A 72,089-nucleotide genomic window follows, 5' to 3' on the forward strand; every position below is an offset into this window, starting at 1 on the left:
AACACAAGAAGCAACTGTTAGATAGATAGATACATAGATAGATAGATAGATAGATAGATAGATAGATAGATATATGGTATGTGTGCAGTGTGAGCAACAGTGCTTCCCTCTATCGACAACATTATAAACCACGTGACCTGTGTTTACATCCTCTCCTCAGCTGTTTCTTTCTTCTTCCACTTCGACACATCGGCTCGCCGTTACAACTTCACCATTTTCATCCAACTAGCTAGTTAGCTCGGTTAACCAGCAGTTAGCCTCTAAAGGAGGCTGGTAACGGCTGAAAGTCACTGTCACTGACCGTCGCATTGCACATCCAGTTACAAGGAGTGAGAGTTATGCGACACGGCGCTGTGAGTATCTTTTATTTTCTTTTAAGCTAACTCTAACAGCCGTTGGTCTGTTTGTTAGCCTGTTTGTATTGTTGGCAAACCTCTCCGGGTGTTAATAGTGTTAGTTTTGTTAAATGTGTCACACCATGCTAGCTGTGTGGTGTGTTTGCTAGCTGTGTAACGGCTGGATAAAGAGACGAGCTTACCTAACCTGCTTTGTCTCTGTGTTGATGATGGCGCACTCAGGCCCACTAAAGCTAACGTTAGCTAGGTTCATTGGCAGCTAGGATGGCGTTGTGTCCGACACTAGATGCAAACTCGTGCACCTAACTGTGCATTTAAATCCATTTATGTCACTTGTCAGCGTGGCAAACGTTTGCAACACTCACTTTCTGTCATTTTGGATGTGTGTTCAGGCAGTACAAGCGGGCTTGAGGACACTTTTCCGTCACAAACGTGTGCTTCATCAGCCGGAAGAGGCTCTTTATCTTTACTTTTTTTTGTTGTTTGTTTTTTGGTAGGATTTTTCCGCAGCAGTTAGTAAAACATACAGGTCTGATATTTCAGTCTCTTCTGAACAAACCGGTTTAGCTAGGCGCTGCTAAAGATTGAGGTTAATCGCACTGCAGAGAGCTGGCCAGCAACTGCGTTTTGGTCGACAAGTGGGGACAAAAGCTGGATGGATGCACAAACACGCTGTTAGTATGTGTCAGCTTGTGTAATGGATGCTTCACTCGCCATGTCTTTCTCACAGATGTCGACGGGGCAGGATCAAGAAACAGGCGTGATCAATAACGCTTGACAACATTTCATGAAAACGCTGTTGTTGTTTTGCCCCATCGTCACACGCAGTGCGAAGAAAGTGTCTCAGGCAGCTGATTGGCTGACAGGCTGCCGTCTGTGTGGCAACTGCAGCACGTGACCAGGCAGAGAGCTGATTGGCTTCATCAGGTGTCAGTTGTAGGAATTTAGGAACATCTGTAAACACCGCTGCATTCACACCGAGTGGCCAGAAAAATAGAAGCACCTGTATCATGTGAAGCAACATCCCTGCTGTACAACCTGTAAATACAACCTGACTGAAGAAAAAGTAGAAATACCACAGTGTAGAAATACTCTGTAAGAAGTGAAAGTCCTGCATTCAGAACATTTGACTTATTAGCATCACAATATACTTACCAAAATGATGTGCTGAATATGCAGAATGGTCAATTTCAGAGTCATATAATTTATAATACTGAGTTATAATTATTGATGCATTAATGTGTACATCACTTTAATATTGCAGCTGTTAAATTAATGTAGTGGAGGTGAAGTATAAAGTAGCAGAAAATGGGAATAGTCAAGTAAAGTACAAGTACCTAAAATAGTCCTTAATGCACAAACTACCATATAGTAGAATAAAGTCTTTCAGGAAGCAGGTGCAAACAGTGAAGAAGACTAAAAAAAAGCGGCAAATATTTACATTTCAGAGGCTTAAGCCAATACATTTTTGGCATTTTTGCTTAAAAAAGACCAGTTAATTTTCTGTTTATCTACTAATCGATTATTCCACTATTAGCTTCAGCTCTAGTTGAATGCACACCTCTGTGACACAGTGTTGACAGCAATTAACAACACATAAATTCTATGGCCTCACTGGCAGCCCTGTGATGCTATCATTATCATTACACATCAGACAAAAAAAACAATAGATGGATAAAATGTTAGCTATTTTAACCTCCTAAGACCCAAGCTCTATCTTAATTTCTCTTTGCTATTTGGGCTTATTGGGACCTGATAAGTATAAAAACTAAGCATCATCTGTTGACATGATGTGGTTCCGCATACGGGGACAATTTTGAATTTCCATATAAGCAGAATTAAGTATTATGGTATAACCCAAAATGTGATGTCCACGCATGTGGATGCCAGGTCTTAGGAGGTTAAGGCTGTGTTCAGACTGAAAGCGAAGTGAACTTTGGAGGCAGTGAGTTGCATATAAAGTCAATGGCAAGACGCAAATGGTTGCAGGTTCATGTAGGCTCCTGAAATTGAGGGAAAGACAATTAATTTGAGCCAAAAATTCAAAACTGTGTGACCTCTTTTCATGAATACGCAGAGACAATCTGAGCAAAAGTGAGAGGGTCCAGAGGAGAATAAGAGAAACGACTGCCATCATGGTTTAAAATCTGAGTTGTTTCACACAAACACACTCGCTTGGAGTTGGTTCCTGTTGTTAGCCTCTGCTGTCACATCCCTTGGCTGTTTGTGACTAATTAACACAGAGTCCAGTGGTTCAGCTTGCGTAAATAAAGAGAGAAGCGAATACACTTTCCATTCAGTCTGAGCACACCATAAGATCACTGCCACCAGCCTGGGGATGGAGTCAGAGGAGAAGCCATATTTCAAATATCAAATCAATGATCAAAAGGGTTTATCCACTGCTTTCTTATATCCCAGTCTGAGGATGGAGCCAAAGGAAGGGTCATTATGGTGAGCGACTCATTATACTCTGTTAATCTTGTGTAGTTGTGGAAATTATATGATACTAACACTAACATTGCCCAAAACTGTATAACTGGAGCAGAAAACATACCACTGTAATGGAATTTTTTTTAGTAGAAATTAGATCTTGAAATTGGTCTTATGTAGTGCAATAAAAAAGAATTCCTGTCCCACTTTGAGTGTGTAAGAAAGTACATAGATTTGACCTTTTTAACACACAGCAACATGCAGGTAACACAATCAAAGAGTAATCTTAGACTAGTTAACTGAACTGATAAATGGAAGATATGCCTCTCCCTTGTATGTATTCATATCAACATTGTAACATCGTATTGGCACGTGTATTACTATGGTATCAGAAGATGATACATTGCTCTATCAAACTTTTAATAGAAGTGGAAAGATCCTAGTATATAGAACTATAGAAAAATAGAAGTATCCTCAAAGGACCATGAACATATTCAGCAAATATCATCATATTCCACTTTTCAGATTTTGTGGTATATTATGTAAAATCGGACATTTCAATGTAACAGTGGTGCTAGAAATAAAAGGTCATTGGGTGACTGAAAGCATTATGATACCATGAATATCCACAGCAGGTTTCATCAAATTCAGTAAGACTAACAGACAAACTGACAACCAGCAGTGCTATCCCTAGAGCCACGCCATAAGCAGGAATGTTGTTATGAATTACAATATAATGTACAGGTGTTTTTCTATTTTCCAGCTCACTCAGTGTGGAGAGAAACTCGGCACAGCTCCTTTTTAGCCGCCTCTTTGCACAGAGAAATACTCCAGTGTATATGACTTCACGAGCACTTCTATGAAACTTTTGTAGAACATAGTTGCAGACATGTTGTGTTAATAATACGTTCGACATCACATAGAAAATAGTTGCTGAATTAATTTCTCACACAGCCAGATCTCATTAATTACACCTTCTTGCCTCTTTTTTATCTAGTATCTGATCCTTCAATGTCAACCTCACATGCTCACATTTTTTGCTGCAGTGAATATGGGACAAAACATTCGCACACAAGAAGGCCTCAGGAAATGTAAATTCACAGGCAGGATTTGTATATTTGCTAGTCGTTATGAAAAAAATATGGAAATGTTTTATCAAAAATGTATTTTTCATGGCTGTTGTAGCTTGAGGCACGAGTCATTACAAATGACAAATGCCGTAATCTGTCATTACAACATCACAAATGAATCCTGTGCACTCTCTAAAGCAAACGTGAGACTTGTGACTGTAGATTTATTACGATATTCACTGATACTCGTGGGATTATTTTCTGCGAATACAAATTATATCGCTCTGGCATTTTGCCACAGAGGTATGGATATAATTTTCTTTGCTGACAGAGCTGCTAATCAGCTGATAAAACGTCTGCATGTACACTGTAAATGCTGGTAACCATGGGGATTATCAGTTTACCTCACACTGTCTGTTGATCAGCAGTGTGTACATCTTGGTGCGCTGCCTAGACGGGCCTTTGCTATTTAGTTACAGCACTAGAGTGGAGCTTGTGTTACATGTTTCGTCATCCTGCATGGTTCAGTGAGTTGTCCCTCACCGGGTTGTAGCAGCCAGTCGTGACCTGAGATGGCGTCGATGTACATTCCACACACACAGCAGGGGTCAACCCAGGACATCTTGTGTGTGTGTGTGTGTGTGTGTGTGTGTGTGTGTGTGTGTGTGTGTGTGTGTGTGTGTGTGTGTGTGTGTGTGTGTGTGTGTGTGTACTTACCTGTGGATTCCTGTTTATAAAGAGGCATTTCATTTTCTGTGCAGGACTAGATTCACTATAGCAACAAATGTTGTTACCCAGCTGGTCCTTTTTGATTTGTCTTAAAGGAGTGGGTGAATAATGACCGCTGCTTCAAGACTTATCTTTGGTGCAACTGTACAGGCAGTGCCCAAAAGCAATTTGTTTGTACAATACCTCACCTGACCCATTTTCCTGGATTTTCTTTCCACTGCAAGCAACTCAAAGGACTATGCATTATAGAGAGGGTAGAGGGGGAAAAAACTAGGATAAAAAAATATATACAATCAGTGATGGTGAGCGACTCAATGAATCTTTTTTGCCTGCGAGAAAGAGCCAATGGAAAATTACCTTACCAGGCCTCCCACTACAAAGTCACCTCTGAATTTAATCTTTATTAGCTGAGTCAGATGTGGAGATGCTGAGGAGGCACAGAGGGAATTCAAGCCTTGACTCCCTTGGCTGCATCTCCAGCTATACCCATTCACTCTGTGCCAGTGTGGGGTGTTTTAGTTATCAAAGCGTCTATAAAATGTTTAAAGACCAGCATCTGTTAGGGATTTCCTCTTTATTGCTACGGCGTGGTACTTAATAGTACAGTATTACATAGTGAAATGTAAGTAACTTTCAGATCACCAGAGATCAGTGCATGTTTTAATTGCCCACCTCTACAAAGATTGTCCTATAGCAGTGGTTCTAAACCTTTTTGGCTTGTGCACCCTTAAAATGAAGGGAAACGTCTGCTTGTGTGACCCCACATCTCAGCTTATGGTCCTGGTGTGGACATCATGTGTGAGCAGTTTAACAAGAGACAAGAGAGTGATTTTTGTTTTATTCTTTATTGATGTTGTAAATCAATGAGCAGGATGAATTTATGGTAATATGGGATTTTTATGATTTCTGTATCAATGTGATGATGTACCCTTTTCAGGATTAGCCAAAAACATTTGTGTCTGTTTGTTTTCCGGTTATTTATCCATCAACAGTTTCTCAGTAGATGTTTCCTGAAACTCAATAATATGACAATAAATATTGATATTGTAATATAAAATAATGTGGCATGACAAAGGGTTTTATCCATATTGCCCTCTCTTAATGTCAGCTATCTGTTACATAACCCTATACTTACCCTCTGAATATGACATCTCGGCACATAGTGTCAGCCTTAGATGCTTTTCACCAGGTTTTGGTCTGAAAAAGTAAGTGTTTGTTTCTAAAACATTATTACAACAATTTATCAACAATTTATTATTTGCTCAATTAATTGTTTTGTCTGTGAAATTGTTCCCTGGGCCCAGATTGACATCTTCAAATTGCTAGTTTTGACGGTCCAACAGTCTAAACCCTACAGATATTCAGTGTACTATAATAGAAAGAAAGCCAACAAATATTCCCATTTTTAGAAGCTGGAAGCAGTGAATTGTTGGCATTTTACAGTGAATTGCGGATTCATTTTCTGTCCCTTAATAAAATGTTTCAGTTATTTTTTTAACGAATAGAGATTTTTCATAGCAACATATTTGCAGGAAAAATCACAGGTGTAACAAATTACAGTAATGATGGCTCAGTTCCATTAAGCGTCCCAGGAAGCCCTGCTCGTGAGCCAGCATATATTATATCGTGGACTAGGAACATAAATTGAATGGAGCCATTATTAAGGTTATTAATTACACCTGTGCCTCTCCCTGCTTCAACATGACAAAATGCCTGTTGTGAAAAAGGCCTGTGAATGAGCATAAATAACTGGTATAAGGTGTGTGTTGGGGGTTCATCTCTTTGCAATGGAGGTGACGTGCCACAAAATCGTAGTCTTAAGGCTGCCTAAACAAATTATATTATCAAATTAAAATGCCTTAAAGGGTAATTCTGGTATTTTTAAACCTGTGCCCTATTTTTACATATTTTGAGGTCTAAATGACTATAATTACAAAAGGCTTTGGAGTTGGTCCCGTAGATTGAAACACGCTGCATTGGCTGTAACGTATTCCTTGTGGGCAACTGTTCCCGTCAAAGTACGTCCACTAAAAGTGCTTGTTTTGCCAGTGACAGGTTCAGATTGCTATTCTAAGTGTCTGACAACATTATGGAAAGGATCCCTACAGAGATAGACCTTTTTGGCTGCTATAGCATAATACTCACTGTTCATCAAAAGACTGTCCCAGTTGTGGGAGAAGATGAATAAATCTTCGCTTTTATCAGCATCTTAAATCTGCACTATACTTGTGGATTTAACCAGACGCTGTATTGTATACTAGCAGACATAATGCCATAACATGTTGATGTCATTTTTCTCAGGTCACTTGCTGCCTGGACATGACCGTTGTCTGAACTGAAGTTTGGGGAGTCACAGCGGCAGCATCCTTCAGCCAGCCGTTCATCTCCATGCCACTCTGAGGAGGAATAGCTCATCCTGAGTACAAGTTCGGCCCTTGTGTTTCTCTTCTCTTTTCACCATGGGGGGAGCCGTGAGCGCTGGGGAGGACAATGACGACCTTATTGATAATCTGAAGGAGGCCCAGTATATCCGCACAGAAAAAGTTGAACAGGCTTTTCGGGCCATAGACCGCGGTGACTACTATCTAGACGGCTACCGGGACAGTGCCTACAAAGACTTGGCGTGGAAGCATGGCAACATACACCTCTCTGCTCCGTGTATATACTCTGAGGTAATGGAGGCTCTCAAACTGCAGCCAGGACTTTCTTTCCTCAATCTGGGCAGTGGAACTGGCTACCTGAGCACAATGGTCGGCCTTATCATAGGTAAGCATTGCGTGCCCTTTTTTTCAAGCTGGGTTTTTCCATGTGTGGGAAGTGTGCAGATGTTGTGTAAAATTTAGGTAAACAAATTTACTATAAAAGTATAGCAGGTGACCACAAATCAGCATCAACAATAATAGGACTGCAATGATTATTTTCCTGACTCATAGACCAATGTCCTAAATTCCAAGGGACAGCCTATAAGTTGCTTGTTTTGTCTTCTAGTCCAAAACCCAACAATATTCAGTTTACAATCGCATAAAACAAAAGCAGCAAATCCTCTAATTTAGAAAAATTCCTTTTATTTGATTGTCAAAATAGGTGCAGATACATTTTTTGGGTCAATCCAATCCAATCAAACAGTTGATTGTTTCAGTACTACATAACACCATAACAGGTAGTAGGTAATGCTTTGAAAATATTGTTCCTGTTGTGTTTTTTTTCCAAGGGCCATTTGGTGTGAACCATGGAGTTGAGCTCCATAAGGATGTGGTGGAATATGCCAGAGAGAAGCTGGATGATTTCATAAAGAATAGTGACAGCTTTGACAAGTAAGTGTGCGCTTTAAAGGAATATTTCATTTTGGCCATTACACTGATTTGCTTTCTTTCAGAGAGTTAGATGAGAAGATTGACGCCACTCTCTAATCTGTCCTTTAAATATAAAGCAACAGCCAACAGTTGGTTAGCTTAGCTTAGCATTAAGACTGGGAAACAGCTAGCCTGGTTCTGTCTGAAGGTAACAAAATCCACCTACCAGCACCTTATTATCTTATGCATCCCCGTCCCCCTGTTTCCAGTCTTCTTTCCAGACTGCGGCCTTATGTTTAACAGACAGATATGAAAGGGATATCAATCTTCTCATCTAACTCTCGGCAAGAAAGCGAATATGTGTATTTCCCAAAATGTCAAACTGTTCCCTGAACAAAAACTGGATGTAGCACTGTCTGATGCTGATCAGTTTTACCTGCCAGTTTGGCTCTAAAGACTGTCTTGCAAATTAAGTTAAGTTATCTTTATTAATCCATCTATTAATAAAGGATAACTTAACTCGTAAGACTGAATTAGTTCTCTGAATTTGTTAAGAGCAGTGCAGTCAAGGGGACATGGGGAAATTCCACGCAGGCCCAGCAGGGATTCAAACCGAGGCCCCTCTTGCTCTGAGGCGACAGTGCTAACCACTGAGCCACTGTACTGCCCAAATACTTCTCTCTAATTCTACTCCTCTAATCTGCATATTTCTGTCACAGCTCACAAACATGAAAATGAGGCTGAAAGAAAGAAAAAAAAAATGTTTTCCATCATTGTTTGAAGTATTTTATCCACCGTGCTTGTTTTTTTTTTCACAGGTTTGAGTTCTGTGAACCTGTCTTTGTGGTGGGGAATTGCCTTGAAATCTCAACAGACAGTCACCAATACGATCGCATTTATTGTGGCGCGGGAGTGCAGAAAGACCATGAAAATTACATGAAAGTACTGCTCAAAATTGGAGGCATACTGGTGATGCCTATAGAGGATCAGGTGAGCCATCAGAACGACACAGAATCAACAACATCATGATTGCTATTCGAAGTGCTAACACATGAAAACAAGGTAAAATAGCTTTGACCTACAAGACTGGTTATGTAACTTTCACATGCATTATTGAGCCACAACTGCCCCTGGATTTGAGCAGCCGTGTAAGGAGCACACACACAGGGCTGTATAAATAAATGTTTTATTTAAAATGGTGGATGTGTGAGTGTGGACAGACTGTGGGGCATGTAAGAGGGCATTAAGAATATTTTGGGAAGTTGGTGGAGAAAACGATGGCAGGAACTTTATCCAGTAAGGAGGGTAAAGATCTTGACACATTCATGGCCAAGTATTTTGTGCAATTCAAGGCATTTAAAGGAAAAGTGCAGCAAAGATTGAGATATTGTGACCCAAGATTTTGATGTTTTATGTTGTCTGTTATTTAATCAAGGCCTGAGTGTACTCTTCAGAGAGTACAACATACGTAAAAGAAATCAATCACGTTGTGCTGTGTTTTTAAAGAGGCTAGAAGGCGTTAGTAAGAACAGCCCGCACATTTATGAATCATGGTTGGGAAAATAATTAAACATAATTCAGATAAGAGATCTTTGTAAGTTCTAAACAGCATGAAAGCACTACAACCTACATCCGCAGAGGCCATGTCCACATTAATGCGAATAATTTCCAAAAACGCATCCTTTCTCTCTTTGTTGTGGCCTTTCATCAGCACCAAGCCGGCGCTCTCCACCTCCCACAAAAAAAAGAAAAGAAAGCTTTTTAAAATGACTCTCTTTTTAAAATGATCAGAGTTTTTTGAAAATGCTGACATACTGTGTGATTGAGTATCTTCAAAGACACAGCTAGGTACTAATGTGAAGAGGAGACATTAAGAAACAAGCTTTGTCATCTGTAACTCTCTTTTTTGACTCATTTTGTAAGTTACTGTAACATATAGATACCATTAACGTAAAACTGTAAATGTAAACACTTATATTGGGGCCATATTGAAATAAGTAATCAGAGAGACCTTGCACTCTGACAGTGTGTATTATCATGTTGAATGAAGCTCATTAAAGATGGCTGTGAATGGATGAACCTTACATCTGCCTCCAAGGCGTCTACAACCTGTTGTGTGCCACTTGAAAGCAACCCTAAACCATTACACCTCCCCCTACCAAGATATGCACTCACTTTATCACCATGCATGATGAGTCCGCAGCCTCATGTGGTTTATTTGTGTTTTGATAACTGTCATACTGAGGACTGGTAATTACTTGTTATGGCCTGAGCCACCAGATATCTGTCATCTGCTGGGGGCCAACTTCTCACACCAGTAGACATTTTGATGATGTGTCTGTTAGAGGTGGGCGTTGTGACGATGTCCTGTATACTATAACTGCAACGTATCCAGTAACAATTTCTCAATTGATTTTCTGGAAAAAGACAATACATATCAATATTGCAATATAAACTTACATATATGTATTTTATCCTTATCGCCCACCCCTTGTGTTTGGTCCTTTCATTTGTACACCTCTGACAGCTTCACCGTCCTGTTGATGCTCAGACTCGTCTCAAAGTTTGTTAGGTGGTTCTTTAAGCCCAGTGGCAGCAATATGTTCACATACAAAGCAAGTGTGGAAATGAAGTTAAAGTTTCATGCACCTATTTGATATAGTGGCATAGAAGCAAATGTAAAGGAGGGCCTGTTTCTTCTCCAGGGGCGTGGTTTATATTTCTCTGGTTACACAGTGTATGTACATCTGCCAACCATAATGAACACCTGGAATTTGGAGGAAGATCATTAGACCTGTGAATGTTATTTAATAAGCAAAAACAGAGATAATTGCAACAGTGAATTGGCTGGTCTCTGTAGAGAATCAAACAGAGAGACACATCCACATAAGAATCGTCTTCACAAAAAATTCACAAAAATACACAATAAGCAAAGACGGAGAGGTATAAAAAAATAAATCCACACAACCAAGATGTAAGTTCACCAACATGTTTGATGGTTGATAGAAAAAGAAAATATATTCTGAAGTAACTGGTTTATGCCATTAGTCCTTGCTCTCTACTGATACACAGTGTTTCATAGTGTTCAGTGTTGACTTCATGTTTTGTTTCTTTATGCAGCTGACCCAGATAACCAGGACTGGCCAGTGCACATGGGAGAGCAAAAACATCTTGGCGGTGTCCTTTGCCCCCTTGGTCCAGCAGAGCAGAGCTGATGGAGAGAAGCCCGACACTGTCCAGCTGCGTAAGTTCTCCAGCCTCTGTCCTCAAAACAAATTAAAACAGAGCCTTTGTGTGTTATTATGCCTAACTGGTCTTGAAGTGTAAAGCAGGCAATATTTTAAAGTCAGACAGTACATTCAAAGTGATGTGATGAGACGTTTCCTACAGCAATATTTGCTTTGACATATGAAGCTCGCCCTGCAGCTGCTCCGTAGAGCCAGTTATTCCCCTTTCCTTGAAATACTGAGACACGGTTTTCTCTTTGACGGCCGCACTTGTTTATGCTGACCTAGTTGAAGGACTGGTGCAGCTGTATGGATTATTCTTATTTTTGTGGCGCATTGCCCTGAAGGACTGTGTCATCTCTCTTTGTCCTCAGCCCCGGTGACTGTCCGCAGCCTTCAGGATCTGTCTCGGATCTACATTCGCCGCACGCTGAGAAACCTGGCCAACGAAGACAGCCAGGGGAAGGGGACGGCGCAAAGAGTTCCCCAGAAGCGCAAACGCAGGCGTTGCCGACGGCGACGCATCAACACCTACGTTTTTGTAGGCAACCAGCTGATCCCCCAAATGGTGGAGAGTGAGGAGGAGGAGCACCCTGAGGAAGCACACACAGAAGTGGAGGAGGAGGAGGAAAGAGACATTGGCGACATTGAAATCCTCAAGCAAGTGAACGTGTTGAGAGACCAAATAATGGCTTTACCGCTGCCCGAGTCACTGAAAGCATACTTGCTGTATTACAGAGAGAAATGACTGATTCACTCGATGTCCACTCTTAATGGGTGCAGCGCCTGCTGAAATGCTTTTCTTCACCCTTTTCAGTACAAATGTAGCATTATTTCCATTAAATCTTGATGGCAAAACTATAACGGAAAGAGACGTCATAGATAATACTGGATAATAATGTTATGATTGTCATGAATTGTTAGTTTTTGTTGACATTTTCTTTTGATTTGTATATATAAAAAAAATAATGTATAAAGTATACTAAATGGACATAGTTTCAGAAACCCATTTTGAGATTCAGATTTTATCAGTGTCAGGATTTTCTGCAGAAATGTGCAGATTAAAAATTGTATTAAAAAAAACAAAGTTCTTACTATATTTGTTAAAATATGATCATGCTAAGATGAAGACTTTTATTGCGGCTTTTTTAGAAGCTTTAACTTACTATCAGTGTCTGGTGATTTGATGATGCTGAAAGGAGCAAAAAGACACTGAAAGGCAAATGAAGCCACATCCGCCCATTTTGAGGTCAAGAGTAAGACGACGTTGCATAATCATGAATGGGACACGTGTGTCATTACTCTTCTTGATATTTAGTTTTCGGTCAACGCGTTTTGTACCTTCCTATTACAAGAGATCATTGAGAGACTAGATTGGTTCATAATTTTTTCTACAGGGCACCTTTTAATGTAACTTTTTCTACAGGGTGCTTACATACTTGTGTTTTCTCACTTTGCATATGAGTAGCTGACATCCTACTTGATATGATAAGGTGTTGTAGGCCCTCTCCTCCCCATGGTTTGCTCTCCATTGTTGATGCAAATAGTATACTAGTTTAATCAATCATATCTGAGGTTTAGAATAATGATAAAACTGATGACCAGGGGGTCAGTGGTGGTGGTTCACATTTTCAGCTTTTTTTAGTGGGAACTGGTAAAGGGGGAGATGCTGATCAATAATGAGCACATGCATGAATATACTGTATATGTGTTGGGTGTTCCTGACTTTGCTTCACATCTTATGATTGGTCACTGGAGGTGATGTCCCAAGTGATCAAGAGACAAAAAATAAAAAGGATTTAAATATTAATCAATTAGATGGCCTTGAGACAAATCCCAAATTCTGTATAGGAGTGCATTTTTTTTTTTGTTTGTTTTTTTTATCGACAACAATGCAAATCAAAATCGCTGAGGATTTTGAAGCCTTTTGTATCCTGGACTGTAGAAGTGTCCAACAAAGCACCTTATCCTGCAGTCCTCAAGTGTAAAAGAAAAAAAGAAAAAAAAAGAAGAGGTGCCATTTTTTGGCGTAATTTGTATTGTGGACTGGACATCTTGTAATGTAACTCCTGTTTAATCAAAGTACAACTTGCTTGCAGAACTTCCCTGATAGTGATGGCTTTTAAGTGCCAACGTACCCCATCACATTAGGACTTCTGCGAGTTTTTCTGGCACAGTAAACTTGCCCAAAAACAGTGGTGTATTTCTACAAAAAAAACAAAAAAAACATTCCACAGTGGGAAAAAAAGAAAACCGCGCATCACTGATAGATGTCACACTTTTTTCTTCATGCTTTACGGTCTCAGACTTGGAAATTTCCTTCATCTTACTTTGAATGCATAATTTAGTATTCCAAAAGCTGAGTTGAATGTTGTTGATATGAATTCTATTCAATATAAAAGTGATTATATATGTATTGTTATCATATGATTCTGCATACAGGTTTAATTTGCATTTGGTTTGTTGTAGCGCCCTCTTGCTGTACTGTATCTTGACACTGGGAACTCCGTAGATCACAACTCCACTGCTGTCTGTTAAATAGATAAGATATATTAGTGCTATAGGTCTTCATTTTGTTCTGGTGTAATGAAAAATATTTTGTTTGAAAACGGGGGTGATTATTCTATTAGTAGTTTTTGTGTGTGAAGAGGTAACATTTATTTTCTGTAAGGTTTTCTTTTTTTTTTTTTACATTCATCGGAAAGCTTTGCAAGTAAGCAATAATGGAATAATTTCTCAGCTTATAATTACCAATAACAACATAGTCCCATTTGATTTGCGTAGTATCCATTAAAATCCACATGACCAATTACAGGCATGCAACAGTTTATATACCATTATCAAAAATGTAATTGCTAATTACAGAGCACATTAAGTATTGAAAGCAGGGGGACCTACAACCTCGACTCTCAGGTCACGCCTTGCACCAAAGTTAATGGGACTGCTGTGATTACATTTAATGTGGACGAGAGTCGGCTACACAAAAAATGGCACCCGGTGAAGACCAAGTCATAACCAGTTCTGTGCTTTTATATTAAGTTAATTTGTCAAGAGCCAAAACAGTTGTGTTACTGTTTTATCAGGCCTAGGTTGACTTCTCATAGTTTGTGCAGTTCATTTTGAAAATGTGTTGTTTCTCCGTAAATGTTTGGCACAAAAATAAAGGTCACAATCACATCACGCCTCTTCTAATCATTGTGACTGCTCTTTTTAGTGTTTAGCTCATTTGGTTTGACCAAGTGTGCCCAACGTGGTCAAGGAGTCAAATGAGTTGTCATTTCAAAGATATGACGTAGAGACAGTAGTAAAAGTGCCACTCTGGCATCCATGGGAAGCTTGTGATGACCTTTTTTTGATTTTGTCACTGCGGGCTTTTCTGACAAATTCATGGGTGATGCATTTGCTGTTTTAAAGCTCATGGGACTTTACAGTTTTACTTAGATGCAGGTACTTGACTGAGCTATTTTGAAAAACCCTTCATTTGTATTTAACTACACTTTAGCCAGGCTAGCTGTTTCCAGTCTTTGTGCTAAGCTAAGCTAATCATTTCCGAGCCGTAGCTTCATATTTACAGCACAAACATGACAGCGGTATCAATCTTCTCATCTAAGAAATATGAAAGTGTATTTCTCAAAATTTCAAACTACTCTTTTAAGTGTAGTCATGTATATTTTAAGCTGTACTACTTACATATCATTAAAAGTGCAAAACCAATATGTTGAAAATAGCACCATTTAAGTACAGAAATCACGACACACCTTTGAGTACAATACGAATACATTTTTCATGTACTTAGAATACTTTAATAGAATATTAAAATGTGATTCGAGTGCTCCTCATGACATAAAGTAGTAAACTGACCTTTATTATGTAAAATTGGTGGAATAGCCATGCATGAAAAATAAAACCGACCACGAGTGAGCCATGTTATAAAAGGTCTTATTTATTAATTTATTACACAGCATATTTGTTAATAAAACATCTGCAAAAAAAATAAAATAAACCTCACTCTCTAGATCCTGTCTTATAAGGGTATGCAACCGAGATAAATTTAAAGCACAACAGCATCACTCAGACTTTCTTTGCATAGACTGCACCACCAGTAGTGTCCCTCAGACACTCGTGTCAGCTTAACAGGCCCGCAGAGTACCGAGCACTTTACTGACCCCATTTAATTGGCTATCCTCTAGAGTTTACTTACCCATGGGCCTCTTCTGTTTTGGATTCTACTTTGTAAATGGAAGGTAAGAGCGTGACTAATTGCGCTAATTGACCTGAACTCTTTTTTTGAATATGATAGTTTAGTTGTCCCTCTGCTGCATTTATAAACAGTTTAAATACAGAGTGAAGTTTAAAGGGCATCCTCAAAAACCTTTGGAGGCCATAGACGCTACATATTTCTATTTTCCCCGCGGTGTGTTTTGTCATTGTCAATGAAAAGTTATCATATTTACAAGCTGAAGTAAAAAAAACGATAAAATATTCCAAAAATACACCATCGCTGATTTTATTCTTCTAGATTGGTCCATAGAGTAAATGATAAAGAGAGCACGAGGTTATGAGCTGTCTACCTAGTCGTCTCTGGTGCACATCAAATTAACAAATGCCATAATCCCTACAAGTAATCCCTCAAGTAATCGCTATAATTCATAATTCTTTGAGTTCATTTGAATGTCAGTGTTTATTTACAGAATCAAGAATCTATAAACATGATGGAAGGTGTTTCTAATCATGTTTAGAGTGCTATTGTCAGATTATGGTTGTGGATGGTTGGATGGTGAACCTGATTATTATTATTATGTGTCATTCTTCATCCAAACAATAAAAACTACACTTTCACACAGCCTTTCTATCCACTAATCCAGGAAATAGTTATATTCTGACCGCAACCTGTGGGTATACGTCATATACAGAGAAAAATAAATGAGGTTACTCAGTATACTCGTACACACACCCATCTAAAGCATTCATTTCATCCTGCAATGCTGCCAGCAAACTTCAGATTCAGAATCAGATTGATGTTGCCATTTAGCTTTTAGCTGGACTCTAATTACACTCCAGTGGAAAATATATTTTACTGCTAATTCAAGTATAAATGTAGGTAAAAGTTTTCACCTCAAGAACACACATAAAAATGGAAATATAGAAAGCGTCTTCATACTACGTCATCATATCCAGTGTCCAGACAAAATCCTTGCAGAAGTTCAAGTGATGTGGAACAAAAAGGCTAAAATCTGTGTGGTTTTAACTCTCCGAATCTCTAAATCTTTAATAAAATTACATAGAAAAGCAGACTACCCTGGGGAAAAGAACTGCATTTTTCTTTGTGATGTGTTGATTATAAGGACGTCTGAGGATCAAGAGAAGGACAAGTTCACTTAAAAACATTTTGAATCACACATTTAGTGTCCAGAGAAGTTTTTTGGGAAGTTTTTCAAAGTAGAGGTTGATGTTTAGGTCCACAATTATTCCAGAAATCCCAGAAATCTGAAACGGTATCAAGTATATCACTCCCAAGGAGGTCTTTTACTGCACCACTGTATACAGCTGTCCTCCATAATGTCAGAATTTGAACACTTCCCAGTTCCTCCTGTCCACCATTTCAGGCCACAGTCACGACTTAAGTGCAACGTTCTTTTTAGAAGGGGTCTGGGGGGGGCAGCGCTTGTCAAGTGGCGTATTTGAGTTTAGGTGTCTGTGAATTACATGAGATACTGGAAAGAGAAGGAAACCCAGTGGTCGTCGCGGTGCCTTGGCTCTCCACAAACATCGGGTCCAGGCAAGCAACTTTGGCAGCAAAAAAAGCGTGAATACAGTGAAGCACAGCGAAGAGGTTTGAGAACTCCAGCTCCTGAAGGAGAGAAAAAATAAATTAATACTCAAGTCATATGTAAGTAATTCATTTTCAACATTGTTGCTTCTTCTTGTTGAATAACCTTTTCCTTGACATGCAGCATTAAATGTCTCTCAAAGTAAATTACCTTTGCTTCAATAGATTTGGAGTCTTGATTTTGGAACAAAAACTTGATCTTGCTCTTTCCATCATCAGATGATCCTTTTAGTTGGGAGAACTTGTATCTCCACAGTACTGCCTGAAATGTAGAAAAGACAAATATTCAACTTTAAACAACTAAAATACAACTATAAATCTTTATTTACTGCAATCTAATTTGTGAATTCCTTCTTGTGTCACTATTTCATGAATAATTCATGTTAAAATCCACATGGATCCGGTGAGAAATGGGGCACGTCAGCAGATCAACCAGATACCAGTCGTTGGGAGATATAAACTTGTTATTTTTGCCATTGGGAAATTTAACAAGCCACAGCAATTTCACCTGAAATAGCAGAGCTTCAGTGATTCAATTAGTGTTGAACTGAATAAACAAAAGCTGCACAGTGAGCCAGACGACAGTCAGTTTGGAGACAGGCTCCTCAGGTCGACAGCTGGCCACGCTTTTCATATGAATATGTATCGGTACATTTACTGCAATACTGTGCTAACAGTTCCTGCCACTGTAATAATTACCGTAACACCAATCGGATTAATTATGGCATAAGAAATAATGTTTAACATGCCATGCACAGGAAATCTCACTGTGGTATTTTTTGAACTTGGCTATAAAAGATCTTTTCTAATCAGAGCAGATATTCATGAGGCTAACAGGAACAGGAGTGTCACCTCTCCAACTTTCCTCTAAAAGCCAATCTGTCTCTGCTCACCGTGACAGAGGTGATGATATCACCATCTCCCTCATGTCAATCACGAGCACTTAATATCATATCAGTACGGTGACTTACATGGAAAAAAGTTCTGTTCTGTTTCGTCGTTGGGTAACATTCTCATGAGACTCTGCGACTGCAAAACTCAGTTTTATTATTGTCAAAGTTACATTATTGTTGTGCTATACTACATTAGCCGCTATGCTAACATTTATCTTATATTTCTACTTCACTACAATTTATAAGGAGATATTGTACTTTTACTCAACTATATTTATGTGACTGCAGCAGATACAAGTTAGTTCACATAAAAAAAATATGACTTAATAAAACATACATTGCTATGGATTTAATCACCCAACAGTATAAATTAATTTTATTAGCTTCACTTTGACCAACTACAACAGTAAAGGCTTACACAATAATGCATCAGTAAAAATCTATTATTGTTATTATTATTTACACATGTGTCATAATTAACAGATTTCCCCTGAAATATTCGGTTATTACACTAATTTAAATCACGGTCAACCTCATGATATATTATTATGGCTACACTTTAATCCTTGTTTGGTTTGTTTTGTTTGTATTATGTTAAATTCTGTATGTCAGCCTGTTTTTCTTTGTCTGTTCTTGTGTATTTCATCTTTGTGTCTATCGCTGTATCTGTGAAGTTGCTACTGGTTCACTACTACATTATTATTATTATTAATGTCCTATATTATATATATTATATCTTCATTATTTGTTTTGAGTGTTTGATTTGTTCTAGATATTTGCTTTATTCACGTTAGGTTTCGATATCATATTTTCTTATGTTAGTTTTTTGTTTAGTTTACTTATTTTGTTTGGTATTTGTTTGGTTTATTTTGTTTTGTAAGAATTAGGCAGCAATATGGGCACCTCAGGTTTTATATATGTAGGCAGGTATAGGACCAGCATGCACCTGAGAGGGCCTATGTTTTTTTACCAGAGCAAGAGAGGCAGCAGGAGCCATGATTGCTTTGTTTGCTAAATATCTGAATGGACAATGGATTTCTTTTTGCCAGTATTCACTACACTTCTATGGAGCACAAGTGGCCTTTTGATCTCAGATTTTATTCAAAATTAATTTGGATTAAAGAAAAATAGCCATCAAGTAAAAATTTGAATGCTGGTCTTTTACTTGAAGTACTTTTCTAGTGTAGTATTGCTGCTTTTACTTGAGTAGAGGATCTCAATATTTCTTCCACCATAACAATAATGCAGTTTATAGCATGGGATGATTTGTAATTTCTGCCAATCACTCATGTGCATGTACTTTCCTACAAGTTACAGCCTGTTAATTCAGAACACTCTAAAGTCTAAATGTCTTCCTACCAGATGATGAACCCTCTGAGTCTGTACTGAGTGGCTCGCTTGCTCTGTGTAAAAGCATCAGTTGATGTATAAAAATGTCTTAATTTATTGAACAGACTTTACTACAGTAAGTGCTTTATCCATCATATCTATACCCAGCCAGGTGAGCTGGAGCCGGTCCTTACACCCCTGACAGGACGGCAATCTACAGCTACAGCAATCCAGAGTTGCCAGTTAACAACATGTCTTTGGACTGTCGGAGGAAACGACAGGTATGGCAAGAACATGCTAACTCTGCTCCCATATGAGCCATGGTGGAACTCACTGGGTCCTGAGCCAGCAGATCACAGCTCAACTTGTCGAACAGAGTTATATTTGTGCTGTTTCAGATTGAAACTAATTCTAACATGGTTTTTGAAATGTGTCAATAGCAGCTTTTAATTACAGAGTAATCCCACCCAGTGTATTGGGTTTATGCGTTTGCAGTGTACATATGGATTGTGTTTTGTGTATTTCTGTCTGTAAACAATATGCTGGCAACATTTTTATCGTCCTTGGGGGACATTGTTGCTTCACATTGCAGGAATTATGGCCAAAATCTTAGAGAACAATATGGCAGTGCTTGTGTCCTGCTCATCCACATAATGTGCACCAGTGGAGTAGTCTGCATGGCTCTTAGACTTGGGGAGAGGCCAAAATGATCTGCAGGCAGGAGTGAGAGGTTTGAGCTGGGGGGAAACCAGCCGTCAAAACAAATGTGTTCATACTCCCAAAATGCACACAGTGCAGAATAAGTTAGTGGCCAGAAAAAAAGGAGAAGGAAGGCTGAGGCATCATGATTAGTTTCATCACACTGCATACAATACAGTTGTCTGTAATCTCCCACTGAAAGGATCTCTTCTCCATATTTTTATTGATGATAACAGACTGTCCCACACTCACCTTTGAAGCTGCATCAAAGCACACAAAGCCCATGCTGAAGTCAACTGTAAGGCCCATAAGGTGGCTCTCCATGATACAGGCATACGTTTTGCACTACAGAATAGGAGAGAACAAGATGTTACCCACAAGAGCTGCACAAGGACAAGGACACGAAAGCCGAAAATGTCACACGAGCATTATCAATCTTTGTACTAAAACGACTGAGCTGGAACCGTGTGCTAGATTAAAATCATCACAATTCCCTGCACGTTGCCTACTGTTCAGGTGCGGACCTGTATCCTCTCCACCTCCAGGAAAGTGGCCATCTGAAAAGCCTTTTCCCAGATCAGCAGCTCGCACTCCAGTTCCACGCTGAAGAACATGTCCTCCCCGCTCTCCGTCTGGATGCTGAAGCAGTGCTTCCTCTTGTCCAGAAGGTCATTATCCTAAGATAAGACAGTACAGCTGCCATGCTGATCAGGTACAGATGGGCAGAGTGACGTGGAGATAAGACAAAGCAACAGCAATGCAGTTTCCTGAAGCTTTATTCACTCTGACGACAGAGTAAAGACCGCAGACTGTGGCTTTAAGAGCACTTGAATTATTTTATTCTATATCCTCAACACTTGCATGAAGGTAATGCATATACTGAACCACACAATGTTTCACCCTAATGTATCTTTTTATTGCCTTATGCAACCCAAGTAGCACAGTGTAATAGGTATGGCAGTGTAGGTCAGCTTGTATCTGATTTAATATGTCAATCTATATGAATTCAATTTGCCATAAGGACTTTTGAGATGATGAATCGCAAATAAATTATCACGATCAAATTCAAAAGTGACCTCGAACCTGCAGAGAAGGAACAATACAATCTGAACCTTGAGTGTCTCTGTGGGATTGAAGTAGAAACACATGAAATACATCAGTGAGTGCTTTTGTGTTTCCACAATGTAGCTAGTATCAGGGTTGCTTCTTCAAATGTTCAAGAGATGAAATAGAAACGGCGGCCTTACCTTTAAAATCTTGCACATTATCTCATACACAGTAAAGCTTTTCTCTGCTCTGGTCCAGTCCCATGTTGTCACCTGAAACATGTCACACACATTTTATGTTTAATTTGAAGAATGACTCTAATAAAGGAAAGGAAACAATAACTGTCCCTAAAAGTAAAACCGAGGCATACTTTTTTTTGTAGAGTTGACTCATTTGGAAATACTTTACCACTCCAAGTCTGCAGTCATTTTTGCAACTGTGGTTCTTTGATTTCACAAAGAAGTAAACAAAAGCAGGTTTCTCATTTCTAGCCGACGGCTGTGGATTTTGTCGGACATCTAGCTAGTAGCTTTTACCAGCTGTAGCTAGCTTGGACGAGCGATGCACTTTTTTATTTTACTTTTTGTATTTTTATACAGTATGATTCACTTTTACAATAGAAAAGGAGTTACTGGAGTGTAAACTGCCCCAAACCAAATGAAGGGCAGGGCAGAGCTTTTTATATATATATATATATATATATATATATATATATATATATAAAATATGATATACATGCATTTAACTACTTGATGTGAAGAAGACAACTAAATCTATAGGTTATTTTAGACCTTTATATCATTATTTATTTATTAGACAGCCAGGCTGCTTGGACTATTAAAATGTATGCATGATAGTGAAATTAAAAGAAAATCATGAAATGGACAAAGAATTGTGTTCCTAAAAATATAAGGAAAAATCATCTGATCCAATGTCCACAGGAAATAGCCGGTTCAGAATTTTAGAAAAATTGCTAGTTTTACACAAACTTCCTGCAAGTTCACTATTTAGGTTAATTGTACAGTTAATTGCTCTGGGCTTTTATTGTTTTTTATGCAATGAATATAATTAAATATACATAAAGATATTTCAAAAGAAGTAAGCTACTTTTTCCCCTTTTTTGTAATTATATGTGGGGTCATCAGTGTATATGCAATGTCAAATAGGGGTCCCTTAAGAAGGGAAAGGTTGGGAACCACTGCTTTAAACTATGACATACTGGCCCCTTGGCTCCCAAACAGTGAACAGATATTTTTCTGGCGTAGCTAACCTGTAACTCCACAATACGTTAGCTAATGACGTGTCCCTTTCCTTTGAAAGTAACGCTACTTCACTACCGTAGGTGGGAAGCTAGTTAGCCAGTCATGTAAACACATTGTTTAATGCATTCCTTACTATTTTGGCTCGTGTCTTTTGGTTTTGGAAAGATAATAAAGAGACACCACTCTCCACACTCCTTAGATATTTAAGATCGTAGTATTGCTCTTGCTACAGTCCCATGCACACCATGTGGAGAAATCCATTTCTGGCAGCCATTTCTGGTTATGCTTGCTAAGCTATGATTGGACAATCACTGTTCGAGACTTATTGATGAATGGCTGTTGAATTCAAAACTGTCATGTTGTCACTTGAGGGGAAATGTTCCTCATAGATAACTAGTCTTCAGTAATGACGAAGCTTGTCACATCGTCTGAACAAGCGGGCTCCTATATTCCACCATCCACTTACATTAGCATATTCCATTTATATCAGCATATTCAAGTTGAGCAGGCAATCCCAGTTATCTATCAATCCTTTCCCATCTCCAGCACCATCGACAGCTTATCCCTCTTGTCATAATCACTTAAGTGGCTGGCTGAATGTAAACAGATTTAATGATCATCATCAATCAAGAGGAAGATCAATGCAGCACAAATGATTATGAGTGAGCTCCTTCCTTCTTCTTTTTTTTTCAAACAGGAAAGCATTTTCTCCCTCAACAATACATTACCATCAAATGAAAAATCTCCCGTGCCGTTGAACGACATCAGTTCAAACACTAAAGTTTGATGGCTTAAAGAAGTTGGTATAAAACAATTAAGAAGTGAAAACTTACAGGAGGTGCTGAAAACTTGAAGAGTGAGGAACCCCTCAAAGCGAGGAACTTTGGTGAGTACATTCGGTCCTGAACGGAGTCCTGCTCCTTATCGTCGACCCAGCCCATGTAGATAATCTATCAAACAGTGAAAAACAGACATATGGACGTGAGGGATGTGGCATGTGATTGAGAAATTGTTTAATGGCCCTGAAAACCTATTTCCACAATCAGTTTCTTATTATGACCGGATCTATACCTAAAAGTATCAATAATACTGATAGTAAGTCTTGGTTTGAGTATCAATACCAGAATCAATACCAAAAAAAGTGCGTGGTCTCACATTAGATCAAGTTTTGGGCACATTTGCTTACATTGCAAAGGTCTCATCAAATGTGATCAAACAACACCCACAGAGTATCAAACTCTAAATAAATAATATATACGTTGTTTTTTTTTCTCCCCAAATTTTAACTTGGATTGTTGCTTATTTAGTCATGAATATTTGATTTTATTGAGAAATACTTGAAACAAGTTCTCAGCGGCTTTAAAGATTAACAATGCAGGTACGTCTGTTTTTGGTTTATCCAGCAGATTAAATACCTGACGAATCAAAGTACTTCATCACAATGATGCAATGATGCAAAATCATATAAAAATTCAAGATTATCATTCAGCACTCTGGCTCATTGATTTGTAACATTGCCCATAATGGTCTAATACACACAGAGGTACTAAAGATGTAGCAAAAGCAGTACAAGCGGTATGGAAAAGTCTTATTGTGTCACGGAATGTATCGTCATATTGCCAAACCCCTACATGAAGGCAAAAGGTACAAAATTAAGTATTCAGGAGTAAAAAAAGAGGTCAGACCAACAGGGAGAAGAAGAGAAAGGCAGCAAAGCGTCTACTGCAAATGTTCTGAGAGATGATTTTAGACATCAAGTGTATCTCACCATCAGTACTCATTAAAGTCAGAGTGATTGCAACACAAGTAAAATGTTTGCTTGCTTTTCTGTTTGGAGTTTTCTTTTTTTTTTTCGATGGATGGCAAAACAACCCAGTGAAAGATTCGGGACAAGCAGTCGCGTCTCATGCCATTTAATTTCTTGAGTGACTTGTCAAGTGAATTCACACGTTTTTTGTGAGGCAGGAGGCAAAATAAATAAGTAACAAAAAAAGGGAACGCCACCGTCGCATTTACTCGTGTTTAGACTGAAAGATGACTGACTGAAGGCACTTAAGCTGTTTTCTGATCATTTCTCAGTGGATGGACTTTAATGATGCAAACATTCTCCATGTGTTGCAATAGCTGGCAAGAGGAGGCTGCGTCCTTTCTCTGACTGACTGACCTGGTTAGATTTACTTCTTGATTTTTTAAGACGGGGATAAGATACACAAATTTAAACTCAGTCAAAGCAACAAAGAAAATCCAAACAAGCGGCAGGAGCCTGAAAAACATCTTACCTGCTGGTTAACGGGAAAATTTCGGTTAATCTTCTTCACCTGTTAAATTGGAAAAGAACATCAATAACTCGTTAAAATATCTCCTGCTAACAATCGCACACTAATTACTGGTTGAGTTCAGAATAGCTGTGGGACCCCGTAGGGACTCACAATCTGTCTAAGAACAAATAAACTATGAGACACAGTATCCTCACTAACATGTTAACCACAGCACTGAAGGAATAGAGCTACTTCATTTATTCAATGCATGCAAATTACAAAATGAGAGAGATAGAGTCATTTCCACCAGGACCCGAGGCTCTTCCTAAAAAAAATCCATTTAAAAAAATCCATTCTGTCTGTGATAATAAAAGCAGGGGGGAAACTACTGAGAGAGCAGTCAGGCTTTAAATTAAAACATTCTGCTCACATCACAGGTATCACTCTTTCCTAATCCACACTATAGTATCAATATAACTCTTTCTTAGCAGCAAGAACACCAAATTAAGCCGTCCCAGACCCGATCCCCGTCCTCCTATAGAGGCGAGAACAAGTCACAGCTGGGGTTTTTTAAATGTTGCCCAAGTTTGTGCCGAGGGAGGAAACAAGATGTTTTGTTTTTTTCAGTGGAGGGACTGAAAGGAAACGAGCCAGATAACTGTCAAGATGTGAGCCGGGTTTGGATATACGGCAGCAGTGACAGCGGGTTTGTTCAGATTCAGCTGTGGGTTGTTGTGACCAAGCACAGTGACTGCAGGTCTAACGCACCTCTGACACATATCAGGAAAAAGGCTGTGGGGGTCCAGCATGTCATGAATCTCTCACTCTATTCACAAATACATACAGGTGAACTTTCAGAAAGTACCTAAAATTAACGAGTAGCACTTACTTCACAAGTGCTGTACTTAAGTTGAATTTTAGGTGCTGGTACTTTCTGTATTGAGAGACTTTATATTTCTAATCCTCAGAATTTCAGAGAAATATTGCATTTTATTCCACCACATAAGTGTGACAGCTGCAGTTACTGTACTCTATATAATAATATATAACACCATACTCTACTGCAGTTAACTCCTGTACTGTTTTATCATATCTGCTACTGTCTGAGCAGTTTCTGTAAAAATGTTTATTTTATTTCACTATTTTTTATTTTATGGTACACGGGGCATCTTTGCCACAACAATTAATTATCATCAGTTCTTATCTTATACAAGTTACTAATTAAGCTGCAGATTAACATTTTACATTTGTGGAGTGCAGAGAGCTGAGTGGATTCCCTCCTCCATCATCGCTCAGAGAACTGGAGGCGTTTTTTTCCTGATGAATGGTGCAATGTTTTATTAAACAGCTCAGTCCGATTGTGTGACAGCTTTCCAAGAAGGACTGAAGCTGCTCTGCAAGCAAAGGGTGACCCTATACTTTATTACGTCCTTGATATTCATGTATTTTTAGGTGTTGTTTGTTTGGGAGCTATTTTTGTCCACTTGTGCATCTCATTTGCAAGGTTTCCCGTTTAATAAGTGGGGGCCATGAATTTACATTTTTCAGAAAGGTCTATATTAATATTTAAGCCCCTCAAATACATGCTCTAGCTTTACAGTGTATTGTTTTTTTTAAGGTTTTAGTGGTTCTCCTTAGCACGATAAATTAATCAATAAATCACATCAAGTCAAAACTTCAGTTTTTGACCAAATACCTGCAAAACTAATGACATTCCCATCAGCCTTAGCTGTACTTTGTGTTTAGTGCTAATTATCAAATGATAGCATCCTAACACGCTACACTAAGATGGTGAACATGGTAAACATTACACCTGCTAAACATCAGCATTCAGCATTGTGAGCATGTTAGCATGTTGGCATTAGAATTTAGCTCAAAGCAACACAAAGTACAGCCTCACAGAGCTGCTAGCATGGCTTGAATTAGAATTTAATTTAATTTAGAAGTTTTAATTCACTTTCTGTTACTGGAAGCACATTCTGAAGTGTGTCAGTGAGGTGGTAATATATTCAGGTGGCGATAACCGATCTTTCTTCTTTGAAAAGAATCCAGGTAATTGTCTGAAAAATATTGAAACTTATTAATAATTGACATAAGTGATGGACAATGATCCATTCTGCAGAAATTGGCGTATTATACATCCTTCTAGGTAACACACCTCAGTAAATGTCAGGGCCAGAGTGAGAAATTAACCCTCGATTGTTGAGGCCAGTCTGGCAGTGAGTGATCAGTGTTATGTTTAGTACGTCCCTCACTTAGTCCACTCCAATTAACCAGAGCTTCATTATTCCCCGAAGAGTCTCTCTCTCTCTCTCACACACACACACACACACACACACACACACACACACACACACACACACAGCTAAGCCAGTGGACACATGATAATTACAAATTCCTGTTTTTCACTGCTGCTCGCTCCATGTCGTACGAATGTCATGTGGCGAGCCAACACCACTGTCTGGTTTGACAGGCTCTCTAGAAATGTAACTTACAGTTTACTGGAAATGCACCTAAATATGTTATAAATAAATGTGTCCAAACGAGTATGAGGCATTGGAGCTTGTTAGCAGTATTTGTATTTGAATCCCCCTGCTGAGCACCATCGCCCATTTGGAAACACAGAAACAAACTGCAAAAATATGCCCACAATAAGAGAAAGAACATAGCATTGTTATTTCTTTGTTTCTCGCTGCCTCTTGCTATCATTATTGCATAATGTGTTGTGGTGAATTATAGATAATAAGTGCATGGGTTTAGCTGGGGGGGAGTAAGTGTAGTACAGTGCAATTGCTGTTATTGTGACCTCAGGCTCTTAGAAATAAGTGTGTACTTTACTCATAGTGCGAAAAGGCATTAGTATGTGTCAACTTAATGCCATGACATTTGCAAAGGGGCTGTTAGATGATCCACAAATGGAAAGTCTGTTGCATTAACACCTAACTCAATATCTTATTGGTTTACATGGGGGACCTGCGAGAGGCAACAAAGCTGACAAGTGTTAGTTTCATACTCACATTGTGCTTGGTGAGACTGGAAATGTTGTTCGCTATTGCCTGAAGCCAGTCCAAGCAGTCTTCAGCTGTGGGAAACTGTATAACTCCGCTGCAGACTCCGTCCACAGCTATGACCTGGAAAGCATTTTTCCTGAAAGAATTGAGAGGGAAAAACTAAAGATGATTCAGCATTTTTTCAGGCCATGAACTAAAACGTACAGTACATACAGATTGGTTTACAACGTTCAAGGACGCAATTAGTTTCCATTTATATCAGGAGGGGATGAGAAACAACTTGCAAAGACCGTAAACTTTAGAATTTAAAAAGTTAGATTATCATAAGCCATTATTCCATTTCATCCCAACATGTAAAACTCTTTGAAAACTTTGCCTTTCCTCCGGGAAAATTCACACTTAACACTTCTTGTCAACATCTCAGTAAAAAAGTCGTATTTCACAAAACTCTTCCTTTAAAGCTGCAATAACTGATTTTTTTGGCCACTTGGGGGCAGCGGAAGCAAGTTGGGAACACAACATTGACATATCATCAGCTTTTAAGTTGATATGGGGAACTTGTTAGCAAACAGTTGCCTATTTCAACATCCACCAGTTGCAGAGCAACATTATCATTCATCCTATTTGTCATTTGTCCAATAATTACTTTGTGTTTGGTTTCTAACAACTCCTGAGGGAAATATCTGGCTCTGAGCTGCTAAATGCTCCACTATGTTCACCAGCTAGTCGCTAACTGTGTCTTCACATTGTCATTTGATAAATTATTATATAAATGTCGATTACAGCCGCTTTAAATGTACCAAAACAGTGACTACTCACAATATCAGAACAAAAATAAATAAAAAATAAAGCGTACCTCATTTTTACCTTTTGCAAGCTTGAAGTAACAAAGTATATGAAGTTCATCTTCATTCTGTCATAAAATAAACTGAACCCATTTCCCACTACATGGTTAATCGATCTAAAAACTTTTCAGTTAATGAACTAAAAACAAGCAGGTGTGGTCCTTTAAGAGTCAGCAAAGTAGAAATCTATTTGTTGACAGCTTAATGGTTTATTATGTCAAGCACCCTCTTTGTCCTACAGCAGATTGAACTGTATTGCTTATTTAATTGTATTTAAAGGGATATATTAAATAGCAGAATAAAAGAATATTTTTACAAATGAAGGACGGCAGTCTGCTCCACTTGAGCACTGAAGAAGTAAGATATCTTAGCACTACCGTCTTGTAGAGCCTTATAGGGAGATACCAGCTCTGCAAGCGAGAACAGACACCTCTGATCCTTCAAGATGAAATCCCGCATCTCACCTGCAGACGTCAGAGCCCGGGATGTATTGCGACAGGCGTGAGTGGAGCAGTGGAATAAGGCGCAGGTCCACCCATCTCTTCTCCCAGCGAAGCCCCGGGGACGTGGGCCAGGACGAGCAGGACAGCGTGTCCTGCAGAAGTGTGAAGCACAATTTAGAAGAGCTTGTCTTTTTCCCACCTCACACATTTCAAGCAGTTGACATGTCAAGAGCCAGAGTCCTGCTGCTGCTATTGTTGCTGCAGGTGCACAGGAAGGCCGAGCGAGCGCGAGCTGCACAAGAAAGCTGATTCACTCTCCTCAAAAGATAAAGATAGAGCATCCCCGTTATCAGCGAGCACTGACAGTTGCATGGAAACTTTCTGGCAGCGGGAAGGGCTGCTGCATGGTTACAGAGGGACAGTTATAGAATCGGTCAGTCAAAGGAGAGGCTGATGAAAAAAGTACCGTGTTGTTAGGATGGTAGTTCAAGTGCAGGCCACTATCACACAGAGGAGAGGAGGTCCCGCTACTCTGGTCGCTGGGGATACCTGAAAGTACAGCAGGGACACGCAAAAAAAAAGCCAATAAAGCCTCCAATCTCAGAGCAACACCTCCATCTATTTCAAGGTTTCCAACTGCAGTGAATCACTGCTATCAACAAAAGTGTGTTACTTTGTTCTCCTTCAATGTAGGCTCCTGCTCTGTGCCAATTTGTATTCAGTTGACTGGTTGGATGGCCAGTCAACCTGGCCTATATACGCGTATGATAGGATTTTATAAAAGCTTTCATGTCTGATGACGGGCTGAAGCTTTCCCATACAAAAAGCAATCAATTGCACCACAATGAGCAATGTCAATTCTCTCAGTTTAGTCTTTAGCATCTTTTGTGAAGCTTGATATGCGTCCTTTCCTCTTTTTCTCTCCTCTCTTTTCCAAAAAGGCTTCTTAATTTAGTGCTTGTCAAGATGAGCAGGTCCAAAAAGCGAAGAAACCAAATTTATATTTCTTTTTTTTTACTCAAAGTGGCTCTTCATGCTCGAGTTTATTGTCACCAGGACAACCAATCCTTGACAGAAAATAACACCAGCTATAAATAGTCTTGGTTAATTATTTTGCACTGCAGTAATGGTGATTATATACTTTAGTTTAAGAGTGCGTGAAGAGGTTTCTTACATGTGCAGTCCTCACACAGGGGCAGTTTCAGAAAGGCTGGAGTCTTCTTAAGGAAAGAGACAGTAAGAGTCACTTCTTCACCTGCATTTCTCAAAACCTGGACCTGGAAAAGAATATTTTTATTGCAGGAGCTGTAAACTGTGAGGTTTTCTTCTGGTTGCTTGCTGTGATGAAACATGGTGTGCTAATGTCTAACTAAGAATGGAAAGCCAAGATAAGACGTTTACACAGACTCAAAGTTATGCTCCTTACACACATATTTCTCGCAGTTACATTTTAAAAAAGGATGAAACAGAAGCAACTGGCTTTGCATGTCAAAAAGATACAAATCATAAAGTGAGACAAGATAAGCAGTTGAAGAGCTGTAAGAAAATGTGAGATATGAGTTGACAGCTTACCACTTCCTCGTGGCGATAACTTCTAACGTTTATTCCATTTATCTAGAAACAACAGTAACAGGGTTACCTAAATAATACTGCTGGCATCATATCACTGGAGCGCTATCTTCAAAATGATTAATGAGGCAAGTATAATAACTGTTATGGCATCTGTGCTGAAAACTGTAAACAAGGGCGTCACATCCACAGTTGCCATGAATACAGAACATCTTTGGCTGGCTAGTTTTTTGCTGAAATACATGTAACAAATGAAAGACTTGGGATGTGACATTCACCTACAGGGATGCATAATTATTCAACACAGTTCTGTGGGCAGGTGGAACATAAGCTATTAAAGTATGTGTTATTTTAGAGCAGGCAGAGATGTGTAAACAGGCATTAATGTGAGTTTTCACCTGAAGGATGCCGTCTCCGATGAATAGCAGCCCAGAGAGTTCAGCTGGAAACAAAAAAATCACCTCAGTAAAAACAAACTAGAGGAGGAAAAATGGAAGGGGTTGTAAAATCTTTCCCAAAAAAAAAACACAATATACCTTTTTGTTCTTTTGATATTTTTGATATCACAACAGGGATTTTATGCTCTGCTCCACCCTGAGGAGACAAATTAAATTGAATTACAAAGGTACAAAGACACTCGAAAGCAACTAAATTTTCAGTTAATCCCTCAGCTAACGCTGTTACTGCAGTTTGACAAGAAATTGATCGATAACACTTCATTTAAAGTAGTTGGGACGAGCAGCCTAATCAGCTGGGATCTAAATTACCTTGATGCTCAGGCCAAAGCCTCCAATTGTTTGCCTCCTGATCGTTACAGTCCTCTCCTGGAAGAGATGCAAGAAGAACCAAGAAATTAGTTCAAACTGATGCTGAACCTGAGGGAGCTCTTACAACACAACAAGAGGGACAGACTGCTTTGGTCAGAACTAAGATTTAAGCATGATAGAATTATAATAATGTTGATAAAATGATGCTAATAGTTATACATGCTTATTTGTTTCTGTATGGTGCATTTAAGTATCAATGTAGCTTATTTGTCCAACAATAGTTGTACATAGGAAGCAGTGATAATTCGATATTATCATTTTTACACATTTTGGGAATAACGCTTAATCACTTTCTACGCGAGAGTAACATGAGAAGATACCACTCTCCTGTCTAAGCATTAAATATGAAGGAGGAAAATATGAAGCTGTTTCCCCCTGTTTCCAGTCTTTATGTTAAGCTAGGCTGATCACCTCCTGGCTCAAGCTCAGCGCACAGACTTTCCAAAATACTTAACCTTAATAAAAGTTTTTGTTTCACATAATACAAGTGGAATACAGTTCATTGTTTATAACATAAGTTTGATCAATTTGTTTTGAATAAATATGCAATATCATAATATAAACTGGAAAATACCTTTATTTATTGAATGATAATAATAACAACAGCTATAAAGCACAATGATGTTATCAGTCACTCCACTGATGAAAAACATTACCACTAACATTATTTATATCCATTTAAAACTATGTGAGACAGCATTTCGAAATTTTTTTGACAAACTATTGGTGGGTAAATGTAAAATGACAAATTAAGGGTTGTCTATTGCACACCTGGTAGACAGGTGCGAAGGGAAATTAAATCATGCAAAAGTCAGCACAGTTTAATGAAAATGCAATGTTTCGGTCTGTAAAATGAACATCTTCATTTTAGAGTTTGGATATGAAATTTGGACCTGTTGTTGTCCAGTGCTCCTCCCCTATTTGAACCTCGCTTATTCATAAAAATCACTTTTCTTTGCATTGGCCATCCTGTTTTTTTTATATTTTCTCTTGAATTCTATGGATCTTGAGATATGTTTGTCTTGTTTGTCTTTGATTATGTAATTGTCTCATGTGTTGATGATTTGACCCCTTTTTCCCTATTGGTTGCTGCAGCCTGTGGCTCTAGTATAAAGATGCTGTTGTTTCATATTGTTTCATATTACAAATGTGATGCCTGTCAATACATTTAGTGCTGACAGTGTGCAAGAATTCAACTTAAATTGGTCACCAAGGCTAAAACCAGGACTTCCTGACATGCTAAGGTTTTATTAGCATACCCATGTCTTCACCCTTTCCGCTGATTAGTAATCATGTTTCAGAGGACACAAGCGCTTCCTCCATTTGTCTTTCAAATTTTATATCCCGCAAAAATGTTGTTAAATGAATAATTCCTTTTTGCGAAAGGTCATGGACTCAAGCCTCAGTGGAGTTTTTTTTTTATGAGAAACAATGAATTTATTAATGTGAAGAATAAGTTGTCAGACGTAATGACAAGTGTGGCTTAACGATTACACTCTATACACCATGATCAAGTAGGTGAATCGCTATTTAATAGCTAGATTTGATTTATGAGGAATAGATTAACTGATGTAGATTTGTCATTAATGCAGGCAGAGACTGAGTGTTCTCAGTATCTTTGTGCTGTAACCTTCATTTATTGTGCAGTGTATGTTACTAATTTCAATGTATGAGCATGTGAAGCGTGGCATATCAGCGTTCAGTAATTGTGAGACTTACTGGACTACTTACACTTGAATAAAAAGGCTCTCCCGACACGCAGATGACATCTTGTTCTTGAATTGTCAGAATATCTTTGGCCAAGTGTAGTCGAATATTAAACGGCTCTTCATTACCTTCTTGCATCAAATAAATCCCAGTCTTTGTCTGCAAACAGTCAGAAAGTTAAAACCATTCATCATCCGTCTATGACTAAATTAACTGGCCATGAAATGAAATGTCATTGAGAATACTCGTTGCAGGATGAACATTAGAATACAGAGTTTTGACTTTGTCTGTTATTTTATTTTATTTTTCTTTCCTTGTTAATGCTAATGTTGGGACCGATATTATTCAGCGCTCAGCGAGTAATAAACACACATTTAGACAACAAAAAACAGAAGACAACTGTTTACAGTTTGAAATAATGAGCAGACTCTCTAAGAAGCAGTTCTTTATGAGTTGTGATAACATTTTGTGCCCTCTGTTTGCTTTGTATACATCCACACTGATCTCATTTACTTGTGAGGTGTAAGGCTGATGATGACGACAAATTAAGAACCTGTGAAATTAAGTGGCTGGAACCAAGCTCAACCTCTACATTTGAATTTTCCCTGTGTGAGGACTGTGTCTGTTTCCAATGATCCATTTAAAACATGCTAATCCGCATAAATTTGCATTCTGCATATCCTTCCTCCTCTCTGGCTAATTGTGATGCCTGCCCTGTCCTTGACTTAAAAAGGTCTAAATAAAAGAAGCACCTTCACCTGACAAGACTGCTAATAGAGAGAAGCCACCAGTGTCAGCATCCTTGTCACCCGGGATATGCCGCTCATCAGTTAACAAGACAAGTCGGTTGCATGGTTGCTATTCTCAGAGAGGGTATCTCGACTGCAGGTCAAACCTGAATCACAGTAAGTTTATGGAGCGTATTATCTATCACCCGTAATGAGGAATGTGAAGAAATGAGCCTCTGCCTGCAGCTGCAGCATGAGAAATGAAATGAGGGACGCATTAATTCACATTATTTGAAGTAACGTCTGTGTGCGAGAGTCATTAGCCGAGCAAAATGAGGGCAGTAGTGCCATAACTTCAGTTAGCTGGGTCAGACAGCCTCTCACATGGTGAAGCGTTGACCTGTTGAAAGCTTGCATTGTACATAATTAGCCTTATCACTGACCCTGTTTTAGGTTTCTCTATTACTCTCCCCTTCATTATTATTATCTACGTCGTCTCTGATCTAACTATTGACACAGCAGACAACACCAGATATGCAACAAGGACATCTCTTCCTAACCCAGGGGTGTAGTAGTGAGGAGAGAGGTGGAACTAAGTACCAAGTGCCCCAACATGGAGAGGCCCCCCCAAAAAGCCTAGTATTAAAAGTTTGTTTTTATCTGCAATTTTAAGTTATTGACTTCATATGTAAACTATTACTCTTGGCTGACTAAAAAGTTTGGCAGACAAAACAATATTAGACCTCCCCCTGTAAGAAAGTACTCATGGTTTAGTCCACTCCTGTGGTGGGTTCGACAAAAGTGAGAAGTTTGCCTTCAAGGCTTCTTTAGGAAGCCTTTCTGCCAGAAAGCGCATTGGAAGTCAGGTGACGTAGTATAAAGAGCAACAAAGTCTATGATGGGAGAAGGTTGTGGTGGATGAATGGTTCAAACACAAGACTTTCCTCCAGGAGTTTAAGGTTCAGTTCTGGGCCAATTTTGACAATTGTGACTTATTTTCAGTTTTCAGTCGCAGTTTGGTTAGGTTTAAGCAACAAAACTACTTGGTTAGGTTTAGGAAACAATCATGGTTAGGGTTAAAATAATAAGTCAACGTTGAACTACTACTTTTAGTTCTTAAACCTAACCAAACTGCGAATGTTTCACAACCTTAACCACGTGACTCTTCAAGAAGACAAACTTCTCCTACGTGCACAAAGCACATCTCCAGATGCTATAATTGTGCTGGTGTTTTCAAGCAGTCATGTCATTTCTCTTAAAAATAAAGTAAAATCAGGCCACCAAAAGAAAAAAAGAAAAAGTCAGGAGGGAGAAAGAAAACAATCAGAGGGAAAGCCACTTGTCAGCAGTGTTTCAGAATGGCTCAATATCGGTATGTTACATGGCTAGAGAATATAAATGAACAGTTAGCTTGCTGATAAATTAAGCAGCACCGGCCTCAGTTTGAGAAACAGCCACAAAGAGCGGATCAACTGCAGGTCCATCATCACCATCGTCTCATGGTACTGAGGATGTGAGCTCATAAAGCGGCTACTATAAGTCGTTTACTGTAGTTTACACTGAAAGATGCAACATAAACACTAAGGAGTCTTTTCTATTGTGTGTGCTGATTTAGTTATTTGTACAGGTGTAGCAATGGATATGTTGAAAGGGGCCTCAGGGGGCCCATTGAGGCTGCATATGTACGCCGCTGTTTCTGCCACATACTCTCAGGCACTTGAAAATGCCAAGGCTGTTTCTATAATCATAGTCAATTCACTGTCAAAATGCTGCATTGATTGAATACTACCAACCTCTTCATTTGAAGTCTTGAAATCCATGTGCTACAACGCAGTGAGGGATACTGCAATGGAGAAAAAACGAGATTGAGTTAGACTGCGTAATGACACGACCGCAAAACCGTACAGCCGATTTAAACTAGCATTGTTAGCAGGATGCCTGCTTTCATCATAGTTCTGCCTTTTCAGAACAGAACAATGGAGAGAAATAGAAAAAATCCCCACTGAGCAATCTCGGGAGAAGACTGGAGACCATTAAGCGGTGGTGAATAATTCATTAGCAAAGGTGAGAGCCCAGGTATCCTAATAAATGTTTCAATATCGAATCCAGTGCTCCCAGAAATGAACTGTGCGTTACCATATCTGACGCCTTGTCAGAGAGAGAATAAAACTGAGCCACAGTAAAGGTAACACAACCTGAGTGGTATTGTGCCAATAAATACCACCATACCATAGGTGACCTGCTCTCTACAGACAGACACTCAAGCAATCTTGAGGAATGTAATGCGAGAGCCTCATTTACATAAACCAGTTCCACTCAGTTTTAATCAGACGTGACTGCCACTTGACTCGACAAAACGAATACAGAACAAAAATGGCTCACACTTGAATTATAGAACCTGTGCTGCAGAGGGAGTCGGAGGCTTACCTCAATAGAAAGGCCCCCAGCTCTTTGTGTGATGAGATCTAGCCATCGAGCAGCGAGTTGATCCCTGATCTGAGCCGTAGCAGTGGGCCTTCCCGAATCATGGCTGTCAGACTTGGGTGGTGGGAGAGCAATGCTGTCACCTCTCCCGGCTGGCTGTAGGTGTGTTGCAGGATTATTCCCGGTGGGGCTGATGATGAAGAGCAGAATGAGGCTATCGTGTGGTGGAGGTTTCACTCCCTGATCGGTGGCTGTGCTGCAGTAACAGGAGGAGGATGTGGTTAAAGTATCACTCAAATGCTAAACCAACTCGCAGGTGAGGAGCTGCTGTTCAACATGAGAGCTGGAACTGACAATGAAACGAAATTTAAGTCTTCAAATTCAAAAAACAGAGCTGAGATGTAATCTACAGTTGCAGGCAACACAGATGTGAAGTGTGATGTCAATATATCTACTGCGTGTATGTGGGATGTTGAATCAGGCGCAATTTCATAGCTTTATTTACCAAATAAGCACCTGTATAGAAAAAATGAGATTCAGAGGCAAAATCAACCATGAATCCTATCCCTCAGCCTATGATGAAGGACCCTCACTGGTAAAAAACTGTGGATTCATGTGCACAAATGCCAAAATGCAATTAACTCATATTCTTCCATTTTCTTGGATCTTTGAATGCCAAGCGCAAATGACTCGTTCAAAGTGTTTATTAAGTTCCAGTCGCACACCCTTGAGAAATCCCCCTCGTTAGTGCACATTGTTGGCTCGGTGCCACCTTTTTGTTGTGCTGCAGTGTTGTCACTATGATCATTGTTATACAGGATTTAAGACACTTACAGTATATACATTATATTACATTACATTGCAAGCATAAATCATTGATTCGCGATCATACAGTAAGAGTAGCCTTGATGAAACTTGCAAATGTATTTGTTAAAGCATGTAAAAGAAAAATATTGTCCATTCAAAATTCTTAAGTAAAATGTCGCTTTTTTACTTAAATGTTGTTTTTGTTTAGCTTGGTTTTGGTTAGCATTTTAATATGTTTAGGTTATCCAACTCTTGAACTGCATCCATTGCCACTTAGGTATAGGTATAATATAAGTTGTATTTATTAGAGATGTTTTCATAGTGGTATCATATATATATATATACTGAGTTCCACAGTTTTATTGACTTTAGAAATTCAATTTGACCTCCAAGATCACAGTCTTTGTCTTCATCCGGCCCCTACAGTCGACGAGCCAGCTCTGTAAAATCCTCAGACGCCAGCACGTCTGTGAGAACGCAAAGATTAAACAGGCCGAACCTTTTGTGCCTTTTTAAGTCGAGTCAGCGCAACTCCTTTTACAACCACGCCATCAGATATTTTCAGACCGACCAATTTGCCAAGCAATGTTTCTCAAATAATGCTCTTGTCTTTGACACAATGGCAGGAAGCGGAGAGAGAGGAGCAGAGTTAGATTGCCTGGATGATGTGGAGATAGTGACGTGACATCTCCATCTCTTAGACCTGAGGACAGCTGTGGCCGTACACGATGATGAATGGCCGTTTGTGCGCGCAGGTGGAGCAGCTGCCTGCAGAGTGCTCCAGCAAATGTGGTTTTACAACACGAAAAAAAGAATTTGAGATGGTTTCCACTTACTGTATGTTCGCTCGTTCTGCGACCTGGAACATACGGTGCCTGGGAGTGCAGCTTTTTAATTTGGCGAGTGATGATAGCGGATATTATCTTACTCAAATATTATGGCGTCCCAAAAGAGTCCTGCTCAACAGCGTTATGCTGACAAAATTTCACAGGATCTGCACAGCTCATGTTAGAAAACTTAATGAAATTTCTGTTGGAAGCTGCCAGCCTCCTCTGTTGTTAGACATGTACACCTTCCTGTTTCTAGTCTGAATCTTTTAAACACAGTCTTCCATCTTTAGAAAACAAATGAGAATACTTATTTATTTTGTACTTATTTTTATCTTGAAAGGAAAACACTCCCCCAAAAAGTTATTTCTTGACCAATTCTGACATTTTTTACCTTTAAAGACATTAACATTTTTAGGCCCCTTTTCTTTCATATTTGGACATTATTCAGTGATGAGGACGTGTAGATTTGCCAAAATCTAGAAGGGATGCTGAATTGTGAGGCAGATCTTGTGGGTTTGTACTCTTCCCACTCTTGCTTGTTATTTATTGTTAAAGTTGCTGGTTTCTTTAAATTTGTTTTGAAAATAAACTTGTGTTGTGTTGTGGAAATGTCACCAAGATGTATGTTGGCTTCTTTATGTCTCAAACTTGAGATCTGTAGCTGCCTTATGTGGGTTTTTTTTGTTTGTTTTAGGTGGGTGTATAATAGGTGATGGAAGTTTTAATCTAAGTGCAGGTGCAGTAATGTGTTTCGATTTTGTATCTCTGGAGTATGAAATATGTCCTTTTCATAGAAAATTAGTGTCAACAAAACCATGGGAAGCATAAGGAACGTTTTTACTATTCCTCACTTGGTTTTAGGGCTGCGGCTAACAGTTACTTTCATTATTGATTATTCTGCAGATGATTTTCTCTATTCATCGGTTGAGGGTGTGATCTATAAAATGTCAGAAAATAGTGAAAAATGGATCACATATTCCCAGAGGTGGAAGATGCCATGTACAGATTGCTTGTTTTGTCTGGCCAATACTCAAAAGCAGTTCAAAGATATTTAATTCACTATCATAGAAGATTACGAAAACAAGCTAATATTTACATTTTAGAAGCTGGAACCAGTTTCTTTTTGCAATCATAGAGCTGCAACTAATGATTATTTTCATATGGCTCATTAATCGTTGGAGGAAAAAACTGTCCAAAACCCTAAAATATTACATTTATAGTGATATCAACCAGAGAAAAGCAGCAAATCCTCACATTTGAGAAGCTGGATAATGTTTCAGCTCCACACGGTTTTAATCTACAGAGTAGTGTTTAAACTCGTGAGGTGTGCACGCTCCTCTTCACCTGACAATTCGTGACACATTAATAAACTCAACCCTCAGTCAGTGAACAGCTCGTGTCAAAAGGCAGCTGTTGTGTATTTACAGAGCACATCCTGTATTCAACAGGGCCACGTTTTGTGTGCCACTAGAGGTGCTACTTCTCCTTCCTTTTCTTTCACGCCAGATAGAAAGAGTATCTCATCGTGTTTTCAATTCTTTTAGAGCATTTGTCAAAAGATACGTCTTTCATTACCCCGTAAGTCAATACCTGAGGCCCCGGTAACAGCCAGCGGCGCTCGTCATGCCAGATGCTCGTGAATGATAGGCGGAGGAGTAAATTAGTGATGGACACATTTATAGACTGAGCTCTTGACCTTCCTGACTATGATGTATGCCTTTTGGCAACAAGGGAGCCACCGGATATCAGGTGGGTGCCAACTTAAATCAGCGAGAATCATTTCACAAACTGGTTTCCTGTTATATGACTGGATATCAGGCAGCAGAAATAGACATACGCAGGATAATAAACTATAGCTGGAAGGAACTGATCCTGCAGCGTGTTTGCTGCTGACAGGTTCCTTAATGGGATTGTAATCTTTTTTCTTCTTCTTCTTTAACATATCAAATTATGGTGCCACGCCTGTGGATAAATGGATTGGACAAGTCAAGCATGTTATCTTACATGAGGGTCTTAATTAGGCGCAGCAAATGAACACAGAGCCTTTAAACTACATTCAATAACGTAATTCATTCTCCTAATTATACTATATACGTACAAATATATATGCATACAGTCATTTTTGTATTTCAACCGACGAGGCTTGAGCAGCCTTGCAGGGGAAGACTTGGGGGCCTGGAAATGGCATCATGCTGTGTGTAGAGTACATGAAAGGATTAAAAAGCTCAGCATATTGCTGAAGGCCAGGCTACATTGAAATGAAGCTGCACAGTCGAGGGACACATCTGCTTACTTTCTAAATATAAAGTAGGGAAATATAGAACTATTTCTCAATTGCTCGGGCAAATTATTTATGAATTCAAACCGTGTGACATGAAGCAAATTAATATCTCAGGGATATAAATTGTGTTGCAGATCATCATGTGTTTACTTTATTTCCTACAGGATTCACTTAGGGTCATTTCCATCTGATTAATGTGACCTATTCACCCGAAAACTGCCTACAAAATATGACTGCTACTATATATGTATGGCTGCAATAATGACTATTTTCATTATCGATTATTCTGTAGATTATGTATTATGTATTCTGCTTTGATTAATAGTTAAAGCATTAAAATATAACAAAATTGTGAAAAATTCCCATCAGACATCTTCAAGACATCTTTTTGGTTGGAACAAGAGTCCAAAACGCAAATATATTCAACTTAAAGCAGAAAAAGAGCTTGGATTGAATGCTTGAATTAGATAACTTAAATTATTAATTGATTCTCACAATAGTTAGCGCTACATAAATGCTTAACAAATGCTTGTGGCGCGAGACAATTTCACAACTGTTAAGGTAAACAGAAACTATGACGGCCACACAGTCTGTTCTGCCATCATAAGCAGAAATTGTGAAGTGGGTTAATTGCTGCTCGGGGCCATTTTACTACTCACAGGTTGAATGGATCGCAAATGTTCCAAGGAAACACAATAATACCATTTAAAGAAGTACAAGATTGCCTTCCATCAAGGTTGAGCTGCTGCTGTGGCGTGCTGTCAAGGCGGCAGTGTTTAACGAATAAGCAGACTCTCCACATTAATCAGATGTGATCTGAAATTGTCCAGCCTGGGTTACTTGCACGTTGTAAAGGAAACACTGCTTGCCCTCAACAGAAATCCAGCGTTAGGTGTGTAGGGGTGTAGATGTTATCTCTGAGTGTTGTGTCACTTGTATGTTAAGCAGCGTGCTAGTGTTATAAATCATTATGTGTAATCTAAACCCCCTTATTGCTTTTCTAAGGGTAGTTATCACCCAACGTGTAGCTTTCAGTGTGTCGGCCTGTGTTGCAGTCCTGAACCTCTAAATCAGATGGGCTGCTATATGAGGCGCATATAAATGAGAGTTGTGTCTTCTGCCCCCCCACCGCCACGAGAGTTTGGTGTGCATTCGCCTCATTAGCCGTCAGTCTCTTGCTAAGCCAGACTAAGGGTTTTCTTGTTGCATGACAGTGACTTTGTGGCACACAGACCAACCAATATTTGCACTCTGAGAGAGAGACATCTTTCATTTGTGCTGCTCGTGCATCACACCACAATAAAAGCACATGGCCTCTCCTCTGTGAATTCAACATCTGGAGCTGTTTGTATGGCTGGTCGATCAAACAGTTGCAATAAAAGCCCTACAGCAACATCAGACGTGATGCATTTTTTCTCTCTGCTGCCGGGCTCTGGGGGCTTCATCGTAATGAAGATGTCCAGCCTCTCGGTGACATACTGTAGGCTCTCCAGGCTGCCCTTTAGATAGAACAATAGCTGGAGGAAAATCTTAAAGGATCGCTCTGTTTTGCACCAAACTGTTTTCTTTAAATAAACAAAATTATCTTTTACTTCCCTAAACAAAATGCTACTTTTTGCCGTTATTCTCTGGGATCATTTTCAGCTCAGCACTCTCTTTTATGGTCAAAATAGGTCATTGAATAAAGCCACATGGCATTAAAAATGAACTTATGCTTCACTTAAAGTGTAACCCTTGAATATTCAGAAGGACTATTACACATCAAGCTACTGGGTGATGTTGGGGGAGCATAACAGCACTTTGAATGTGTTAACATACATAATTGATGTTGATGTGTACATTCCCTGCTTCTAGTAATGCCTTAGGACAACGTATCCCACTTGTACATTTCAAGACGTTTAACTAGTCCGGATTTCTAAACGACCCACTGGGATTCAGTTGCAGGGAGAAACAGCAGCTTATTGATTACTTAAGAAGGGAAGATGAAGTGTGGAGGAACTCTTTTCATGTGCGGTGGAGACATTGTTTCCAGATCATGATTGATGCCAGTGTGCTTTAGATCGTGATGGCGCTGGGTAAAACTTTGTGACAGCCTCCTTTTAACAGTTACCAGCAGATCCAGACTGCAACACAGTATGGAGGATTCAAACAAGTTGTCCCTGGCTCTCTCTCTCTCTCTCTCGCTCTCTCTCTTTACCCGCCTGACATATTGACCAGATGTGACTGACACCATTTCACTCAGGCCTGATTTTCTGCCAGTGTACCCCTGTCACTTGGCCAAACTGCTCTTTGATTTAGCACATAAGGAGAAACAGGGGGGGGGTGCGTGTGCTAGGGCATAAAATCGTCAATGACATGTCTCTCCCTCTGTAAGAAGTGAGACCTCCAGTACATCAAACAGATTGCTCCTGACCTATGACCAGCCGAATGGACCAGCTCAGCTCGGCTCAATGAGTGTGCAGTGCTTCCTGTGCTGAGGAGAGAAAAACCAGAAATCACTGATGTGAAGTCTGATTTCTACATCTCAGTGAGGCTGCTTAGATACAGACTGCACTGACTGTCTGTCACCTTGCAGTCCATAATGAGAAAAAATAAACCAAGCCACACCAGTTTACAGTTAAAGAAGCAACATCAATTTTGTGAAACACTGGAGGATTTGTAGCGAGGCTAATAAAACACACCGGACCAGCAGCAGCAGCAGGCTGTGCTGAAATACTCCTCAGGTTTATCACAGATGGACGTTGCCTTGATGCTTTTTCCAAGAAGAAGCTGCGGAGGATCGAGAAACAAGGCGACGGGACTGATGAGCGATTTATGAACACTTCAGTGACGCTTTGACTTATAAAACGGCCTATATCTTTAATTTCAAAAAGTGGATATGTAGTCGATTATTGGCATCCAGTGCAGAGAGAGCACCAACAGCACTGTGGATGAAAAGAGGTCTGCTGCCACTGCACTGGCTGGAGGAACTGCGGGTGCTGCCTCTGTGTGTGTGTGTGTGTGTGTGTGTGTGTGTGTGTGTACCTGCACTGAGGCAATGTAAAGCTTGTCTGCACATATTCCCTGCAAATCACACAATAATGTAACGGTGTTTCATCATCAGGCCCAATCACAAGTGAACTGTTCAGCTCAGTGCATCTCACAAACGCGACTGTTAAAAGAGGATGTGCTGCTTTTACATCCATCGGATCATATAGGTGATTGGTACGTAAATGTTGGTGCGCAGCATTAAGGCAAATTACACCCCAAAAAAGTACATTGCAAACGGATTAATGTGTCATGGGTGTTTGGCGTAATAATTAACTACCTACGTTCGTCATGCACTGTATTACGGGGCACTGTAAATGTACAAGCGGAGAAAAAAAGGGTCTGTGAGGCTTACCTGATTTTCTAGTAACAGGTGGTGATGTCTTATTAGATCCCTTTGGACTCCCGATCCCTCATGTGACGGCTTTTTTCTTATTTTAATTTATGCAACGGTTGCTAAAACATCTCTGCGAAATCACAATGTACCCCTTGTGGCAGCATCGCCCACACGGCATCCTGGTCCACTCCGCTCTGTAGCGATGTGCAAAAACCGACAGAAAAAGCAGCCCGCAAAACAAGATTTGTCCATATTTCCTGGGCAGCGGCGGTTTCAGGGATTCCTCCTCTCCGTCGACATCTCTGGCAGAGGGTCCAGTTTCTCTGCTCCGCGTCCGCCTCTCTCTAGCATCGTGCTGCCAAAATGACTGAAGCTGGGAATCACATGCGGCTGGTTTAAGGCGCGCGTCAATCGACTTCGTTTACCCAAGGCACCCGCACAACTCCATCCATAAATATTACATGATTCCACTTTTCTCTCGCCCCACTGTTTCTAGGGCCGTCTGTTGCTCTGTCCAACACTACACTCGTGCTAAAGACGCGCAAACATCTCGCAAAGCGTTTTTTCTTTCTTTTTGTGCCAATTACATTTGCGTGCACTGCGGTCCTATGTGTGTGTGTGTGTGTGTGTGTGTGAATTCACTCGGGATTTTTTTTGCCCGCTTACAAATGAGATATGCTGCAAAATGCAAAAGAAAACAGAACATTTGATTTGAAAGTTATTTTTACATTAAAGGCCGGTTTGTGGGTTTTCACTTTGCTGAGATAAATGACATTTAAAAGGGAGAAAATTAGCATGGGTGGATTTTCTCAGTCTTGCACAGTCAGCCTCTCATGACTCAGTCTGAGTTGTCAATGAACACACGCACGCGCGCACACACACACACACACACACACACACACACACACTGTACATGGCCTATGTGTGTTCAGTCTCTCAGTAGTATTTGGACTCCTTCCCCGAGGCCCTCGCGTGAGCAGCTGCGCAAAGCTGACCAGGTGCAGATCATTTTCCATGCTGTCATCATGCCAGCTGAAGACTCCCCACATGTCCCCCCCCCCCACATGATGTGAACTGACTCCTCTGACGTTACATGTTGCCCACCAACCTGAGTAGCACATCACAAACAGCTCCTATTCACAAACTGGGGAGCACGTGGGCATTTCAGTCTGGAACCCAGCACAGATCAAGTCTCTTATTCTGAAAGGGTTGTTAATTAAAGGTTAAAACCTGCTGTGTCCTGTTGGTCCTGCAGCCTACAGCTGTTCTCAGGGTTGGTGTGTTTAAAGGAAGTGCTTCACTATACTACAGCAACCTCTTCGAGTGTCTTCCACTGTGAGGCTTTCCATCCCTGTCCTCCCTAATGGCTTAACTGTGATCCATTAGCAAAGCAAAGCTAAATCACACCCAGATTATGGCTCTTGAATAGCCTCCAGGTCTCACCAGAGACCTTGTAAGAGTGCTACATTTGACCTTATTGTACCTTTAACCAACCTGTCTCAGTGATGTCCTGATCTGGGAGTATCAGCCATGACGTCACTGATCCACAGTAAATACAATTTCTGCGTCAACATCCTTGAAAGATTCAGTGTTTCTGCTACCAGTTACATGCATTTAGTCATGACCGGCTGCTGACTCAGTGGCTTAGCAATCCCTGGCCTCTTGTTACCTTATGTCAAAATGATTCCAACGGGTTCAGTGAGATATACAGTTTTTCAATTTGAGAAAAAAGAGAGCACTGCTACCAAAATCAGCATCAGAAAAGAAAAATCGTATCAGAGCATCCCTACAAAACATATTTTCTCAATCAGCTTCTTACTAAGAGCGATGGGGTCCTATAATATCAACTGAATTGACATTCCAATTGAATGGACAAGATGGAGGAAAGCCTGTACTGTACTTGTTATTCTTTACTCATTGTGTCATCCCAGTCACCATGTGTGTGAAGTCTAGAATTGCCAAATTCATTCTTAAATTATTGCCAAAAACACATCTTAAAATCACAATGACCTTTGACCTTTGAGTCAAAAGTGCCTGACCAACTGTGAAATATGTTCACAATCTCCCCTTCTGTTCCTGAGTTATGGTGTTGAATAACGGCCAAGGGCATTATGATGTCACATTGAAGTTGACCTTTGACCTTTTGGGTAAAACATGCCATCACTTCATCTTTGTATTCCATCAAACATCTGTGTGAAATTCTATCATAATTTAAGAATGAATTCTTGCGTTATGGCCAAGAATGTGATTTGTGAGGTCACAGTGACCTTGACCTTTGACCTTTGACCACCAAATTCTAATCAGTTCATCCTCGAGTCCAAGTGGACATTTGTGCCAAATTTGAAGAAATTCCCTGAAGTTGTTCCAGAGATATCACATTCACGAGAATAGGGCGTAGGTGACGTCACGAACGTCCATTCTCCAATCAGAAATGAGCAACATTTGACAGCATTGTCAGGAAAATCTGATCAAACTACACCCACACAGCAGGTTAGCTGAGTGTTTACCCAAGTTATAGTTTGTCTAAGCTAAACTTAAACTTGATTGTTGCTTATTTAGTCATGATTATTGAATATTCTTGATAAAAACATCGGATTTGAAACCAAGTTTTTGGGGGGGCTTTAACAATCTGACCTCATACTGTACACTTTTAACCTCCTAGGACCTGGCATCCACATGCGTGGACATCACATTTTGGGTTATACCATAATACTTAATTCTGCTTATATGGAAATTCAAAATTGTCCCCGTATGTGGAACTACATCATGTCAACAGATGATGCTTAGTTTTTATACTTATCAGGTCCCAATAAGCCAAGATAGCAAAGAGAAATTAAGATAGAACTTGGGTCTTAGGAGGTTAATATACTATTTATTTTATTTGTTTGCACATTAAAAATACAGCTAAAAGATATGATATGTACACAAAGACATTCACATACATATACACAGACACACTAACACCTACGTACACTCAGATATACGTGGATTAAAAGTAAACAAATGCCTGTGGAGGAGACGTAGGAGGCTAAAAGCTTAAACAAAGAACGCTCCTAAAAACTGAAGGCAAGATAAGCAGGATTACATTAAATAAAAATAATGAGGGGTGGAAAGGCAATTTCAAAACAAAGGGGGAAAAAATGAAGACAGAAAAAAACATATAAGAATGACTGCTCATTCCAGTTGTTTATCAGTCAGTACTGTAATTTCAACGTCAACGATGTTTGTTTAAGGTGTTTTTTAAAAGAGTATGATGAATGAGGCAAGTTTGAATTCCACAAAACACCATCTAGATGAAAATGTAACCACACTGCTGGAACATAAAAGATGATGCCCAGACTGTAACACCTGGATGTTGTATTGAGCAGCTGCCTCTAAAAATAAATGCAAATGGTATCCTTTTACCTGTGCTTTACCATAAATCAAAAGCATGTTCATGTTTTAATCGAGCACATTTTAGCTGGTGTTAACACTATCCCGCTATGACACAATGCAGGGCCAAGGATACACGGCTTTCCTCTCTGTTAATTAATTTCGAGCTTGAGCTTGAGCTTTCAGAAGTGGTGATACGATTTGAGTCGGCGCACCGTGCTTTCACTCCCTCCTTCATTGCTGTCAGTAGGACATCATTCACATGTTCTGAATGTAGAGAACAGTACTGAAGCATGAAAACAGCAAGAAGGCATTTTTTCACCTGGCCACGCATGGTCTGCTACTCTTGGATATGGTTTGGTTGGTGGGTGATATTGATTTCAAAGCGTTATCTTTTACGGTGCACGGTGCTTCCTGTTGGATCATCACCAAAACGCCACCATTCCTCGCTCCATCCTACTTGCCATATGGAGCGCTGAATGTGTGACAGTAGCCGGGAGTTATTATGCACAGATAACCTTCCCTTCCCTTTTATAATCCAAGCAGGCACAAAGGGAAACTATTCATGATCTGCAATTATGTTTCCTAGATAAGATAAGCAGTTCACAATTAACTTAAGGCTTGCCCCAGACATAAGGAGCTTTTCATATCTGCTGACCTAGCCAATCAAACTGCTCCAAGAGCTGCTTTTCAATATCACCGTAGCTAAGCCTTTTGCCTTTGTGTGTCTATTTTTTTTTCTGCCTTGTTACCTCTAGATGTTCAACTCATGCCTCTCTCAGAAGAACTGGGTTGAACACAAGGGGGCGTAGACTGCTAAGTTTGCCTCTCCTTGTCCAGTTCAGCAGCAGCAGTAGCAACAGCAGCAGCAGCAGGGCTAAATTTGATTATGGTATCACGTCTGACCTTGAGAGGGGACTACACTTGAATTTACATTTCAAGGAGGAATGCCTTATTGCATTATAGGCGAGGAAATGTGTGGCTTTCTCCACACATGACTGCATTAGGATGGGCCATCCATTGGCAAAGCCACAGCATGAAGATGTGGGTGGCAGCGTGCAGTCTGGTCCAGTTGTTGGTTTGAGCATAAAGTCGCAAATGTGTCTGTTCGAATAGATGTGGAGATGTAGAAAATGTGCATATATATATATATACATATATATAAACCTTCCTTCTTCCTACAGTCGAGTCATTATCATCATCATTAGGAGTGCTGTTGTTGGTATTCTCAAATTCATATGTCAACCCATACAGGATAATCAAGTCCCCTGAGATTTGTAACACAACAATCATCATCAGCACCATGCACACTCCTGCAGTGATTGCATTAGCAATGGCATTTTAAATAATCCTGTCTATCTCGCCCCGTAGCTCTGATCCTTTTTCTTTTCCTTGCACTTCACTCTTTCAAGATCTCTCTGTAGTTGCATGAATATATGTATATATTAAATGCTCTGAACTTTTTTTAGCTTTGGTAATATTCTGCTGCTGCTCTTATTATCACCCTGGGTAACAGCCAATGCCAACTGTATGACGCCATGTACACTTGCATCCTTGACACACACTCAAGTCTAGCACAAAGCACCTGTCTTAACTGGAGTAAATGGCACTAACCCAGCCCCTCGGGGTGTTATGCGCTCCTATAGGCTCCAAGAGCATTTTTAAAGCTCCGTGGTAAAAGAGAGATTTAATTGGTTTGAGCTCCCAGTATGTAGATGGCAGTGGGTGGCTCCTCCCATGCACCTGATAGGGAGTATTTACAGCTCTTTACAGCTTCCCACTGCACTGTTTCCAGGAGCGCAGCGCAGCACCATGACACTCCACTGGACTTAAGCAATAAGGATTTCCGTCTTTACACAGTAAAACTGACGCTCACCGCTGTATTTTCCAAGAAAAAAAAAGTTTGCCAAAAGTTGTCCACTTTGTTTTCCAAGATGCCACGCTCTTTTCTGGTCAAGAAACACACAAACTCCGCAAAGAAGCCAAATTATAGTGAGCTGGAGAGCCCAACAGGTAAAGTTTTTCAAAGTAAAGGACCTGTCTGACTTTACAAAGTTTTACAAAGTTATGTTTCTTACATGCAGTCGCGTTTTTACTTTGTAAATGCTGTCAAACGTATTGGCCTACTACCGAATCTGCGCTCTTCGTTCAAGCGATGACAGGCAACACATGATCATTCATTTCATCTTGCTGTCTTTATTTCCAGTGTTCTTCACGCCGCACATCTACAGGGGCCTTCCTCTGCCCGTCATCCCCCAGCCGGAGATCCTGAGCCCGGCAGCGTACAGCCCCATCACAGTGTGGACTACCAGCAACTTGCCGCTGTCTCCGCTCCCCAGTGACCTCTCCCCCATCTCCGGATACCCCTCATCGCTCTCCGACACCTCCTCTAAAGACCACAGCGGCTCTGAAAGCCCGAGGAGTGATGAAGACGAGCAGATGCTTCCCAAGCTGACGGACCCTCACGGTGTGGAGGCAGAGAAATTCCAATGTAGTTTGTGTAACAAGTCCTACTCCACGTACTCTGGACTGCTCAAGCACAAACAGCTGCACTGCGACGCCCAAACGAGGAAATCCTTCAGTTGTAAATACTGCGAGAAGGAGTACGTGAGCCTGGGAGCTCTCAAAATGCACATCAGGACTCACACTTTGCCCTGTGTTTGCAAAATATGCGGGAAGGCTTTCTCCAGACCGTGGCTGCTCCAAGGACACATCAGGACGCACACCGGTGAGTGAGTGTGGAATAACAGAGGGGCCTTCTGACTGAAGAGCCAGAGTAGATGTTGAGGGCTTATTGTGTTCAACCTGGTGCATGATTTAATAGCTTGTACAGCGATAGTAGACCCTGTTTCACAGCTTAAAACTGTTTTATTTTTATACTGAGGCTGATATTGTAGTGAAAAATATGATGTTCAACTCTCAGAATGTTATTACTTCCTGTAGGTTTACAGTTGGTGGTGTATTGAAAAGAAAAATATATGTCATAAATAAATGTCATACAGGCAGAGTGCTTTCCTTTAAAAAAAACACTGTGCTGCAGCCTGCTAGAAAATAACAGGCCAAGATGCCTCTGTAACTTCATTTTTATTCAAAGATGTCTGCGTGCTATCTTTGACAATGTCCTCTTTCTCCCTTGACAGGAGAGAAGCCGTTCTCCTGCCCTCACTGCAACAGGGCTTTTGCGGACAGGTCCAATCTCAGGGCTCACCTACAGACCCATTCGGATGTGAAAAAATACCAATGCAAGAACTGCTCCAAAACCTTCTCCAGGATGTCTCTTCTGCACAAGCATGAGGAATCTGGTTGTTGTGTAGCACACTGAACTGGGATACTTTTCCACCACCAGAAAGAGGAAAAAAAAAAAACCCTCCTCTGTTGCTTCTTTATTTTTCCAAGCCCAGGAGAACTGTCAGGGAATCACATGGAAGGGGTGGGGGGGTCACTCCCAAGACTTTTTTTTTTCTACGAGCGGTCGATTTCATTTCAGAGTGAGAAATATCTCTGCGCTCACGTGCTTCTCGTTTCAAGCAGTGTTTCTGTGATTGCAATCAGTGCTGAGCTTTGTCATACCATGTACTCACCTACCTGTGCTATTCATGCACTTTTCTGCATGTCTAGAATGTTTTCTATGCCTTCACAATGCTATCTGCAGTGTTTGTACCAGTGTCTCTCAATGGCTGTTATGCAGTCCTCCACTTTTTTGTTTTATACGAACCACACAAACGATACCAAAAAGGCGCATTATGAATGACAGTATAAATATGTATAACTAGAGGAATACTGAAGCCATTGTTACTTTGGGAACAAGTGCAAACTTAGTTTTTAGGGTGAAATTATTATAACTTTTGCACAGTCATTAGAAAACAGTTTGCCAGCACTCAAATAGCAAAACAAATGTTGTGCCTCAGTTTTACTTGGCAATAATATGTATGTCTCCTTTTTATATTTTTATATATTGAATGTACGCGTGACTGAGATGATTGTATATTAGCAGTGAAAACTGTGATGCTGAATGATTTTGATATTTTCATATCCTCATGACACTTTTAAAAATAAAGTTTCATGACATTTTGTATAATTTTTTGGCATCTCTGACGTTGCTTTTTCATCTGTGTGTGAGAGCACGACTCAGCAGGACTCATTGATTGTCACACACTTCAAACGGGATAACTCGCTCAAAAAGTAAACGATATTTAATCCGGCTTGCACCATCTCATGTTATGGAGATGCAAAAAAGAATGAGGAGTGAGGTGACTCAGCTCTGAATCAGGCCTGAACCTGTTCCCTGTGAACCTGTCCAGACATCAAACAATCTTGAAATTTAACACATACTAGCTATATTGATCTGCACTCACTTGTTAGACCCTTTGAGGGCCCATTTCTTTGCCCAAGTGTGTGTGTGTAAAGTTTAAATGCAAGGGTGTAGTTCTTTTTAGCAAGTAATCCAAATTGTGAAACTCATGTCATCAAACTTGAGAAAAAATGTGTTTTTTTATTTGTCTTCCTGCTCAATCACAACAATCACTGCAGGGGCACAGGGCACTCGGATATCTAGATTTTAATATGTTTTCACAAAAAGCTCACATTTGCATTTGCTTTGACAACCTCCTTGAATTTCTGGGATGCTTGCCATCGAGGATTAAATAGACTACCTCGGGCTACATTTTGTTGTCTTTTACCATATGCTGTCTACTTGCAGCAGATAGAGATTAGACTACAAAAAAAGTGCAGTGCCTTAAGGGATACAGTCAAAGTTGAACTCTTTCTAACAAACCCCAGAGAGTGTTCCCATTTGCCCTTAATGCCCAAAAGCTGCTGACCTGAAAGATGTGATCTGACAAATAGACACTTGTTTTTCTCGCTGCGAGGGGCTGAACTCCCCTGTAGGTAGATTCTCCTCGCTGTGAGTCACCGTGAAGCTATTCCAGGTGCCTGCCGCCGCACTCTGCATAGGGCCAGGTGGCTGCGGGGCTCTTCAACAACCTCGCTGAAGAGCAGGTGCAACCAGGAGGATACAAACCACAGCCACAGGTCCACTCACACTGTGGAAACCTCAGCCATGACCTAATGTGGAAATGTTACAAGCAGCAGGTCCTATTATTCAGATGATTTGCCTCATAAAAGGAAAGTGCCATCGAGAGGCCACTTGAATACTGCTGAGATAGTAAATCTGTTTGTCCTCACTATTCTTTGGAGAATCTAATATCTTTTATTCCATAGGCAACACTTTATCATACTGGTGTCAGCAAGGGGGGGGGGGGATGCATAATGCCAATTAGCTTCATAATCTTGCAAGATTCCCCCTTTTTACAACAACAATTAACTGCATGACTGATTTCTCAGATAACAACAACGTGTTAAATGCTTTCCCCTCCAACATGAATATTTGATTTAGCCGTTGTGATGATAGTGGGAGGAGAAGGGGAGGAGAAGGAGCAGGAACTCATTTGTTTTAAAGCATATGGCTATTAGAAGATGTGTTAAAGAATGTGAGATCAAATATTTGTTAGGTGTGGAGACTGTTTATAGTCACACTGTTTGTGTTTAAGTTGCGAATGCGTAGACGCTAAATGCAGGTAGACACCCTGTGGGTGTTTTTTGCAATTAGATTAAAAAAGAAGAATCTCTGTGCTGAAATATTGTGAAGATAAGGTTCTGTTTATTCCCAAGAGTCAACTAGAATCAAAATATCTGAGGCCTGAATTTAGTCAGTGCAAATAAAATAGGATTTTGGCACAGCCTACTTTACTTTAGCTGTCTATTCATTTTATTGTGACATACTGTGAAGATATGAATTTGAATTGGATTTTGATTTGTTCTTTCCCAAAAGTCAACGAAGATGAACATATTTTAGACCTCGATTAAGTCATTTATCATATTCAGTACAAATTTCATTCATTTCATTACTGTTTAATCTGCTGATTATACACTCAATTAATCGATTCATTTTTGCCTATAGAATCAGCCCCAAGGTGATCTATTGAAATTGCTTGTTTTATTCGACCATCAGTCCAAAACCAAACAAAGATATTTAGTTTACTTTCACATATGACAAAGAAAAGCAGCAAATCCTCACATTTGAGATGCTGAGGCAGAGACTGTTTGGCCTTTAAGCTTGAAAAACGACCAATCAATTATCAGAAAAGTTGCTGATTAGTCAGCTATTTGATTAATCGACTAATTGTTGAAGCTTTAGTGCCAATAAAATATGATTTTGCCACCATCTTCTTTACTTTAGCCATCTATACACTTCATTTGGCCACCCATCCTTTTGATTTTTCACCATTTTTAAAGCCTGAATTCATAATACTCTTTATTTTATCACGTAAATTATCCCATGTAAAATAAATGTCCTCACTTGACACACGAGTGCTTAGGGTGACATAAAAAAAAAATCCAGAGCAGCCTCAAAGAACAGTGTGTTAGATGTGAAGTAGGGCACAACTCTCAGAAACCTGCTGACTTTATGGTGAATCAGGGAGCATGATTCCTTTATGACCATCAAGTGGAACAAATAAAATTAAGGGTGTCCTCTGAGGGCTGATTGTCTTAGCCGGGAAAGCGATCCCCAGCCCTCCTCTCTAACCCCGCCACATCAGAAAGGAGATGATTGTGTATTCCCCTTTACTCCGACCGCCCGGAGGAATGTTTGCCTGTTTATTGAGCTCCCGCATCTTGTTAAAAACCATTCTCTTTCATTTTTGTTGTCTCCTCAAGTGACTGGGTAGCTACTTAGAATGGCGCTGCTTTTCAGCTGGAGGTGCATATTCTCCAGATAATACTGTTTGCCTCTAATTGTGTAGCGTCCTTTGCATCGGCACTCTGTTAATAAATTGGATTCATGCAGATCGAGTGAGCATAATTTAATCACCGGGGGAAGATGGATTCTTTTGAAGTTTCGCTCTGTCTTATAGTCTTATGTGTTTATCTCATTATATTAAAGGGTTAATGTAAAGGGGCAAAAACTGTTGTTGAAAGACTTTAAAGAAAATAGCATTTTATTTTAGTTTAGTAGCTGGAGCTGCCTGTCTGATGTGCAGCAGGCTGTAGACGTGAGACCCTCCATGTAGGGCAGAAATGATTTTTGTTCTGTGTCATTATGAGCGCTGAAGTGAAGAGTCCAGCAGAGACAGACAAGGCTGTGTTGTCTTAATCAATAGCTCTGTGGTCTCTTTTTGTTGCCTTCTTGTTGAGCAGAGGTCAGCTGTCAAAGGATCCTGTGATCATATTTACTTGATTGTATTTCCTCCTTAATGTTCAACCCACTAAACCCCATGACCACAGCTGTAAAAGATCATCTCTGTAAACAACATGGTCCTTTGTGGCCACAGGTGATTGAAAGTTGTCCTTTTTACAGAAGGTTTTCACTTTCTGACAGTTATCACAGCTTAAATGATAAACCATTTACATGTTAAGACCCCTATTTAGCATTTATAAGCAGTATAAACAATGAATAAGTGGTTTATAGCACACAGAACACACTATATTGTAGCTATAAACACATCTTTAAGTGTTCATTAAAGTATTCAACTGCACTGCCCTACTACAAGAGAGCATTAGTGACAGAAGCAGTGAAGTTGACTATTTAAAGTCCATAGTTCAAAGGGATTAAATGTAGCCCAAAATCTTTTTTGCTAGCAGGTGTCTGTTTGTCTACTATTAATATTTATATAAATCAATATAATGAATTAATCTACAATTTAACACATTTAAATATGTGATTTAGTTTAACCACACCGAATCACATGAATGCCACTAGAGTCAAAAGCTGAGATGGCAGTCTATCTTCTAAGCTAGCTTTAGCTTTAGCAGGAGTTTAGCTAGGTTGTTATTTTCTCCATTATGATTGGATTTACGCAAACTGCTGCCTCATTTAGTTACGTGGAATAACAAACTGGATTACCAAGATCATCAAAATGTATATTTTTCATGTACAAATAAAAGCTAAGGAAAAATCACTGAGAAGCCTAAATTTTGTTTTAGCTAAGGTTAGCTGTGGCTATCTCAGCAGCTAGCTTTCACTTGATATAGCTCTCTTTAGCTGGCTAGTTTCCTGTGGATATTTTCCCAGAAACTTAATCTAATGGTATAACAGATTTCAGAAAGTAAATACATAATTAATATTTGACAGTATAACTCAGTTATCGTATAAAACATGTCTTTATGCTTGTGAGTATGAAATATGTAGGCCTATGTATGAATTAATTATTTTGAGAACTATTTATTATTTATATTTTTTCTATTCATACAGAATTTCTTTATGCTATAAATACTTTTTCACTCCTTTGATAACTGCGAAAACTCCAGCCGCCGAAGAAGGCCATGAGATGTGGCTGAAAGCTCTGGAAGAAATCAAGTGGACCTTGAGTTGAGATTTTATTTTGTCAAAGTAGGCTACTATTTCCAAAACCAAGAATGAACCTAGAACATGCTTTCATTAGTTTTGAACACATTTATAAACCCACCTGTGAATGATTACATTTCATAAACACTTAATAAATATTTTGTAACACACTGCAAAGATTTGTTAATATGCATAAATGTATCATTAAATGTGATAACAGTAGTGTTATATAGTGTTATTAATCATCCATAAACTGTTTATACTCCAGTTACAGGTATGAGGAGTTGAAGTTGTTGATAAATACTAAAATAAACACAAATTACACTAATGTAATTTTATCTACATATTAACTACTTGAAATTACACTTAACTTGGATGGTTTGAGTCTTACAGTTTGGTCATGTTCCAATTTGAATTCAACATAACCCCTTGAACCTTCAGAGAATTTCATAATTAATTATTCAATGCAACCTCAAAATATGCAAGATGAGCTGTGTCATGCATATATAGATACTTAAAAAAAGTGACCAGCATATAACCACTTGATTTGCTGCCAATGACACAAGACAGTAATTCATTTGGATTGTGTCTTCTTCAACATGCAGCTCTCCGCAGTCGAGTCTTGAGTCTCTTTCCTCCACGGGAATAGAGACCATCCAAGCGAATAATGTTTTCAGAGTCCTCTCCAGTGCATTTTCAGGACAAGGTGATGCTGGACAGACATCAGAGTTATCAAATAATATTCAGATAGGGACCTCTGAATGGCTGTCAGTTTCACAAAGCGATGCAGGAGACTCATAGTTTGATGCGAAGCCACTGTCACACTAAGTGGGGAGAACCTGCATTTAATTTGAATAATGATGATGTCATGCTTTGAAAAGCGGATGTAGTAAATTGTTCATTTTTTAAATCCTTTTAGACCTCAGAGCTGCCTTTGACACCGTTGATCATCCAATTTAAAATTTGAACGCCGTAAGCACTGGGTGGTATTACCTGCCCTGCGCTTGACTGATTCATCTCCCTCCACTCAAACTGAAACTTTTATTTCACCGGTGGAAACTCATCTTTCTTTTGAGCGAACATCATGTCTGGAGTTCCTCAGGGCTCGATTTTTGGGCCAACCCTTTTTTTCATGAAATCCTAATGATTCAAACAGCCTTGTTAAGCTAAACAACTGCCCTGATGTCTTCAGGAGGTGGGTGTGTCAGAGGGTTTTAGCCATGCTGGCAGCATGACTCAATGGATGACACTACTTTGGTCCAGAATAAAATATCTCAACAACTATTAAGTGGACATTCATGGTCCCCACCGGATGAATCCTAATGACTTTGTTACTCATTTTGAGCACCAACAGCAGGTCAAAGCTCTCACTTATGCAGTGAAATACTTTTTCTTCTCTCTTGTCTTCGCAACTTTGTTGATACCCTGACTTTTTCTCTAGCACCACCATGAGGTTCACATTTATGTTTTGAGTGAAATTTCTTGTTAACAATTGGATGGATTGCCATGAAATTTAGCACAGACATTCATGTCCCCCTCAGGATGAATTGTAAGAACTTTAGTGATCCCCTGACTTTTCACCTTGCCTGCCATCATCCGGTCAACATTTTCATTGGTTCAATACCTTAATCAAATACTTTGACCAAATACTGGCAAAACTAACAACATTCCCATCAGCTTCAGCTATACTTTGTGTTAAGTGCTAATTAGAAAATGTTAGCATACTAACACACTAAACAAATATAGTTAATATAGTAAACATTGCTGCTATACATCAGCATGTTAGCATTGTCACTGGGAGCATATGAGCATGCTAACATTAGCATTTAGCGAAAAGCACCACTGTGCCTAAGTACAGCCTCACAGAGCTGATAGCATAGCTCCTAAATTTGTATTAACAAATATGAAATAGTTCAGATTGAAAGATTGAAAGTGCATTATTTGCCTTGGAAACAGCACACGAGCCATTTAGTAGCTGTTGTGGAGTTTTCAACTGCATCACACAGTTTTCATTGAATTGTTTTCCTGAGCACTTCAAGGACTTCTCATCCCTATTGGCTGAAACGTTGAGATTGAAAGTTCATTGATTACCTTGGAAACAGTAGTTGGCAAAACAATCTCACCACAGGGTTAATTTAGCAGCTGTTCTGGAGCTTTTGATTGTATCATGATCTTCAGCAGATAGAGCTTAATTTTAATTTAAAATCATTTCAAAAGTTCCACATAGTTGCTGAAGCAAAATTCAGGATAAACCAAGGTCACATTCACCCTCGAACAGATTAAAGACTCAAACAGATTAAAAGTCTTCTATCCCCTCATTTACAACCACTGAAAATGTATCTTTTCAAAAACCTCTCAAAGTGGAAAAACTTGAAAAGACTGGATTTGTGTCGTAGTGTCAACTGGGGGAAAGTCAGCTTTTCAAAACTTCTGAAGTTTGTGATGTAATCTGGTGTTTGGCATGAAACTTTTACATAAAACATTCAAGGTTAACTCTTTTGCAAACTCGAATTAGACATTTGTTTTACTAAAGAGACAAACCAGTTTCACCAAATCACCATTATTTGTGTACCACCTGTTCTGCTTTATCACTATAAATAGATCATGTCTAGGTGTTTCATTTAATTTTGTATTCACGACAGGAAATATGTTTTGATCGTTATTTTCAACAGCAACGTTTTCAAAAACATGCAGTATTAATATTTGACTCATGTCAAGACTACACAAAACTTGGTATGCCTCTTTTAGAAGATGTTTTGACAGCCATCAGGAGCTACAAGTAAATTGATCCCACTGGAGTTTCACATATACTCTCTGTGTTCAAACGGGATGGTAGCTTGTCAGTAATTGGTTATCATAATGAATTTTAGGCACCAATAGTTCCTTTGTCTTTTAAATTAGCAAAAAAAAGCTCACAGTATCAGTTAATGAGGGAGATATATGATGATAAAAGACAGACCTGGAGAACAATAATGAGGATTTTGAGAACCTCTAAAGAAGCAGCGTTGATAAATGTTTACTTTAATTACACCACACATGGTTGTTTGTCCTCCTGGATCTTTAAGGTAACTCCATCCAGCTTGTGTATGCTATAGGCTGGACAGAAGCACCACATCCTCACAGTGGATCTCCACTTTTAGAGGTGATTATACTATTTCACAATGAATTCTGCTCTGAGCAACAAATTAACAGTGGGGTAGGTCTATGCCAGTTGCATATTAACCAGCTGTTTGGATCCAATCGCAACTGTGGCTGTGTCCATCCACACTCTGATAAGGAGGAGAAATTATAAAACAGAACACACCAGACTTTTAAAGACAAATAATCATCATGGAAATAGGATTTACTTTCTCATTGTACAGCTGTGTCCCGAGTCATTTATTCAAATGAATATCCTCACTGTTTTTACCTGTTGTGGTAAGTGCTGTCCATATACATGTACTTTTTTTTTCAATTTATTACATACCCTGAATATAGAAAATGTTATGGAGCACCTTTCATGACATCCACTGATGAGGTGAAGCAAGGTAAAAGCTATTATCCTTAATTGATTTCACTCTCTGAATCTATATCACTCACACAGGAGGAGACAGATAAGGAGCAGCAGACGAGTGGGAGAAGGATTCACAAGATAATAAATAGACATGGACTGTGCCAAAAGAAGGTTTCAGGTAAATACGAGGAATTACTACACATTCACAGAATATCATTTTGATCACTGATTATTACTGAGCAGTGTTGGCGGTGTACAGTGGTGTATGTGAGAGTGTGAGTGTGAAATGATCCCTGAGAGGCCGGCAGACCGAGCCAGTGACCTAATTATGATGAATCAGGGCTGGGAAAAGCTGTCTGGCCACCAGCCTTTTCTAAGTGGTTTTACACTCCGCAGCAACAGCATGAACAGATTCAACAAAGCAGCAAAACACAACAGAGATGCTCTGAGATCCACAGAGGCGCTAGGTACGTCGCTTAACACATATTGTTGTATGAGCTGGAAATGGACAGAGGGGGACTGTTGAATGTTTAAAATACAATGAATAAGACAGGATGGCATATTTTTTGACTTTTTTAAATGACCACTTTGACATTTTGGGAACTATGCTTATTTGCTTTCTTGCCGAGAATTAGATGAGAAGATCACTAGAACTCTCATGTCTGTACAGTAAATATAAGACTACATCCAGCAACCAGTTAGCTTAGCTTAGCATAAAGACTGGAAACAGGGGGAACAGCTAGCCTGACTCTGTCCCATGGTCACCAACAAAACAGAATCACTAAAGCTCAATAAATACGTTATGTCATGGGAGTTTTGTCCTGGATTATTTTGTGGCCGGGCACAGGGACTTTCTGTAGTCTCCGCTGGTTGCCTAGCAACCTCATGGTGACAAGGCTCTGCTCCTGGCCAAGACAGAGTCCAGGACACAACCCCTTGTAAAACCACAACTCATTATCATACTTTGGTTTTTGTACAGATTAAAGAAACGAGATATAACATAATATATATGTTAATTAGTGAGCTTTAGAGGTGCTGGTAAGCAGATTTCTTCAACTTTTTAAACAGAGCCTTAGGTTATCAGCTTCCCCTGTTTCCAGTCTTAATGCTAAGCTAAACTAACCAGCTTATATTTAGCAGACAGACATGAGACTGGTACCAATCTTCTTAACTAACTTAACATCTAATGTCAAACTATTCCATTAAGGCACAAAACTGACTGGATCTAAATTGTGTGAGCTTGTCATAGAAATATGCGTATCCCTGTAGAGTCCCAGGTACCTGGACATCAAAGAGCAGCTGTTCGGGGACACACACATTACTGCATGACCTCTCTTAACTTATGGGTAAATAGTGAAACAGAATACTCTGGGGGCTTGAGAAAGGCTCGCCCTGTAGTTTGGCATGACATTGGGCCTCCGAGTGATATTAGGCACCGTCCACAACATATTTAAGACTTGAATATGTTGCTTTGAGGAATTTTTGGGATTTCTCAGATGGATGTGTTAGCCCCAAACCATGAAAGGGTATGAAATCACTCTACAATATCCACTGAGACACATTCTGCAAAGAGCCAGTGGCAGCTAGGGCATCTCTAGAGATAGTTTGGATTTTTTCTTCCGTCTGTCTAGTGGTTATCTGATCATCAGTCAAGGGAAAAGGTGAGTATGGAGCACGAACAAAAGGTGCTTGAATAAACTAGCTCCCGGCCACATTATTCAGACTCTGGGTATTGTACTCTGCTGACAAGCCTCAACAGGATGTGAACCTCCAGAGAAGCTTCTCTGGGGATGGGTAGGACTCCTTTGCTCGACAAGGATCTCAGCAGATTGAGAAAATAAAAGTTATGTAGATAATATGCATATTTACTGCCGCATGATGCATATCGAAGTAGCAAATCGCAAATGTTGTACTACACAAAATGTCACAACTAGAAAAATAGAAACACCTGTAAGATATTATGCAATGCAACACAGCAGCCCTGCAGGAAATACTACTTGACATAACATGTTCTGTTTTTTTCAGACTCCATTAGTTGTTTCTGTGTTGACTTAGTTCTGTGGTACATTTAGAGGCTGCACTTTATTTTGTTTTGGGCTGCATTATATATAAAGACGCAATTTTGTCCACTTCATTGTAGGAGCCATAACTTTAGACACGTCCTACAACACAATGCAATCAGCACAACAAAAGTTGAATCAACACTGTTGACACCATGTAAACAGCAATTAAAAATGAATTAAATTATATTACAAAATACAGGCATTTGTATTTTTCTTATTAATCATTTTGTATTTCCTGAGGTCTATTTTCTGAGGTGATTTTACTTTTTAAAGAATGAACTCATTAAAAAGTGCTAATGGGAATTTCTTTGGAATGTTAATATGGTCTATTTTAAAATGTTCTTTAAATCTGTGGTCCTTTAAAAAAAAGCTACGTATAAATAATGTTTACTTGGGACACCACATCACACGTCACATGCGTCAACAAGTTCAACCAAAACAACCTCTATTTATGGACCTGAAAAGGTAAAATCATCCAGTAATTCAAGAGTAATAAAGACGAGTTAAAAAAAAAGAAGAAATATTTTCTTTCTGTCTTTTCTATCCTGTTAATCAGCTCTTGACCCCTAGATTTGTTTTGCAATGCCCAAATTAGGAACCACTGCTTTAAATAACAATAGTTATTTCAGATTTTTTTCCCTACAATATTGGAGACATTGTTTCATCGGTTAATTCGTCTGACACAGAGAAAAATGTCATCACAGCTATGGGCCATGCAATATGATTTATAGGTATTCACGGTTTCAAGAGGATGAATCTATCAAAAGCCATCACATCAAAATTTATTTAGATACTGAAAAACTAAAGGTCCCTCTAGTACTTCCATCAGGCCAAAATATCAGTTTGTACTCCAGAAATATAAACATTTAACGGGCAGAATTACATGAAATTTATGGAGCATATTCATGCTCCCCAAAGGATGAACCCATCCATTCTGGACTCAAGGTGAGGACCTCCAAAATGTCAACTTTGTTCTTTAGATATCTGATAGCTGGATTCCCATAAGATTTCTTGTGATATTTGTGGTTTCTAAAGGATGAACCCCTGATTGTAGCGACCTTGACCTGTCCTCTTGCCAAAATGTCCATGTGTACATGTATCACTAAACTTTATAAACATATCACTATGGGATTTACTAAACACTTTCACTTTCAGTTTCCAGTTGAGTTACTCATTCAGTGTTTGTGCTTAATGTCCCCTGTTATCAGTTTGATGAGCCAAGAAGCCAAGCCTTTGAACAGTCTGAACCAGCGCCAAAGTTACAAAACGTCTATTACACAATTAAGTATTCTGTTGATGGATATGATGCTTTTATTTAAAGAAAATAGTGCTCTTGTTTGAATTTGAACTATTTTTGTGCAAGTTCTGCAAAGTAACTCTAGTTGTAGTGTGATATTTTGGTGCTCTTTCTCACAAAATAATGAATCCAGTGTGTTGCAGCCCAGCGAGACACATTTCAATAGGACATGCACCATGTAATACCATCTGCATACATAACCAAAATGGCAGAACATCATCAGTCATTTTTAAAAAAGAATTTCAGTATGACTAGTTTTTTTGGCTCAAATCGAATCTCTCTGCAATCACTGGAACAGAATAGATACAACTATGTCTACAACAGTAGCCAACAAAACTGTCCACAGTGAAGTGAAAACTCCTCTGGGACTGCTGGCTTTTATTTATGTCGAACAGAACTTGCTATTGCTATTTCCCTGTTTTTCAAGAGGAGTCGGAAATATTTCAGCACTCTAACATTTCAAACACAACCCACCAGGCAGCTGAATACTTGTATGGAGTGATATTTTGCAATTACGAGTCTTATAAACACTGCATCAATATTACAATCCCCCTCTGAGAAACAGATTGTTTGTCTTTCCAAGCTAGTAGTCACAGTCTTCCCTGCCACAAATATCTCCTGCCATTGGTGCATTCCTCTGCCTTCACCACAGCCTTTGAGTTTTTGCGGAGATGGCCTGGTCTGCACTGATGCTTTCATTCCAGTGGACTGATCACAGGAGACCTGATCCAGCTGTGTCATGAGTCGCAAAGAAAACCGCGTCTGATAAGAGACCAGGAAGACACTGAGTGATGTGGGATAAGGCGTGACTTTAAAGGCAACAAGCAGCATTTGGATTGTATTAGGAGATAATGCTAATGACGTCCAGATTAACACTAATTTAAGCCTCTGTGTTTGAAGTAGCACTAAAAAGAACCCTCTGGCTTGAGATCACTGATGATAGCGTCAACATGAGACATGCCACTGAGCATAGGAATGATATGAATCGAGGGCCTGTATAGAGACAGACACGTCATCATCCCACAACAGTAGTGTTAGTTGCCACAGACAGCTGGAATGTTCCACTGGGATGACAGAAGGTGTGTCCAATCACACAACAACATCCCCCCACCTCTCTCAACACCACCCTTCCCCATCAACATGCCTCCTGGTTGAACCCCCCGCCAGCTCTAATCCCCCGGTCTGAGCTAACCGGTCAGTCGAGACAAATGGCGAGGAGCTGCCTGGTAGTGAAGACGCAGCAGGTGCTGTGCTGTCAAAAGCCACTTCACACCTCCTCTCTCTCTCTCTCACACCACAGCCACTATCGCCCCCCACGAGCCCCGGCCACCCTCTCCGCGGGAGGGGAGAGGGGGGACTCTCCAGGGTCTGCTTTGTTATCAGCATGCTCCAGCTTTGAAGTGAGCAGGGCCAGAATCTGGACTGTGTTTACTTGAAGGCATCTCCCTTGTTGTGTGTGTCAGCCCAAGGTAATTACAGCTCAGCGAGTAGCCCTGACCGTGATGACACGGTGGGGTAGGTGTGGAGAAGTAGGCAGGGCCCAGAGTACATCAGCGTCTGGAGCTGCTCTTACTCACTAGGATGTGGTGTAGACAAGGGAGCTCCCAAAGGGGGTCTGCTTGCATGGGCATGATTTGTTAAAATAAGCAACGACCATGGCCAATAATGTCCTATAATTGTATTGTTATCATGAAGCGCAGGCCCATTGTGCTTTTTTCTCAGTGGGGTGTCACATCAAAGACTTGTAAAGCAGAGCAGTACATTTGGAAATACAATTTTAGTTGCATAATTCAAAGTGACGTGTATGTTTAAGTTGTTATTCAATGTGTGGTAATGCATTTTCTATTCATTCTGGTTCAGGAGTTTGATAAAGAACCAGTGACTTAAGACATGAAATCTCTGTTTTATGAACTGTCTGAGTTTGAGGTGAAGTTTGCAAATGTCATTACTTCTTTAAGCTGTGAGTTAAAGAAATACTTCCATTTTGCTTTCTTATAGATAATTAGATGAGAAGATTGGCATCACTCTCTTGTTTGTATGGTAAATATGAAGCTACAGCTGGTTAGCTTAGCTTAGCATAAAGACTGGAAACAGAGGGCAACAGCTAGCCTGGCTCTGTCCAAAGGTAACATAATCTGCATACCAGCATCTGAAAGGTTTCCTACTTAATATGTTATATTTTTTTTGTTTAAAATCAACGTGTAAAAATGACATGTTGTGGTTTAACAGTGGGGTTGTGTGCCATGTGAATTTCTTGACTGGAAGTTAGATCTTCTCATCATCTAACTCTCAGCAAGAAAGCAAATAAGTGTATTCCCCAAAATGTTGAAATATGCTTGTAAAGGATAAGATATATTTTTGTTACTGTCTCGCGATACTTTCCGACTTCAGCCCAGAAGAGGCAGAGGATGTAAATCTTTAAGAATAAGTCATGAATATATACTTTCATTTTTTCAAGTGATTTTGTAAAACAGCTGGGCACTGTAGTTTTTGGCAACAGAATCACTAACACCGGAGTAAATAGTGTAGTTGTTTGGGACTATTTTCAGTTGCGGATTAATACACATATGGTGCTTTGAAAATAAACTACAGTGCCCAGGTTATGTGTTTTTAATAATAACAATGGAAGTCTATGGCACAGATGAATAATCTACAGTATCAAGCTTTTACTAGTAGGATCCATTCATTGTTGGTTTTGGTCTTTTCGGCAGGGATTTGTTAACAATAAAAAAATATCACAAGACATATCCTTTAACACTTTATACATAATAGTTTCATAACATTTCTATTATATTTGGACATAGTCATGCGAATCTGAGTTCCAGCTGTCCATAAGAAATGTTCTCAATATGGAATTAGTTGCTGGTTTTTCATTGCCAATTACATTTCAGCAGCTGTACTTTTAATAGAGGACTCAAAAACAAGCCAAATCTAACAGCGTCATTGGTCACACATTGCACAAGCTCACTGGTGAGAGTTTGATAATGAGATTTCCTCTCCCTTCAGCTTGCTCAGTAGCCAAAACATTTTTTTTTGCAGAATACCAATTAACTACAGAAGCCTTCAGACTATATGAAAAAGCAACATATCAGTCAAGTCTAAATGTCAAAAAACTTGACGTTGGTTTTGTCATAGACCACGTTATACAATCTTCTTTTCTCCGGCTGATGCCAGTGTTAGCAGGAAGTCAAAGGTCAAATTCCACATAATGCTGCAGAAGCCTTGTAGAGAGCCAGCCTCGCAGATACCGGTGCATGGACTCTGTAATCTGGAACTAAAATGACGTTGGAGATTGGTGCATTGCAAAAGGCCAGACATCCCCCTGCAGGCCTGGTGCAGTTGTCAGAGAGGATGTGTAAGCTCTCTGTCAGAGTAATACCATGGAAAATAAGTCTTGCATCATCTGTAATATCCTGTGAGGTGTATTTTATAATGTGTGTGCATCATTTGAATGTATTACAGACTGACATGTTATGAAATCCTGTGCCCTTTGTGCTGACTGCAGATTCTCTTTTTTTGTTATTTTGCAGAAGCACATCTCAAAAACAAATCTAAGCACAATTAGTATATTTATCTTGTCACTCTCACTTTTAACTTGGTACAATTAATTTTGTCTGTTATCCAGATTTAATAGATAATAATAATAATTGCCCGTCGGCTTTGAACAGTACTGGAACAAATGTAAATCAATTCTCTTTAATGAATAAAAGCTATCATTAAAAAAACAACAACTAAACAACAGGATGAATTCCTACACAGAACAAGGTGAAGAATCACATATGGCAGAGAGTTAATGTGACAGTGAAAGTACACACACAGATTAGGGAGGATCTACAAAGTCTATCGCAATCTGATAAGGCTTCTGGTGTTTTCATTGGTGAGTGTCTCTGCTTTTATCTTCTACAACTGCTGAGCTTCTCTTATCATGTGCAGCACAGTCTGGAATTCCAGCCTCTGATAGTTGTCTCGTAATCTTTGGTTAACCAAGCAAAGAGTTAAATTTCCATGGGCCGTAAAATATTTCACAAACTGAAAAAGGTTGCCATGATGGATCTTCCTAGTAGAACGTTTAAATCTCAGTTGTTGTTGTTGTTGTTTTTTTACCAAACTTCTGAGCTAGAGGAGCAATATCTTCTATTTATGATCAACTGCAAAATGGATGGAAATGGAGCTTGGCTGTAACAGATGAGCAATGGGAAGAGGCTATGGAGGGAGTGCCTAGAGCTTCAGTTTTGTACTAGGCAAGGCCTGATGCAGGTCACAGCACTTCATTGCTTGTATTTCTCCACGGTTAAAGGAATGGTTCAACATTATGGGAAATATGCTTATTCACTTTCTTGCGGAGAATTAGATGAGAATATTGATTCCACTCTCGTGTATAGCAAATATAAAGCTACAGCCAGTTAGCCAAGCTTAACTTAAAAACTGGAAACAGGGGGAGTAACTAAATCTGCCTACAGGCACCGCTGAGGCTCACTAATTAATACATCATATGTCATTTGTTGAGATCTGCACAAAATCTTTCAAATTAAAAATTACACATTGTGGCTTTACAGGGGTTATCAGAATCAGAAACTGTCTATTGCCAAGTAACATACATTACAAGGAATTTGCCATGGTCTGATGGTGCTACATTTTTTTTAACATATAACATGTAATCTGACAGACAACAAGCATGTAAAAATATAAAGGTAAAAGACAAAAGATAATAAAAAAAATAATAATTATGTGCTAATAGGTGGATTTTGTTCTCTTTGGACTGAGGCAGGCTAGCTGTTTTCCCCTGCTAACGGGCCGCTGCTTCATATTAAACATACAGACATGAGAGTGGTTGTCGTCTGTACAGTTAATATAGCCTAAAACTACTGCCAACAGTCGGTTAGCTTAGCTTAGCACAAAGACAGCTCGTCTGGCTCTGTCCATAGGAAAAAAAATCTGCCTACCAGCACCAACCTGAAGCTCACTAATTAACAGGTTTTCAGTGGTAACTTGGCTTTACGTGGAGTTATGTGCTGGACTATTTCTCGGTCGGGAGCAGTTTTTGTACGGGTTAAACAAACAAGATATAACAAACTAGATGTAATGTGTAAATTAGTGAGCTTTAAAGTTACTGGCAGGCTGATTTTATTAACTGTGGACAGGCTAGCTGTATTCCCCTTTTTCCAGTCTTAATGCTAAGCTAAGCTAACTGGCTGCTTGCGGCAGATTCATATTTACCATACAGACATGAGAGAGGTATTGATCTTCTCATCTAACTCTCGGCAACAGAGGCTCTGCCAGTTGAAATAGACTTTGTGATGAGCAGCTTTATCATTATCTGCAAATACATCACATTGTAACACCTATGTCGATCTTTGAAGCAACCGCCCCACCCCCACCTTTTTTATTTCTGTGGTACTGTTATCTTCTGCTGTCTGTGTATTGCTGTGTTTTTATTTGATAAGAAAACCAATTAACAGAGTTTTAAAAATTGCCATAATAAATGCTGTCTGATGAAGCGCTACTGTGAAAATGTTTTGAAAGATTTCTTAGATTCTATTTCTCATCTCTCGCTGCAAAGTAAATCCACCGACATGAAGCCTGGAGGAATACAACTTGAGGGTGAGGTAAAGCTCCTCTGCCTTGATGCCAAGAGAAAGCAGAGGCAACGGTTGACCTTGTCCTTCTCTGCTGTTGGTCTGTGGGTTTGGGCCAGGGACAGGAACTCCCTGTACAGACACTGTGTCTGCGATTGCTGAAACTACTTCACAGTAGAACGCTTTGTTCACTGCCACCAAGGAAAACCTAGACAACAAAAACACACACATTCTGGAAAAATGAACACTTGAGAGGGGTCGTTTTCTCCTCAAAACCTCTTGCTTGGGTTTCAGCGGTAAATAATATTCCCATCAGACGAGAGGGAAATCATGCAGCTTTACAAAAATGCCTCGAGATAACAAGACCTGTTGTTATCAAACCATTAATCTAAATGTACAAGTTGTGAAGGGTTATGATGTCAAAAGAGAGCCCATAACCACATTGCGACCCAAGACTTAAGTTGTTTAACTGTGTGGGTGGAGGGGGTGGGGGGGGTGTGACTGGAGTGGAAGCCCATAACTCTCTCGAAATTAAACAGTTTAGAGGTTATGTGGTTATTTGTGTTACTTAGAAAAATCTTAACACAAGCCAGCCAATAAAAATAACAATGTAGAAATGTTATTTTTAGTTGGAAATCACATAGATAATTAGATTTTGAGCAGCTTATACATAAATATAACCCAATACTGGCATCTAAAGCTCAACGACTCTTGTGACAGTATATTTAAACGCAAGATGTTTTTCAACCGCACACTAATAAAAGATTAATGCTGCAGCAACAGTTGGTCCCTCTCAGCCAAGGAGCTACTTGGCGTTCGGCATTTTTCATTCACTTCCAATCCAGCTGACCAAATATCACTGGCAAATAGTGTCACTTCAATCACTGTGCCCCCAAAACTGATAGGTTATCCAATTATGTGCGTTGATGCATTTCCTGTGAAGCTGGAACATTGCTCATGACCTTTCCTTGATAGAAATGAAATTTTCTCCCCCTCAGGCTAAACAAAATCTCACAGCACTCCACCCTTTGAGTGAGTCATGCTGGGATAGTCAAACATGCCTACACAATAATGACTCTGCAGACATTACTCCTGGAGAAGAGCTGTTTAGAAATCAGCCACCGTGCTCGCCGCCGTGGCTCTGTCTGTATTGGCACGTCTCTGGGTTTTAGAGAGGTGTCGACTAGGGGTGGAAAGTCCTTCGCAGCTCTCCGCTTGGTGTCTCAGAGCAGGTTATCTCTCCCTGCAGTGAGCTGCCACGCGCCTATTGCACCTGATTGTCTCATCGGCACATTCCAGGTGAGAGGGCCCGACAAGCCAGGACAGAGCGCCCAGACAGTGATACACTTGTTCAGCAGCCGCAGGTGTAGCTGCCCTGTTTTTTTTCTGCACTCTCCCAGAGGTCTTGGAGGCGTCGTGGAGGAGCAAGAGTAATCTGAAGGCCAGGCGGGGAAAAATCAATGACAAATGACTTTGCTTTTTTTTCGTGAAGCACAGTAAGAAAAGAACAGCCATTTATATGTGTGGCCATCTTATTGACCTACATTCCTGTCCATCATTCAAAGTAGACTCAGGTGTAAAAAAAAAAATACAATAAAGTAATAGACTGAGTGGTGAAAACACCCGACGCAGGTCATTATAAGGAGGACTTTTTCAATATATACATTGATTCAGCCTCAGTCCCTCAACTGGGCCAAACACTGCGACTGTATTCAGTCTGGATATTGGCTGCAGTGGTATGAGAGTAGACTGTAAGGACAGGCAAATAAAGGGGAATAATATCGTAAAATGTATTTCAGTGCCACAAACTTTAGACTTTATAAGTTGCTTGGCACCTTGATCCATATTCTTCATATATGTTTGCTCTTTGAATGAAGGAATTAATTAAGTTTTCACATGTCTAATTCAATCTAGTCTTGAAACATGTTCTGTATAATGACATGTATAATACTGGAGAGACTTGCTTTCTTTTCCAGGCTTTTGAGACAAAGTTAGTAAAAACTCAGCAAAATGAAATGACTTTTCCAGTGATAGGTATCTATCTATCTATCTATCTATCTATCTATCTATCTATCTATCTATCATCACATTGTTTGTGTACTCTGCACATATGATATCTATTTTCATGTCTCCCCATCCTAGAAGAGAGAGGGATGCCTCCTCTGTTGCTCTTCCTGAAGTTTCACCCTCTTTTGAAGTTATTTTGTCCACCACCTGTGCATATTAAGTGCCTTCGAGAACACACTTTAAACAGATCCTGATCATGAATTTAATTCCACCCTCTGGAGCTGAATAATGCTCTTTTGCTCTAATGCTCTAATACGTACTGTATCTCCCAGATATTAATAACTCCCCTTCATCCATTCAGACATACACTAGTATGTGCACCTTCCAAATGTATTCCTTGGTGGGTCTGTTCGACTGCCACTGAGGGGTGATCAGCCATTCAGGGGAGGGAGGAAACAGGAACTGAAGCATTTTGGTGATGTAATTGGCAGCAGATGCGGAGGAAGATGGAGATAAAGGAGAAGGAATCCAAAATAATATCTGTTTGGGCATGCATGGGGGGGGTTATCATGAGCACAGAGGGATCATGTTTTGGCTTTTGTCTCACTGATTCACTGTTGCTCAAGTGCTTTCATTTTACAGTGGTCTGGAAATCTGACATTTCAGTGGTGGTGTTGATGTTGTGGAGGAATACTGTAGCATCTCTGAAAGAAGCCTCCAGTGAAACTGCACACGGGGCCAGTACAGAAGACAAATTGGATATGCTAATACACAAGACACATTGTGAGCTGCTTGTAAACAGTATTATCAGCGGCACCCATTTTGAGAGCAATAACATCAGCTGGGAGGAGGATTTCAGATTCTCCAGCAAAGCTTCCTAACGCTGGAAACAATCCAACAGTTCTTCCAGGGTAAAAGTTATTCTCTCATGTGAAAGTCATGGCACAGAAAGCGACCAAAGAGGGTCAAGTAGCCACTTTTTGCCTTCCTTGTGGTCTGACAATAAGGCGGTGAGAACAACAAGGCAGGGCTGAGTAAGAGGATGCGAGGGGGGGGGGGGGGGGGGGTACAGGCTGGGACCTGCTTCAGCATTAAGTTATGCCTTTGTAAGGGAGAAGCACTTGCCTGTGGCAGGTGCAGGTAGCAGACGTGACGCTGCCGAGGTGTTCCTATTGAGAAGTACCCAACCTGCCGAGTTGTCGGGACAAGTTGGAGGACTCAGTCACCACCCTGCTCTGAAAAGCTAGCCAGATCCGCATACTATGACTTGCACTTCTAAAGATGTGATGGAGGAACTGGAAAATCCCAGGGCTCAAACATAAAATTATAGGATTGTTGTGATGCTTGTCATGGAGGCTAATGTGGAAGATAATACATCATAACAGCAATTACAATCCCAGAGATTGTCTCCTTTATGTTCCACCCTAAGAAAACCACTAGACGAATTTACAGACTTTAAAATAAAGGCATATATCATTCACAGAGTGCTCAGCAGTTATATTTAAAATTCAAGATGTTAGTTTTTATGGGAGTGGACTAATCCTACAGCAGAGTTTAAAAGGGCACATAATAACTGGGGCCTTTATGAAGCTTTGCATAAGAGGATTCTCCTCTTCCACAGAGGAGTTCCTCAGAAATGTGTATTTCCTTTCTGTTCATTAAGCCTTCTGAATTGGTTAAAACTCAGCCTCTCCTGTGTTTACGCCACAGAGGCACCTGTAGCTGCCAATACAGTACAGCGAATCGCCAACAAGCTTGCAAGTCTGGCCATGTCATGGGATTCCTGTCATCATAGTGCAACAGTAATCATCTGCACAGAAGAGTCTGAGTGAGGGGGAAAAAGCGAATGAAAAGGTTCAGTGTGAAAAATGCGAAGAAGAATCCTCTGAAGGAGACGTGACTCACCATGTGCTACACTCGCTCAAAACATTTTCTTGTTGTAGGAGTGGCAATGGATGGCCCAAGGCAATCATTTTTCAGGTTCAAAGATGTTCCTTGCAAACTTATTTCTGACATACGGCAGAGAGAGAGAGAGAGAGAGAGAGCTTCCTCGGTATGGCGGTGTTTAGCCAGAACTTATCAATCCAGAGCCTGTTTCTGCCTGTGTTGAAAAAAAAAAAAACCCTCAGTGAGATGATATGAAAGATTTTTAGCCCTCATGCTGGTTTGGAAAATCAAAGACAACGTCAATATGCCCACCAACATGGAGTCACAGGAATTTAAATATACCTCTTTAAGCCCTCTTTAAGCCTCCTAGCCTGGAGCTTTTTATCAGCAGGTAATTTCAGTGTGGACTCTACATGCTGCTGTTATAATTTTTATGTTATTCTCAGCAGCTAGTAGAGTAATAATAATAATAATGATATGGATCTAAAATCACAAAGTTTAGATGCAATTATCACCGTAGACACCTGAAGGAGTGGAGGCTTTTAACAATGAGGGCAGAGTAAGCAAAATGATCTGTCCTCCCTCCTCTGTTTGCTTTGCCTGAATGAACAGCAGATCCACCAGCATGGCCGTGTCAGAATAGATTAGCACCACGGTCCATCTCCCTGGCTTCACAAAATAAAATCCTCTTAAAAGCAGGGGATGTCACTCAATCTCCTGAGACATGTACTTGCATGGTGGACTTAGGGAGCTCTCACTACTGGGAAATATACCTGCACAAATAGAGGACA

General features: G+C 39.8%; 3 protein-coding genes across 3 annotated transcripts; 2 read left to right on the forward strand and 1 right to left on the reverse strand.

The window, feature by feature from the left end:
- The first annotated feature begins 247 nt into the window (after positions 1–247).
- pcmtd1 (protein-L-isoaspartate (D-aspartate) O-methyltransferase domain containing 1) lies at positions 248–12,113 on the forward strand. The gene is made up of 6 exons (XM_070919215.1): positions 248–353; positions 6,887–7,351; positions 7,797–7,899; positions 8,697–8,868; positions 10,999–11,122; positions 11,480–12,113. Exons 2-6 carry the CDS (start codon positions 7,045–7,047, stop codon positions 11,851–11,853), a joined length of 1,080 nt encoding a protein of 359 aa, XP_070775316.1. The 5' UTR covers positions 248–353; positions 6,887–7,044; the 3' UTR covers positions 11,854–12,113.
- Positions 12,114–16,773: 4,660 nt separating this feature from the next.
- Positions 16,774–36,022, reverse strand: sntg1 (syntrophin, gamma 1). Its single transcript, XM_070919221.1, has 18 exons — positions 35,981–36,022; positions 35,347–35,396; positions 32,850–32,984; positions 31,059–31,115; positions 30,828–30,885; positions 30,690–30,733; positions 30,295–30,336; positions 29,897–29,999; positions 29,189–29,271; positions 28,744–28,874; positions 27,441–27,570; positions 24,445–24,483; positions 22,999–23,115; positions 21,104–21,175; positions 20,381–20,533; positions 20,109–20,201; positions 17,087–17,197; positions 16,774–16,956 (listed from the first exon to the last, which is right to left on the reverse strand). The coding sequence occupies exons 2-18, from the start codon at positions 35,371–35,373 to the stop codon at positions 16,774–16,776; spliced, it is 1,578 nt and encodes a 525-aa protein (XP_070775322.1). The 5' UTR covers positions 35,374–35,396; positions 35,981–36,022.
- A 12,412-nt stretch (positions 36,023–48,434) lies between these two features.
- snai2 (snail family zinc finger 2) lies at positions 48,435–50,703 on the forward strand. The gene is made up of 3 exons (XM_070919248.1): positions 48,435–48,644; positions 48,838–49,359; positions 49,772–50,703. The coding sequence occupies exons 1-3, from the start codon at positions 48,566–48,568 to the stop codon at positions 49,951–49,953; spliced, it is 783 nt and encodes a 260-aa protein (XP_070775349.1). The 5' UTR covers positions 48,435–48,565; the 3' UTR covers positions 49,954–50,703.
- The last annotated feature ends 21,386 nt before the right edge of the window (positions 50,704–72,089 follow it).

This window comes from Enoplosus armatus, chromosome 14, assembly GCF_043641665.1.
Source record: "Enoplosus armatus isolate fEnoArm2 chromosome 14, fEnoArm2.hap1, whole genome shotgun sequence".
NCBI lineage: Eukaryota > Metazoa > Chordata > Actinopteri > Centrarchiformes > Enoplosidae > Enoplosus > Enoplosus armatus.

What these genes read in the sequence shown, in the direction of transcription:
- pcmtd1 (XM_070919215.1), top strand. Translation starts at nt 7,045, where the DNA reads ATGGGGGGAGCCGTGAGCGCTGGGGAGGACAATGACGACCTTATTGAT. An exon ending in AATAGTGACAGCTTTGACAA is followed by an intron (nt 7,900 to 8,696) that starts GTAAGTGTGCGC and finishes TTTTTTTCACAG; the next exon opens with GTTTGAGTTCTGTGAACCTG. An exon ending in GCCCGACACTGTCCAGCTGC is followed by an intron (nt 11,123 to 11,479) that starts GTAAGTTCTCCA and finishes CTTTGTCCTCAG; the next exon opens with CCCCGGTGACTGTCCGCAGC.
- sntg1 (XM_070919221.1), bottom strand. Translation starts at nt 35,373, where the DNA reads ATGGATTTCAAGACTTCAAATGAAGAG. An exon ending in TCGGAGACGGCATCCTTCAG is followed by an intron (nt 30,337 to 30,689) that starts GTGAAAACTCAC and finishes TGTTGTTTCTAG; the next exon opens with ATAAATGGAATAAACGTTAG. An exon ending in ATTTTCCCGTTAACCAGCAG is followed by an intron (nt 23,116 to 24,444) that starts GTAAGATGTTTT and finishes ACTGTTTGATAG; the next exon opens with ATTATCTACATGGGCTGGGT.
- snai2 (XM_070919248.1), top strand. Translation starts at nt 48,566, where the DNA reads ATGCCACGCTCTTTTCTGGTCAAGAAACACACAAACTCCGCAAAGAAG. An exon ending in TGAGCTGGAGAGCCCAACAG is followed by an intron (nt 48,645 to 48,837) that starts GTAAAGTTTTTC and finishes CTTTATTTCCAG; the next exon opens with TGTTCTTCACGCCGCACATC. An exon ending in ACACATCAGGACGCACACCG is followed by an intron (nt 49,360 to 49,771) that starts GTGAGTGAGTGT and finishes CTCCCTTGACAG; the next exon opens with GAGAGAAGCCGTTCTCCTGC.